The following is a 60,948-nucleotide window of genomic DNA, read 5'->3' on the forward strand; positions in this document are numbered from 1 at the left end:
CCAAAGAATAGATTTACTCCAAGCTCAGGTAGAAGAATTGGCTGATTTGGTGCTTTTGGGCTGTGTTGATCAACGTGCACATTTATGCATAACCTCTGTCAGATTTAATGATTCCAGGAATGCCTCCCGTATCATCGGAGAATACTTGGCCGGAAATTGGTCCATGGCAGCGGAAGACATGATCCAGTCTCAACTAACCCAGATAGCTGTCTTGAATAGTACCCACGTTGATCCCATAACGTTGGGTCAATTCACTGATTGGATATCTTCTGCCTTTTCCTTTTTTAAAGAGTGGGTGGGGGTAGGCATTTTTGGCGCAATGTGTTGCTTCGGTATGGTTCTCTGCTTGTGGTTTCTCTGCCGCCTTAAGGCCCGCAATGCTCGCGATAAAGCTATGATTATACAAGCACTTGCAGCTTTGGAAACTGGCAACTCACCTCAAGTTTGGCTTGCACAGATTAAACAGTAAACCTTTGACATGGTCGTTGCACCCCAAGTTTTACGGACATTGCACTGGGAACGACATGTCCTTCCTTGTTATTCTCCTAGTGTTGGAAAGCCCTTGCACTCTACCGGCTTTACTGCCATTGCACACAGATGGGTTTCCACGCTAGTACTTTTCTATCGCTCTATGACCCGTGCCTTTCTTTTAGGGTGTTGCCAACTTGTTTGTCGTTGTATTTCTATACAGCCACAGTTCAGCCTCAGAGACCTAATCATGACTGGCTGAGTAGATACCATTAAACGCCTTGGCAACAACGAGCTGATCTTGTAGTACCCAGAGACGGGCAACTTTCACGCTTGCACTGCAACCTAAGACAGGGGAATGGGGCCTCCCCAAAGACGGGTAAGCAATGTAAGGGCAGTGAACGACCTAAGACAGGGGCTACTTGATTCCCTTTGACGTGCTATAAACAGAAGGAAAAAACTGCTGGCAGTGGATTCCCCCCGGCCCCCAGGGCTTGGATCCAGCCCTGATTTGTATGCACGTCAAGGAGGCCAGCTCACAGGGCCTTAACAGCTTTGTGGTGTCTGTTTTCATATTCAGCCAATAACGGTCATGTGGGAACGTCCTGACCTGCTTGGGTCTGATGAGGTTCCTGGTTGAAGGCTTCGTATGAGTAATGGCGATTCACCTCTACTCTTGCCTGTTTTGTTTTTAGTAAACGAAAGGGGGAACTGTGGCGAGCCGCTTCTGCGGACTGTGGTCGCCATTACAAGATGGCGCTGGCCTTGTGGTGGTCTGTGATAAACAACTCCTTCTTTGGGAGAGTTGGCACATGGTTCTTTGACACCCTACGAGAAAGCTCCACGTGGCAGCTTCGCATTGGGTGTTTGGATACTTTATTAAGGCTGGGAGGGGCTTCTGGAAGATTAGAAGAACTCTCGAGAGCTTGAATAAACAGCTGTAAGAAGATTCCCGGTGTTGCGTCTTCCTTGCGGGCAAGGGGGTCGCGACAGATAGTCTTCCTCAGGAAACTATGGAGAGTCTAACATCCTCCTAATGTCGTGATTCTGCATCTTCAGGGGATCCTTTAAATAAGTAGTACCTCTGGAAGATACATAGATGATTGTATAGAGTCCAAAATTGACATTGATATAGATGTATGGAGAGAGAGAGAGAGAGAGAGAGAGAGAGAGAGAGAGAGAGAGAGAGAGATATGCCATTTATTGATGTGTTATCTGTGGTTGCTTTCACATAACAACAGCAGAGACAACTAGTTGTAACAGAAATCAAGTGGCTTCAAAAACTAAAATATTCATTAACTTGTTCTTGCTGGTGTGTGTGTGTGACCTTATCATAATCATAAGTTCTACTTAGTCTGTGTAAAGCTTTTTTCTGTTGATCTCAGGCTAATACTGAAGTCTACAAGAAAAGCTAGAACAAGAAACCTGAGTCAAGACCTATAAGAACCAAATAGAACCCCTATCAATCTCTTTCAGTACCTGTGAGCTTGATGATATTAGTGTTCTGCAGAAGTTGGCTCTCATCTTCAGGGAGTTAAGCACATTGTGTCCAACAGTCAGAGAAGTTGAAGAGGAGATCAAGGGTAGGTGGATCAGTTGGAAGTTTAGTGCTGGCTCATGCCAAAGATGTAGCCAACAGGAAACCAACACAGCAGCCATTAACAAACCTTCAAAACCTACAAACAATATGACTGCTACTGTTTTCTTATCACCAAATCTTAAAGCCAACCTAACCAGAAACATGGGGAAGGAAATCTGGGAAATAAGATTGATCCAACTGGACACTTTCAAACCTTCACAGTCTATCCATTTTCATCTTGGTCTCCATTCAGCCTCTTTAAACTACAGTTAATTCCAAATAAGGACAATATCAAAGTCAAGTCCTTCCCTTTTCTGACACAGTTGTCTAACACACAAGGTAAAGGTGCCATTCCTTTACCCCCAATATATATACATATACATATATATATTTTCATATGTTTAATAACTATATATCTTTTGTGAATTTTCTGTTCAACACTGCTGCCCATTTTCATTGACTTGTGTTTTTACATTTTTTGTTCTAAATAAAAATCTTTTGTCAGATGTATATAATGCAAATATTTGTCCCAGTTTGAAACTTTTGTATTCATTTTTAAAGCAACCATTTTCAAGTGTACAATTCATTGGTGTTAAATATTTTCACATTTAAGTATATTTTGAAGAGCACTAGTTTTTATATTTTATGAAGTCTAATTTATCCGTCTTTTAATTTTATGGTTAGTGCATTATGTGCATCTAAAATTACAGATGTGCAGCACCACTTCTGGCTACTTGCTATGTTTCTCTTCTTTACTGATAAGTCTACTAGAATTTTATGAATATCATTAATATTTTTGAAGTGCTGTCTTATAACTTTGACTTTTTTCTCTATTAGTTGTTTTGTATTTCATTGACTTCTGTTTATTGTATCTTCTTATTTATTTGAGCTTGAAATTGTATTGAAGCTTAAATATTTGTTTGAAAATCTTTGCATTTTTTAGAATTCACTAGTGCAGTCATTTAAACCTGAAGCTTTCTTTATAGAAGACATTTTAATTACAAATTTAATTTTCTTAGTAAATAGAGGGCTACTTTTGCATTTTAGTTTATTCTTGATCAAGTTAGTAAGCTGCATTTCTCAGAGCATAGTTTTTTATATTGCCAAATTTCATCAAAATCTTCAAAACAGCTTTTTATTATTACTTTTATAATATTGGTAGTATACATGGTGATTGACATTCTGTGATTCCTACCTTTTACTGGTGAGAAAGGAAGCTGAGTGCTATTTCAACTTGTTTCAGTTTAAGGCCACTTCAACTGGTAGCTCTGCAAGCAACACAAAAATAGAAAGAGGTTAACAACCCCTGGCTGTTATTTATTCTCTCTCTCTCTCTCTCTCTCTCTCTCTCTCTCTCTCTCTCTCACACACACACACACACACACACACACACACACACACACACGCTCGCTCAGTTGGAAAGGATAGTTGGATATAGACAATGACCATCCATCCTTGCCAACTGTTTAGAGCACCTTAGTGTTACCACTCCTTATACTTTAATACTAAAGAATCAATGTCATTATACTACAGAAATTAATGCATACTCAGGTTTATGACACTACAACACAACATCGCCAAACTATGGAACCAGCTTAGGTATCCATCAATGAATGACTAGGTACACAGTGGAATTTGGGTCAGCCATAAAGAAAAATAAAATTGCATCAGAAAATCAAGAGTTATATGCTTTCTCTCAAAGGACAAAGAAAAAGAAAGGTAGGAGAGATCTCAGATAACCAAAGGGCAATCAGCAATGGAAAAGGACCAGGGAGATGGAGGAGGGGAAGAAAGAGGGAAATACTACAGGGGAAAAATACAACCCAAATTATATTGTTATATTGTGTGTGGTTATGTAGAAAATCCCACCAACTATGATGCACCAATAAAAAATACAGAAAAAAAAGATTTAATTTTTTTTTAAAAAGCTTCAAATCCACTTGGTGAGTGAGAAGTGCCCAGCTTCTCTCTAATTATGGGTGGAAAACTGTGGTGACTTTCCATTTTGTAGAGATCATGCCTCAGTCTGCAGTGCTGGAAGAAAATTTATCTTTATTTCATCCCATCTAGAGATACCAGAAAATAATATTGCAGGGAATGCCATTGATATGGCAATCTGATTAACCTGTGTAGTGGGATCCTGGTTAGCTGAAGGTTGTTGACCTTCCTCTTCCCTCATCATTGGCAATGGGAGAGGAGGGGAGCAGAACAAAGTGCAAGACTCTGCCAGGGAGAGAAGAATGTGGAGAATAACCTAGCACAAATGCCCCAGCCATTAGCTGCAGCCACCTGGGTCCCAGTTGCCAGCTGAAGCTAGTAGTGGTCCACTGTCACAGACACTCCTACAGTCATCTGCCATCATGTGTGACCCAGAAGCCCACTGAATGTTCTGCAGCCAAGTCCAAGTGCCTCTGTCATAGGTCACCCAACAGCATGGCTGCCCAGTGGCTGTACATCTGCCATAAGGTGCCATGTCTCTCACACCTCAAAATCTACATGGGCAAACTCACACTGTTTTGGTATCTCTGGTCCTATGAAGCATTTCTATAGGTGAGTACACAAATCTTCAGTACTAAGCAGGGAGATACTTGACTGCTAAACCACAGACATTTAGAAGAAATTTCCTCTGATCCAAAAAAAAAGGAAAGGAAAGAAAACTAATAAGTCCTCAGGCCCTCACTCAAAGGAGTGAAGAGATCCTCCTATATTGAGCAGAATGAGGTCCTGGAGGAAAAACTAAGTATACGTCTCTCCAACTCAACAGGGACATCACTAGTAGGGTTCCACCTCTATGTCCAAAGAAACTTTGAAGACAAGCCATGGAGGTATGAGCATTTAATGACCCTTCTATAATCTTACAGGATCCAAGTCTGGATGGCCCAAAAGGAGATCTCTCCATTTCAACTCAGCAAGCAATAATTTAAGACTCTCTTAAATATCAACTCAAATGTCATTATCTCCTAGGTACATTTCGTAGGTCACTTGTTATTGCATGTGTTAATCCAGTTTTATAAATTCCCTTTAATATTTATGTGCTAATTGGATTTATACTTTCTATCTTTTTACTTATGTCTATTATAAAATCTTTCTTTAAACTTTCTTCCTCTCTTTATGTTATCTGCTGTTTCTCCCACAACCATTTTGTCTTTTTACTTCCTTTTTTTGTAAATTTATGCCCTATAGAGTTTATTCATTTTATTTTCTTTAATTCCTAATTTCTCAGCCTATTGTAGAGTATTACTCCCCACTTACACATTTGGATTATGAGAAATGTGAAGCACATTTTCATTAAGTTTTAAAATGGTTTATGAGTGTAAACTCATAAAGTGCTCAAAAGTGCTCACAGTTACTAATGATTTTTATCTCCTTTCAATGTGGTATTAAGAACTGAACAGAGCATGTGCTCACATTGAACAGGATTTTCACCACTGAAGTCTACCCACACTAAGAGCACATAGTAAAAAGAAAAAAAAAGGTAATTGAAAAGACCCTCATAACAGTGGAAGAGATGCCCATCCAGAACTATGAACAAATATCAACATATAAATACTGTAAACAAAGTGTCAGGGACACAGTAAAGGCAGTTCTAAGGGAAAAATTATAGCAATGAGTGCACACATTGAAAAATTAGCAAGATATGAAATAAATATCCTAATGATGCATCTCAAGGTGTCAGGAAAACAAGAATAAACACATCATTTCCAAAACTAGCAGAAAGAAAGAAATAATAAATAATTAAATAAAGAGCTGAAATTAATGAAATGGGAAATAAAAGAAGAATACAACAGATCAATTAAGCAAAGTCAGTTTTCTGAAAAGATAAACAAATTGACAAACTCTTAGGTACATTAACCAAAAGAAAGAGTAAGAAAATCCGTATTAATAAAAGTAGAGTATAACCAATGTGATCCTGCAATCTGTACACATGGAAAAATAAGAATTCATACCCCATTTGAACCAAATGTATGATATGTCAAGATCATTGTAATGTTTTGAGCAACTAATAAAAAAATTTTAAAGAAGGATACCACTGAAATCCAGGGCATAATTGGGGGCTACTTTGAAAATACATATTTCAATAAATTCAAAAATCTAAAAGAGATGTACAAATTTGTAGAAATATAGACCTAATGAAATGGAACCAAGAGGATATAGAACACTTAAATAAGCCAATAAAGTTGATGCAGGAAAAAACTTTGAATAAAGAAAGTCCAGGACCAGATACACTCACAGCTAAATTTTACTGGACATTTAGAGAAGAAATAGTGTCCATGCTCCTCAAATTATTTCAGGAAATAGAAAGGGGGGGGGACCTTCCAAACTCCTCATATGAATCCAATATAATACTAATACCAAAATCAGGTAAGTCCACTTCAAGGAAAGAAAACTCCAGACAAATATCCTTCATGAACCTAGATACAAATACCCTTAATAATATATTACATACAACAAGAATTTAAATGATTGTGCATCATGATCAATTCGGTTTCATTCCAGGGATTCAAGGATGGTTCAATATATGCAAATCAATACCTGTAATGCACCACATAGATAGAATCAAGGGAAAAAAATCACATGATCATCTCAGTAGATGCAGAAAAGGCCTCCCACAAAATTTAATATCCATTCATGACAAAAAGCCTTAAGTAATAAAGGTTACTTGACAACCCAAAGTCAACATCATGCTGAATAGGGAAGAACTGAAATATTTCCTCTAAAGTCAGAATTAGGACAAGGAGGTCATTGATTGCCACTCCTATTCCATATATTACTTCAAACTTCAGACAGACTAATGCAATAAGAGAAGGAAGTAAAAGGGATACAAACAGAAAAGAAGTCAAATTATCTGTGCTTGAAGATGATATAATCCTATACCTAGAAGATTCTAAAGAAAATATGGTATATACACAGTGACGTTTTATTCAGCCATAAAGAAGAATGAAATTATGTCATTCACAAGAAAATGAATAGAACTTGAGATTGTTAAGGAAGTGAAACTCAGAAAGTCAAGGATCATATTTGTTTTCTCATATATGGAACATAGAGTGAGTAAAGATGAAGAAAATGTGGAAGGTGACTTCAGAAAAATATATAGGAGGCCAGTGCAGTAGAAAAATTAGATGAGGGGGAAGGAGGAAAGAAGGGAAGGGGGAATTAAATTAACGAAATTATGATATGTGCATGTATGAATATGTACAATGAATCCCATTATTGTGTATAATTACAATATACCAATAATATAATTTTTGAAAATCCCGCTGGTATTATTTTTCACAGAAACCTTTAAAAGCCTAAAATTCATATGGAACCACAAAAGACAAAGTAATTCTGAGAATAAAATCCAAGTTGGAAGTATGACTTCCAGATTACTATTATATTACAAAGCTATAGTAATCAGAGCAATAGGATACAAAGTGATGTGGTATAAATATTATGGTACATGACATAAAAACAGACACATAGGCCAGTACAGCAGAATAGATAGCCCATAAATAAATCCAAATGTATTTGACCAACTGATTTTCTACAAAAGCACCAGAAGACACAATGGAGAAATGATAGTCTTCCCCAAAAATGTCCTGGGAAAGCTATATTTCTAGAAGCAAAATAGTATGGTTGTGCCTATCTCCTATACTGTTGAGAGCCACAGCCGAAGGGGCCTGAGCAAACTTCCAGCTGCCAGCAAACTTCCAGCTGCCAGCTGATGATTGGCTCACAGGGGCCTCAGCAAACGTTCAGCTGCCAGCTGATGATTGGCTCACAGGGGTCCCAGCAAACTTCCAGCTGCCAGCTAATGATTGGCTCACAGGGATCCCAGAAAACTTCCAGCTGCCAGCTGATGATTGGCTCACAGTGGCCCCAGCAAATTTCTAGCTGCCAACTGATTGGCTCTTCTGCGGTGATGCTCATTGGGCTGTTTCCCCGCCCTTTCAGACCATGGAGCTGCTCATTGGGGGACTTTTTTTGGCTCTGCCCATGCAACCCAGCCAATGGGCCTCAAGAGCAGGAGGGGTGGGGGAGGTAGAGAGGCTTGTGGGAAGCCGGTGGTGGCAGTTGGGCTCTGAGAGTTTTTCCTGAAGAGCTGTGTGGTGCGGTGTGTGTGTTCTAAAAATAAAGTTTGTTTCTTTTGACAAGTGGCTCCTGAATTGTGCCCAGCCAGACTGTGGCATTTGGTGGCTCGCACAGGGCAACGACTGAGGGTAAGTGATAAGGTAAACTGCTCACCCCTGAGGGCAGGGCGAGAGGATGGGTAGCCATTTTAAGATTCTTCTTTTGTTTTGCTTCACTTTTCTTTTAAGTTGCCTGTCCCTGGAGATGTGTAAGATGGAAGAAAAACCGCTCACATCTGAGGAACAGATAGGGAGAAAGGACAGATGGACATTTCAGGATAGAAAGGCTGATATAATGATTTTTTGTTATTCCAATTTTGTTTCACTCTGTTTCAGTTTTGTTTGGCGTTATCTTGTTGGGTTGTATTATAGTTATAGTAGAAAAATTCAAGTAAAAGAGAAGGTCTCTCGAGCTAGTCAGACAGAGAAAATAATCCAAGTGAAAAAAAAAGTCTCTTGAGCTAGTCAGACAGAGGAAAAAATTCAAGTAAAAGAGAAGGTCTCTTGAACTAGTCAGACAGAGGAAAAAATTTAAGTAAAAAAGAAGGTCTCTCAAGCTAGTCAGACAGAGGAAGAAAGTTTAGAGAAGAAAAAGCCATCAGGGGGAAAGTTACAACAGGAGACTGCTACTAACACCTTTCTATCACCAGAGGGCATAAGTGTCCAACCAACAGAGCCACCTCTACAGGAGACTGCTACTAACACCTTTCTATCACCAGAGGGCATAAGTGTCCAACCAACAACACCACCTCCATATGCTGGGAGGCCCCCAACCCCCGCAGTTGATAGATGGGATCCTGAGACAGGATCTCAAATATTAACATGCCCTGTATTTGAGCAGGAAGGAGGGCAGCGAATTCACAATGCTTTAAATTTCAAAACAGTGAAGCAGCTAAAAGAGGCTATAACAACCTATGGTCCTCAAGCACCCTTCACTGTAAGCATGGTCGAATCCATTACCAACTTGAACATGACGCCAGCAGATTGGGCTAATATGTGTAAAGCTGTGCTAAATGGAGGACAATACCTGTTATGGAAGGTTGCCAATGAGGAATTTTGCAAGGAGACGGCTAGGCAAAATGCAGCAGTTGGTTATCCTCAGAGAAATCTATATATGTTGTTAGGAAAGGGACCTTATGAGGATCAGCAGCAACAAATTGCATATGATCCTGGTGTATACTCACAAATTGCTGCAGATGTGGTTAGGGCATGGAAGACTTTACAAGGACATGGAGGTTTACAAGGTCAATTATCTAAGGTAATACAAGGAGCTAATGAACCTTACACTGAATTTGTAGATAGGCTTATTCAAATAGCTACCAGAGTTTTTGGGAATACAGAACAAGCAATGCCATTAATAAAACAACTGGCTTATGAGCAAGCGAATTGTTGGTGCAGAGAAGTCATTAGACCATGGAAACATGAAGATTTAAACACATATATTAAATTATGTAGAGATATTAATGAACAAGGGCAAGTCTTGGCAGCTGCAGTACAACAGATTTTAGATGCCAGACCAAAAACATGCTACAATTGTGAACCCAACAGGACATTTTAAAAGGAATTGCCCCATAGGAGGAGGGTTTAACAAAACTAGGTATCAAAGGAGTAGAATACCTGGTATTTGCCCATGATGCCATAGAGGGAGACACTGGGCTAATGAATGCCATTCTCAAACCACCATAGGGGGTACTCCATTATCAAAAAACGAACAAGGACCAGGTGTCTATCCACGATATTGTGGAGAAAGGCATCAGGCTCCATTGCCAAAAAATGGACAGGGGGGGCCCAATGCTCTGGGGCCCAAGACCACAAATATACAGAGCACTGGAGGAACCCAGTAACCCCATCAGGGTAGTGCCCAGGACACATTATCCATTAAATCCCTCACTAGACAAACCAGAGGGAGCATAGGGTTGGACATCTGCGCCTCCACCAGAACAGTACTAACTCCAGAGATGGGAGTTCAAATCATTCCCACAGGGGTAAAAGGACCTCTTCCCAAAGGAACAGTAGGCTTATTATTGGGACGTAGTTCTTCTACTCTAAAAGGACTTATGATAAGTCCTGGGGTAATTGATCCTGATTATGAAGGTGAAATAAAAATTATAGCCAGTTCTCCAAAGGGTATATCAGTAATTTCACCCGGAGATAGAATAGCACAGTTACTAATAATACCCAGCCTACATGATAAATTTTCCAGTCGTACTGTAGAAAGAGGTTCCAGGAAATTAGGCTCCACAGGTGTAGATTGAGCTATGCTTTCTTTAAATTTAGATTCTCGCCCCATGCTAAAACTAAATATTCAAGGACATGAATTTAATGGGCTACTGGATACAGGTGCAGACCTTAGCATCATCGCTCATCAAGAATGGCCAAATCATTGGCCATTACAACAAGCCACTCAAACGTTTCGAGGACTAGGAGTGGTGACTAATCCCCATAGAAGTGCAATGGTATTAGGTTGGAAGGATCCTGAAGGATGTGAAGGAACTATACAGCATATGTATTGGATCTTCTTCCCATAAATTTATGGGGATGAGATGTCCTAGACCAATTAGGTTTGACATTAACAAATAACATCAATCCAAATGCACCCACTATTATGGCTAGACAAGGTTTTAGGAAAGGAAAATGATTATAAAAACAAGAACAAGTTTTAGCAGCACCAATACAAATAGATCAAGGAATGGACAGATATGGGTTGGATTTTCAGAAGGGGCCACTGAGACAATAAAAATTATTTGGAAATCAGAAAGACCAGTATGGGTTCCTCAGTGGCCCCTGACTAAAGAAAAGATACAAGCAGCCCATGACCTGGTCAAACAACAATTAGCAGAAGGACATATACAACCTTCTGTATCTCCCCATAATACTCCCATTTTTTTCATCAAAAAGAAATCTGATAAAAGGAGATTATTGCAAGATTTAAGAGCCATTAATAATGAGATGGTTATTATGGGACCTGCTCAATCGGGGATTCCTCAATTGTCTGCTTTGCCAAAAACTTGGTTTGTTTTAGTTATAGATATTAAAGATTGTTTTTTTTCAATTCCAATTCATCCTGAGGATAGTCCACGTTTTGCATTTACTATCCCTGCACTGAATCATGAAGGTCCTGATCAGAGATATGAATGGAAAGTACTCCCTCAAGGGATGGCTAACAGCCCAACTATGTGTTAAATTTATGTTAACAAAGTAATCCAGCCACTTAGAAATCAAAATCCTGAACTACAAATATTTCACTATATGGATGATGTATTATTAGCACACAAAGCTAAAAACACATTGCTAGAATGTTATGCCACACTTACAAACATTAAAAAATTATAATCTAGAGATAACAATAGATAAAGTACAATTAAATTTTCCAATTAATTATTTAGGAGTTCTATTATCCTCAACCATAGTCCGTCCACCAAAAATTCAAATACGAGTAGATCAACTCAAATCACTTAATGACTTTCAAAAGTTATTAGGAGACATAAATTGGATAAGACCTTATCTAGTTATACCAACAGGAGAGTTGGGACCTTTTTTTTATATCCTAAAAGGTCCATCAGATCCAAATTCACCTTGAACGTTAACACCTGAAGCAAGAAAGGCATTAAAAATCATTGAAACGTATATGTAAAATATGCATTTGGATAGAATTGATATAAGTTTGCATTTATTATTTATTGTACTACCAACAAAAAATATTCTAGAGGACTGATACCTAACCATATTTGGCAGATGGATGTCACACACACTTGCCAGAATTTGGAAAATTAAAATATTTGCATGTTACAGTTGATACTTCTTCCAGATTTTTGATGGGCTCCCTTCATGCCGGAGAAAAAACTAAAGATATTATAGCTCATTGCTTACAAAATTTTGCCACTGTGGGCGTTCCAAAACAGTTAAAAACAGATAATGCTCCTGGTTATACTTCTACCTCTTTTAAACAATTTTGCTCATAATTTGGCATTACTCATATAACATGAATCCCATACAATCCACAGGGACAAGGCATAGATGAAAGAGCTCATCAAACTATTAAAATGTACTTATCAAAGCAAAAAGAGGGAATTGGGAAGGGGTATATATTCCCCAAAGATAAACTTAAAATAACTCTTTTTAATCTAAACTTTTTAAATTTGGATTCATCAGGACTTAGTGCTGTGGAAAGGCATATGTATCCAAAAAATGTACATAAGCCCAAGGTATTTGGAAGGATATTCTAAAAGGAGAATGGAAAGGTACTGACCCAGTAATTGTCTAGAGTCGGGGGTCTGTTTGTGTGTTTCCACAGGGAGAACAGCAGCCGATTTGGATTCCAGAGAGATTAACTAAAGCGATTTCTACAGACCAAAAAGAAGACGATTTGGTTTAAATCCATAACAGCTGATATCCAGAACTCCAGTTTGGCTACCCTTACATCTGTGACAGAAACAGGATGCTTTTTTCAATATCTATTTTATTATTACCCTTTCCCACATCATACAGACCTAGGTTAATGTTTTGAGCTCATACAGACCTAGGTTAATGTTTTGCTGATCAGTGCTATTTTTTGACTATAGAGTTTTTAAACATTGCAATGGAGATTTCACCTGTAAAAACTTATAAGGCTTTTACTATTATGTTATGTGTTGTTTGTATTATGTGTGCACACTTGTGTTTTATGTTGTATGTTTGTATGTACATATGTCCATATATCATATATGATGAGAGCTCATGAAAAAAATTGATCCAAATATTTTTTTTTATTCATGTGATTTAAATGGTTTAATTTAAATTGGGTAAACAGCTGTTGAGGATTGTTTTTTTAAATTTGTTTATTTATAACAGCATTACAATTGCATTACAATTCTTATTACATATATAGAGCTCAATTTTTCATATCTCTGGTTGTATACATAATATATTCACACCAATTCTTGTCTTCATACATGTACTTTGGATAATAATGATCATCACATTCAACCATCATTAATTACCCCATACTCCCTCCCTTTCTGCTTTGTTATTTTAAAGATGAGAAAACTAAACCCCAGAGTTTAAAAAATTCCAAAGTTACTATTATTAAAATATTAATAATATATTCAAAGTGTTTTTAATTATTATATATCTTCATGTGGGCCTTTAATACCCTTCAAATAAAGTCTCTGAATTATAGATTTATTTGGAAGTAAACAAATATTCACTTAGTTGCTTAGATGCAAACGTGGAATTTAAAATCTCATATCAAACAAAACGAACAAAGAAGAAAATAAAAAATAGAGCTTATGTTGGGGTGACTGCAATGGTTACCAATAAGATCAGCAATAATCTGTCCCAGTAATTCTCATACATGGGTCTTTGCACAGTATTTTCATATTTTTCTTCTTTGACTTATCAAAGAGCTGGGGAGTGTAGTGGGTTATGTAGTTGATGGAAACACCAAACCAACTTGTAATGACTTGGTAGACAGACAGGATAGCAACCCCAGGGGAAAACTGGGAGACAGAGGTCAAAGGTTTACATTTTATCATTATTATTGTCAGGGAACAAGAATTATAAGACAATGCCAACCCCTAGTAAACTCCTGATGCTAGAATAATGAGATAAATTTCCCAAAGGAAGTAGTAAGCATGGACGTGGCATGTGACAGGCAAATAATCTTGTGTGTATCTTTCTTTTATTGGTTATTCAAAACATTACAAAGCTCATGACATATCATCTTTCATACATTTGATTCAAGTGGGTTATGAACTCCCATTTTTACCCCAAATACAAATTGCAAAATCACATCGGTTATGAATCCACAATTTTACATAATGCCATACTAGTGACTGTTGTATTCTGCTACCTTTCCTATCCCCTACTATCCCCCCTCCCCTCCCCTCGCATCTTCCCTCTCTACCCCATCTGCTGTTATTCAATTCTCACCCTTGTTTTTTTATTTTGTTTTATTTTTTCCCCTTACCCCTCACAACCTCTTATATGAAATTTTGTGTACCAATGAGGGTCTCCTTTCATTTCCATGCAATTTCCCTTCTCTCTGTCTTTCCCTCCCACAACTAGTCTCTGTTTAATGTTAATCATTTCCTCATGCTCTTCCTCCCTGCTCTATTCTTAGTCGCTCTCCTTATATCAAAGAAGACATTTGGCATTTGTTTTTTAGGGATTGGCTAGCTTCACTTAGCATAATCTGCTCTAATGCCATCCATTTCCCTGCAAATTCCATGATTTTGTCATTTTTTAGTGCTGAGTAATACTCCATTGTGTGTAAATGCCACATTTTTTAATCCATTCATCTATTGAAGGGCATCTAGGTTGGTACCACAGTCTAGCTATTGTTAATAGTGCTGCTATGATCATTGATGTGGCAGTATCCCTATAGTATGCTCTTTTAAGGTCCTCAGGGAATAGTCCAAGAAGGGCAATAGCTGGGTCAAATGGTGGTTCCATTCCCAGGTTTCCCAGGAATCTCCATACTGCTTTCCAAATTGGCCACACCAATTTGCAGTCCCACCAGCAATGTACAAGTGAACCCTTTTCCCCACATCCTTGCCAGCACTTGTTGTTGTTTGACTTCATAATGGCTGCCAATCTTACTGGAGTGAGATGGTATCTTAGGGTGGTTTTGATTTGCATTTCTCTCACTGCTAAAGATGGTGAGCATTTTTTCATGTACTTGTTGATTGATTGTATATCCTCCTCTGAGAAGTGTCTGTTCAAGTACTTGGTGCATTTGTTGATTGGGTTATTTGTTATCTTATTGTTTAATTCTTTGAGTTCTTTGTATACTCTGGATATTAGGGCTCTATATGAAGTATGAGGAGTAAAAATTTGTTCCCAGGATGTAGGCTCTCTATTTACCTCTTTTATTGTTTCTCTTGCTGAGAAAAAACTTTTTAGTTTAAGTAAGTCCCATTTGTTGATTCTTGTTATTAACTCTTGTGATATGGGTGTCCTATTAAGGAATTTGGAGCCCGAACCCACAATATGTAGATTGGAGCCAACTTTTTCTTCTATCAGATGCAGAGTCTCTGAATTGATATCAAGCTCCTTGATCCATTTTGAGTTAACTTTTGTGCATGGCGAGAGAAAAGGGTTCAGCTTCACTTTGTTGCATATGGATTTCCAGTTTTCCCAGCACCATTTGTTGAAGATGCTATCCTTCCTCCATTGAATGCATTTAGCCCCTTTATCAAATATAAGAAAGTTTTAATTTTGTGGATTGGTCTCTGTGTCCTCTATTCTGTACCATTGGTCCACCCGCCTGTTATGGTACCAGTACCATGCTGTTTTTGTTACTATTGCTCTGTAGTACAGTTTGAAATCTGGTATCACTATACCTCCTGATTCACACTTCCTGCTTAGAATTGCTTTTGCTATTCTGGGTCTTTTGTTTTTCCATATGAATTTCATGATTGCTTTATCTATTTCTACAGGAAATGCCATTGGGATTTTGATTAGCATTGCATTAAACCTGTAGAGAACTTTGGGTAATATGGCCATTTTGATGATGTTAGTTCTGCCTATCCATGAACAGGGTATATTTTTCCATCTTCTAAGATCTTCTTCTGTTTCTCTCTTTAGGGTTCTGTAGTTTTCATTGTATAAATCTTTCACCTCTTTTGTTAGGTTGATTCCCAAGTATTTTTTTGAGGATACTGTGAATGGGGTGGTTTTCCTCATTTCCATTTCAGAAGATTTGTCACTGATAAATAGGAATGCCTTTGATTTATGCATGTTGATTTTATATCCTGCCACTTTGCTAAATTCATTTAAGTGCTCTAGTAGTTTGTTTGTAGATATAGAATCATATCTAATGCAAATAGTGAGAATTTCAGTTATTTTTTCCCTATTTTTATGCCTTTAATTTCTTTTGTCTGTCTAATTGTTCTGGCCAGTATTTTCAGAACTATATTGAATAGAAGTGATGAGAGAGAGCATCCCTGTCTTGTTCCAGATATTAGAGGGAATGCTTTCAGTTTTTCTCCATTTAGAATGATGCTAGCCTGAGGCTTAGCATACATAGCCTTTACAATGTTGAGATAAGTTTCTGTTATCCCTAGTTTTTCTAGTGTTTTGTACATGAAGGGATGCTGTACTTTGTTGAATGCTTTTTCTGTGTCTATTGAGATGATCATATGCTTCTTATCTTTAAGTCTATTGATATGGTGAATAACATTTATCATTTCTGTATATTGAAACAGCCTTACATCCCAGGGATGAATCCTAGTTGATCATGGTGCACAATTTTTTTGATATGCTTTTGCATTCCACTCGCCAGAATTTTATTGAGGATTTTTGCATCTAGGTTCATTAGAGATATTGGCTTGTAGTTTTCTTTCTTTGAAGTGTCTTTGTCTGGTTTCGGGATCAGGGTGATGTTGGCCTCATAGAATGAATTTGGAAGAGCTCCTTCTTTTTCTATTTCCTGAAATAACTTAAAAAGTATTGGTATTAACTCTTCTTTAAAGGTTTTATAAAACTCCACTGTATACCCATATTGTTTAGGGCTTTTCTTGGTTGGTAGTCTTTTGATGGCTTCTTCTATTTCCTCCTTTGTTATTGGTCTGTTTAAATTGTGTGTATCTTCCTGACTCAATCTGGGCAAATCATATGACTTAAGAAATTTATCGATATCTTCACTATCTTCTATTTTATTGGAATATAGGATTTCAAAACAATTTCTAATTATCTTCTGTATTTCTGTAGTGTCTGTTGTGATATTGCCTTTTTTATCCCATATGTTAGTAATTTGAGTTCTCTCTCTTCTTCTCTTCATTAGCATGGCTAAGGGTCTGTCGATCTTATTTATTTTTTCGAAGAACCAACTTTTAGTTTTGTCAATTTTTTCAATGGTTTCTTTTGTTTCAATTTCATTGATTTCTGCTCTGATTTTAATCATTTCTTGCCTTCTGCTACATTTGCTGTTGTTTTGCTCTTCTTTTTCTAGGGTTTGGAGATGAAGTGTGAGCTCATTTATTTGTTGGTTTTTTCTTTTTTTGAGGAATGAACTCCAGGCAATGAATTTCCCTCTTGAAACTGCTTTCATTGTGTCCCATAGATTCCGATATATTGTGTCTGTGTGTTCATTTATCTCTAAGAACTTTTTGATTTCCTCCTTTATGTCTTCTGTAACCCACTGATCATTCAGTAACATTGTTCATTTTCCAGATGATGCAGAATTTTTCCTTCCTTCTTTTATCATTGATTCCAGTTTCATTCCATTATGATCAGAAAAGATGCATGGTATTATCTCCACACCTTTATATTTACTTAGGATTGCCCTATGACATAATATGTGATGCTTAGAAAAACGTATATCCACCTGATGATGGTTGATATATTCTGTATATGTTGGTTAAGTCTAGGTTGTTGATTGTGTTATTGAGTTCTATAGTTTCTTTATTCAACTTTTGTTTGGAAGATCTGTCCAATGGTGAGAGAGGTGTGTTGAAGTCACCAATAATTATTGTGTTGTGGTATATTTGATTCTTGAACTTGAGGAGAGTTTGTTTTATGAACATTGCAGCACCATAATTTGGTGCATACATATCGATAATTGTTATGTCTTGTTGGTGAATGGTTCCTTTTAACAGTATATAGTGTCTTTATTTATCCCTTTTGATTAACTTGGGTTTGAAGTTGATTTTATTCAATATGAGTATGGCCACTCCTGCTTGCTTCTGAGGACCATGTGAGTGGTATGATTTTTCGCAACCTTTCACCTTCAGCCTGTATATGTCTTTTCCTATAAGATGAGTCTCCTGAAGGCAGCATATTGTTGGATCTGTTTTCTTAATCCAAGTTACTAGCCTATGTCGCTTAATTGATGAGTTTAAGCCATTAACTTTTAGGGTTACTCTTTTTTTTTTTTTGGCAAGACACTCTGGGTTCAATCCTCAGTATAAAAAAAAAATCACTGCATGTAATTTTGCGAAGACATTGAGCAGTATACATTGAAAGATGACCAATCACACAAGGAAAAAAAAGAACATGAGTGAGAATCAACAAAAACAATAGCATAAAATTAAATTAGGATGATCAGTTATAGATATCAAAAGACTCTAATGATTTTTTTAAAACAAGCTGAAAAATATCCATAAGGAACAGAAAACACAAAATTTGGTCCAGCAATTTTGAAGAAGAATCAGCTAGAATTTCTAGAATTGGAAATTACAATTTAAACCAAAATAAGTGATATAATAGGCATGCTTTTTTTTTTTTTGTATTAGGGATTGAACCCTGAGCCACATGCCCAACCCTTTTTTAATAGTTTATATATTTATTTTTATTTTTTTTTTATTTTATTGTTGGTTGTTCAAAACATTACATAGTTCTTAATATACCATATTTCACAGATTGATTCAAGTGGGTTATGAACTCCCATTTTTACCCTGTATACAGATTGCTGTGTCACATCAGTTACATTTCCATTGATTTACAAATTGCCTTTCTAGTGACTGATGTATTCTGCTGTCTATCCCATTCTCCACTATCCCCCCTCCCCAACCCTCCCCTCCCCTCCCCTTCTCTCTCTCCACCCCCTCTACTATAAATCGTTTCTTCCACTTATATAATTTTTATCCTACCCCTCCTTTCCTCTTATATGTAATTGTGTATAACCCTGAGGCTCACCTTCCAATTCCATGCAATTTCCCTTCTCTCTCCCTTTCCCTCCCGCCTATCATCCCTGTTTAATGTTAATCTTCTTCTCAAGCTCTTCTTCTCTACCCTGTCCTTGGTTACTCCCCTTATATCAAAGAAGACATTTGGCATTTGTTTTTTAAGGATTGGCTAGCTTCGCTTAGCATAATCTGCTCTAATGCCATCCATTTCCCTCCAAACTCTATGATTTTGTCATTTCTTATTGCCAAGTAATACTCCATTGTGTATAAATGCCACATTTTTTTTAATCCATTCATCTATTGAAGGGCTTCTAGGTTGGTTCCACAATCTTGCTATCATGAATTGTGCTGCTATGAACATCGATGTAGCAGTGTCCCTGTAGCATGCTCTTATTAGGTCTTTAGGGAATAGACTGAGAAGGGGAATAGCTGGGTCAAATGGTGGTTCCATTCCCAGCTTTCCAAGAAATCTCCATACTGCTTTCCAAATTGGCTGCACCAATTTGCAGTCCCACCAACAATGAACAAGTGTACCCATTTCCCCACATCCTCGCCAGCACTTGTTGTTGTTGGACTTCTTAATGGCTGCCAATCTTACTGGAGTGAGATGGTATCTTAGGGTGGTTTTGATTTGCATTTCTCTGACTGCTAGCAATGTTGAGCATTTTTTCATGTACTTGTTGATTGATTGTATGTCCTCCTCTGAGAAGTGTCTGTTCAGGTCCTTGGCCCATTTGTTGATTGGGTTATTTGTTATCTTATTGTCTAATTTTTTGAGTTCTTTGTATACTCTGGATATTAGGGCTCTATCTGAAGTGTGTGGAGTAAAGATTTGTTCCCAGGATGTAGGCTCCCTGTTTATCTCTCTTATTGTTTCTTTTGTTGAGAGAAAACTTTTTAGTTTGAGTAAGTCCCATTTGTTGATTCTAGTTGTTAACTCTTGCGCTATGGGTGTCCTATTGAGGAATTTGGAGCCCGACCCCACAGTATGTAGATCATAGCCAACTTTTTCTTCTATCAGACGCCGTGTCTCTGATTTAATATCGAGCTCCTTGATCCATTTTGAGTTAACTTTTGTGCATGGCGAGAGAAAGGGATTCAGTTTCATTTTGATGCAAATGGATTTCCAGTTTTCCCAGCACCATTTGTTGAAGATGCTATCCTTCCTCCATTGCATGCTTTTAGCCCCTTTATCAAATATAAGATAGTTGTAGTTTTGTGGATTGGTTACTGTGTCTTCTATTCTGTACCATTGGTCCACCCGCCTGTTTTGGTACCAGTACCATGCTGGTTTTGTTACTATTGCTCTGTAGTATAGTTTGAAGTCTGGTATCATTATACCACCTGATTCACACTTCCTGCTTAGCATTGTTTTTGCTATTCTGGGTCTTTTATTATTCCATATGAATTTCCTAATTGTTTTATCTATTTCTACAAGAAATGCTGTTGGGATTTTGATTGGGATAGCATTGAACTTATAGAGAACTTTTGGTAATATCGCCATTTTGATGATGTTAGTTCTGCCTATCCATGAACAGGGTATATTTTTCCATTTTCTGAGGTCATCTTCTATATCTCTCTTTAGGGTTCTGTAGTTTTCATTGTATAGGTCTCTCACCTCTTTTGTTAGGTTGATTCCCAAGTATTTTATTTTTGCGGGGGATATTGTGAATGGAGTAGTTGTCCTCATTTCCATTTCAGAGGATTTGTCACTGATATACAGGAATGCATTTGATTTATGCGTGTTGATTTTATATCCTGCCACTTTGCTGAATTCATTTATTAACTCTAATAGTTTCTTTGCAGACCCTTTTTGGTCTGCTAGGTATAGAATCATGTCATCTGCAAATAGTGATAATTTAAGTTCTTCTTTTCCTATTTTTATGCCTTTAATTTCTTTCGTCTGTCTAATTGCTCTGGCCAGTGTTTCGAGGACTATGTTGAACAGAAGTTGTGAGAGAGGTCATCCCTGTCTTGTACCAGATCTTAGAGGGAATGCCTTCAATTTTTCTCCATTCAGAATGATGCTGGCCTGTGGCTTGTCAAAGATTGCTTTTACAATGTTGAGGTATGATCCTGTTATCCCTAATTTTTCTAGAGTTTTGAACATAAAGGGATGCTGTACTTTGTTGAATGCTTTTTCTGCATCTATCGAAATGATCATATGGTTCTTATTTTTAAGTCTATTGATGTGGTGAATAACATTTATTGATTTCCGTATATTGAACCAGCTTTGCATCCCAGGGATGAATCCTACTTGATCATGGTGTATAATTTTTTTGATACGATTTTGAATCCGATTCGCCAGAATTTTATTGAGGATTTTTGCATCTAGGTTCATTAGAGATATTGGTCTGTAGTTTTCTTTCTTTGAAGTGTCTCTGTCTGGTTTAGGTATCAGGGTGATGTTGGCCTCGTAGAATGTCTTTGGAAGTTCTCCCTCTTTTTCTATTTCCTGAAATAGCTTGAAAAGTATTGGTGTTAGTTCCTCTTTAAATGTTTTGTAAAACTCTGCTGTATACCCGCCCGGTCCTGGGCTTTTCTTAGTTGGTAGTCTTTTGATGGTTTCTACTATTTCCTCTATTGTTATTGGTCTGTTTAGGCTGTCTATATCTTCCTGACTCACTCTGGGCAGATCATATGACTTAAGAAATTTATCGATGCCTTCACTATCTTCTATTTTATTGGAGTATTAGGATTCAAAGTAATTTCTGATTATCTTCTGTATTTCTGAAGTGTCTGTTGTGATATTGCCTTTTTCATCCCGTATGCTAGTAATTTGGGTTCTCTCTCTTCTTCTCTTCATTAGCATGGCTAGGGTCTGTCGATTTTATTTATTTTTTCAAAGAACCAACTTTTGGTTTTGTCAATTTTTTCAATTGTTTCTTTTGTTACGATTTCATTAATTTCAGCTCTGATTTTAATTATTTCTAGCCTTCTGCTACATTTGCTGTTGTTTTGCTCTTCCTTTTCTAGGGCTTTGAGGTGAAGTGTGAGCTCATTTATTTGTTGGTTTTTTCTTTTTTTGAGGAATGACCACCAGGCGATGAATTTCCCTCTTAAAACTGCTTTCATTGTGTCCCATAGATTCCGATATGTTGTGTCTGTATTTTCATTTATCTCTAAGAATTTTTTTTATTTCCTCCTTTATGTCTTCTGTAACCCATTGATCATTCAGTAACATATTGTTCATTTTCCATGTGGTGTAGGATTTTTCCTTTCTTCTTTTATCATTGATTTCCAGTTTCATTCCATTATGATCAGATAAAATGCATGGTATTATCTCCACCCCTTTATATTTACTGAAGGTTGCCCTATGGCATAAGATATGGTCTATTTTTGATAAGGATCCATGTGCTGCTGAGAAAAAAAGTATATCCATTTGATGATGGTTGATATATTCTATATATGTCAGTTAAGTCTAGGTTATTGATTGTGGTATTGAGTTCTATAGTTTCTTTATTCAACTTTTGTTTGGAGGATCTGTAAAATGGTGAGAGAGGTGTGTTGAAGTCACCCATAATTATTGTGTTGTCGTCTATTTGATTCTTGAACTAGAAGAGAATATGTTTTATGAATGTCGCAGCACCATTATTTGGTGCATAAATATTGATAATTGTTATGTCTTGTTGGTGAATGGTTCCTTTTAACAGTATATAATGTCCTTCCTTATCCCTTTTGATTAACTTTGTCTTGAAGTCGATTTTATTCGATATGAGGATGGCCACCCCTGCTTGCTTAGGAGGACCGTGTGCGTGGTATATTTTTTCCCATCCTTTGACCTTCAGCCTTTGTATGTCTTTTCCAATCAGATGTGTCTCCTGGAGGCAGCATATTGTTGGATTTGTTTTTTTAATCCATGATACCAGCCTATGTCGCTTTATTGGAGAGTTTAAGCCATTAACATTCAGAGTTACTATTGATATATGGTATGTACTTCCATCCATGTTTGATTATTTATCCTTTTAAAAAAAATTTAGTTTGTTTCTCCATGATTATGTTTTCCCTCGCCCTCTGTCTTTACCGAGGCACTTCCCACTGATGGTTTTGGTTATTCTTTTTCATTTCTTCCTCCTGTAGTGTTTTGCTCAAAATGCTTTGCAATGCTGGTTTTCTGGCTGCAAATTCTTTTAACTTTTGTTTATCATGAAAGATTTTTATTCCGTTGTCATACCTGAAGCTTAATTTTGCTGGATACAGAATTCTTGGTTGGCATCCATTGTCTTTCAGTGTTTGAAATACATTGTTCCATCACCTTCTTGCTTTCAGTGTCTGTGATGAAAAGTCCGTTGTTAACCGTATTGGTTTACCCCTAAATCTAATCTGTCTCCTTTCTCTTGTAGCTTTTAATATTTTCTCTTTGTTCTGTATATTGCATATCTTCATAACAATGTGTCTTGGCGCTGGTCTACTGTGATTTTGTGTGCTCGGTGTCCTGTATGCCTCTTCAATTTGTATATCTGTTTCCTTTTTTATTTCTGGAAAGTTTTCTGTAATTATTTCATTCAGCAGGTTTCTCATTCCCTTGGTGTGAATCTCTGTACCTTCCTCTATTCCGATGACTCGTAAGTTTGGCTTCTTCATGTTATCGCATAACTCTTGGATGATTTTCACGAGTTTCATTCCATTATGATCAGATAAGATGCATGGTATTATTTCTACTCCTTTATATTGTCTAAGAGTTGCCCTGTGACATAATATATGATCTATTTTTGTGAAGGATCCATGTGCTGCTGAGAAAAAAGTGTAACTACTTGATGTTGGGTGGTATATTCTATATATGTCAATTAAGTCTAGGTTGTTAATTTTGTTGTTGAGTTCTATAGTTTCCTTATTTACCTTTTGTTTGGAAGATCTGTCCAGTGGTGAGAGAGGTGTGTTGAAGTCTCCCATGATTACTGTATGGTGGTCTATTAGATTCTTGTACTTGAGAAGAGTTTGCTTGATGAACGTAGCTGCTCCATTGTTTGGGGCATATATATTTATGATTGTTATGTCTTGTTGGTGTATGGTTCCCTTGAGTAGTATGCAGTGTCCCTCTTTATCCTTTTTGATTAACTTTGGCTTGAAATCTATTTTGTTTGATATGAGTATGGACACTCCTGCTTGTTTCCGCAGTCCATATGAGTGGAATGATTTTTCCCAGCCTTTCACCTTCAGTCTATGTATATCTTTTCCTATCAAATGCGTCTCCTGTAGGCAACATATTGTTGGATCTTGTTTTGTGATCCATTCGACTAGCCTGTGTCTCTTAATTGGTGAGTTTAAGCCATTAACATTTAGGGTTATTATTGAGATTTGGTTTGTTCCTCCAGTCATATTTGTTTATTTATGTTACTAAACCTGATTAGTTTTCCTCTTTGATTACTTTCCCCCCTTTACTGTCCTACCTCCCACTGATGGTTTTCAATGTTATTTTCAGTTTCCTCTTCCTGTAATGTTTTGCCAAGGATTTTTTGAAGAGATGGTTTTCTAGCTGCGAATTCTTTTAACTTTTGTTTTTCGTGAAAGGTTTTAATTTCATCTTCCATCCTGAAGCTGAATTTCGCCGGATACACGATTCTTGGTTGGAACCCATTTTCTTTCAGTGTTTGAAAAATGGTATTCCAGGATCTTCTAGCTTTCAGAGTCTGTGTTGAGAGATCAGCTGTTATCTTGATTGGTTTGCCCCTAAATGTAATCTGCTTTCTTTCTCTTGTAGCTTTTACAATTCTCTCCTTATTCTGTATGTTGGGCATCTTCATTATAATGTGTCTAGGTGTGGATCTCTTATGATTTTGCACTTTCGGCGTCCTGTAGGCTTCTAGGATATGGGATTCTGTTTCATTCTTCAAGTCTGGGAAGTTTTCTCGTATTATTTCATTGAATAGATTGTTTATTCCTTTGTTTTGGAGCTCTGTGCCTTCCTGTATCCCAATGACTCTTAAGTTTGGTCTTTTAATGTTATCCCATAATTCTTGAATGTTCTGTTCATGGTTTCTTAGCAGTCTTGCTGAGCTGTCTATGTTCTTTTCAAGTTGAAATACTTTGTCTTCATTGTCTGATGTTCTATCTTCTAAGTGATCTATTCTGCTGGTAGTATTGTCAATTGAGGTTTTAAGTTGGTTTATTGCTTCCTGCATTTCTAGGATTTCTATTTGTTTGTTTTTTATTACTTCTAACTCCCTGTGAAATTGATCTTTTACTTCCTGGATTTGTTTCCGTAGTTCCTTGTCAATGTGATCTTCCATTGTCTGATTTTGCTGTCTCATGTCTTCCTTGAGACTCCAGATCATCTGAAGCATGTATATCCTGAATTCTTTATCTGACATTCCATCTGTTGCAGCTATTACCTCTTCTAGAGTTGAGTTGACCTGCATTGCTTGTGGTCCTTTCTTTCCTTGTCTTTTCATATTGCTTGCATTTCTTTCTGCTTGGTGAAACTGTTGTGTTTTTGAAATTTTCCCCCTATTTATTTACATTGCTCTTGTATAGTTGGGAGATCTCTCTTGTAGGGCGGGTAGTGGCTGTGCTCCTCCTCTAACTAGGGTGATCTATCTACCACGCTGGTTGGTCGTAGGTCTGCCCACCCTGCGGGCGCAGATGGCTGCTCTACTCTGCCCCCACTCCAATTGCGGTGACGTACCTACCACGTCCTCGGATCGTTGGTCCTGATACGGATGTGGGCGGCAGCTCTGCTCCACCCCTACTCCAATTGGTGTGACGTGTCTACCACACTGGTCGGCCTCTAAGCCTGTTCCGCCGGTGGGTCTCAGATCTGCCTAACTTGCGGGCTTGGGCGGCAGTTCTGCTCAGCCCCCACTCCCAGTGGGGGTACCTAACTGCCTCTCCAACGGGTCGCTGGGCCTTTTCTGGACACTGGCGGCGGCTCTGTTCAACCCCCACTCCAACCAGTGTGACGTGACTGCCTCGATGCTACTTGTCCACCACACTGGCAGGCTGCTGAGCCTGTCCTGCCAGTGGGACGCAGGTCTGCCTACCTTGCAGGATCAGATGGCGGCTCTTCACGGCCTCCACTCCAAGTGGGGTGACTTGGCTACCCTGCCGTCGGGTCGCTGGTCCTGTTCCAGGTGTGGGCGGCTACTATCCTCGGCCCCAGCTGCAGTTGGGGTGTCGTGATACCACACCGGCGGGTCCCTTAGCCTGTTCTGGGCGCAGGTGGCAGCTCCACTCTGCCCCCCAGGCCCCCGCAGCACCCAGCAGGACCCGGACCAAGAAGCAGTCCCTGTAGGATCCCCAACCCTGAGCCAGAGCAGCTTCGGGAGCCAGGAGCCGGCCTCTCCGATCCCCGCCACGTTCTGCTAGGAGCAGGCTCCACAGAGCAACCGCCGTGGGTTCCCCAACCCCAGGCCAAAGCAGCCCCGGGAGCCCAAGCCTGGCCGCACCAGACTCTCCCTGCTCGGTGCACGCTCCGCTGGGAGCAGAGTCAAAGATGCAGTTCCCACGGGCTCCCCAGCCCCGGGCCAAAACTGTTCCGGGAGTCAGAGCCCCGCTGCCCCTTGGCACAAGTTTCACTTGTAGCTGGCCTCAGCTCGCGGTCCCCGCAGGTTCCCCGGCCCTGGGCTCAGGCAGCTACGGGAGCCAGAACCCAGCCTCTCCTATCCCTGCCACACTCTGCTAGGAGCAGGCTCCACAGAGGTACCCCAGCCTCAGGCCCAAGCAGCCCCGGGAGCCCGAGCCTGGCCACTCCAAACTCTCCCAGCTCAGTGTACGCTCCGCCAGGGGCAGGGTCAAAGATGCAGTCCCTGCGGGCTCCCTAGCCCCGGGCCAAAACTGTTCCGGGAGTCAGAGCCATGCCGCCCCTCAGTGCACAATCCACTTGTAACTGGCCTCAGCCCGGAGTCCCCGAAGGATCCCCCGCCCTGGGCCAAAGCAACCCGGGGAGCTAGAATCTGGCCGCTCAAAGTCCGGCACCCGCCTTGCCAGGGGCGAGCCCCGAAGAGTATTCTCCTCAGGTTCTCCAGTCCCGAGCCTGAGCGATCTGTCTGCGAGACGCAGGCAAATACCAGCCTGGAATCACCTGTTCCGTAGTTGAATGAGCTGAGATCAGTAGAAAACAGGGATGATTGCATCAGCTCTCCAAGATGGCGGCTGCTGTCCTCCTCCGTGTTCCGACCGGTGTCGGGAATCGAACTGGACCGGTTCTCTCCTCTGTCTCAAAGCCGGAACTCAGCACTCAGCGCGGCCAGTGCGCCGCTGGCAGGAGCCTCCAGAATCCGCTTCGCTGTAATCCCGCTCTGGTACCTCGCCACTAACTAACTAGCACGCGCCCCAGACTCCATCCGCGGGGCGGTCCGCCGACCAGGTACTGCTACCCTCCGTGCGGAGAAATCGCCCGCGACCGAGCCCTGCAGCCGAATCCCTTGCGCTGGAAATCTGTCCTCTAGATTCTGGAGCACCTCAATTTCACTGGAAATTCCCACCACGGTAGCCTTCAGCCGTTTCACCTCGTCTTTCTCACGCACAGTGACGCGGCACACTGGGGTGCTGCACTCCCATCGCCGCCATCTTCCGGTCCCCCCCTAGGGTTACTCTTGAAATATGGTTTGTACTTCCAGTCATGTTTGTTTATTTATTTATTTATTTATTTATTTATTTATTTATTTAAATTTGGTTCGTTTTTCCTCTTTCATCATTTCCCCCCCTTTACTGATTTACCCCCCATGTTGGATTTGGGTGCTGTTTTTCATTTCCTCTTCTCATACTGTTTTGTTCATAATGCTTTTGCAGTCCTGGTTTTCTGGCTACGAATTCTTTTAACTTTTTTTATCATTAAATATTTTAATTTCATTTTCAAACCTGAAGCTTAATTTTGCTGGATACAATATCCTTGGTTGGAATCCATTATTTTTTAGCGTTTGAAATACGTTGTTCCATGATCTTCTCACTTTCAACGTCTGTGATGAAAAATCAGCCATTAACCTAATTGGTTTACCCCTGAATGTAATCTGCCTCCTTACTCTTGTAGCTTTTAATATCCTCTCTTTGTTCTGTATGTTGGATATCTTCATAATAATGTGTCTTGGAGTTGGCCTATTACAGTTTTGTATGTTTGGGGTCCTATAGGCTTCCAGGATTTGGCAATCCGTTTTATTTTTCATATCTGGAAAGTTTTCTAAAATTATTTAATTCAAGAGATTGTGCATTCCTTTGGTTTGGACCTCTATACCTTTCTCTATCCCAATGACTCTCAAGTTTGTGTTTTTAATGACATCCCATATCTCTTGGATGTTTTGCTCGTGGTTTCTTACCAGCCTTTCTGTGTTGACTATGCTCCTTTCAAGTTGATATATTTTGTCTTCATTATCTGATGTTCTGAATACTGCTTGATCTAGTTTACTTGTAATATTCTCATTTTAGTTTTTGATTTGTTTTATGGTTTCCTACATTTCTAGGATTACTGTTTGATTTTTTAAAAAATCTCTATCTCCTGGTAGAATTGATTTTTTGCTTCTTGAATCTGTTTATGTAATTTATTTTCAAAGTATTCTTTCTTTCCTTGGATTTGCTGTCTGATGACTTCTTTAAGATTCCATTCCATTTGAGTCAGGTATGCCTTGAGTTCTTTATCTGACCATTTTTCTGATGCCTCTAGGTTCTCCTGTAAATTTAAGCTATCCTGCATTGTTTGTAATCCTTTTTTTCCCTTGTTTTTTCATGTTGTTTACATTACTTTCCAACTCTGTTGGACTGCAGTGTTTCTGTTTTCTCCTATAAATTTGTTTTGGTTTTGTATATCTCTGTGGTCTCTCCTTTGTGTTGGGAGACTATGCCTAGAAATGTTGGGCTTTATTGTACTTTAAAGCTGATTTATTCAATTCATAAAAGGCTTCTGGATTCTGTATCCATATAGTGATTTGTTGTTTGTTCTTAGGACTTTATGTTTAGGTTAGGTGCTATGATGGTATGAGGGTTAGTATGTCTTGGCTACTTTGGAAGATTGTTCTACTGAAGGGGGATATTAACAGGCGATTGGATCAGGGTGTTTGGTGGTAGCTTCGTATTTAGGAGCCCTATAGACAGCCTCAAAACATTCAGCTATTTGCATTTAGACAATTACACGTAATGGAAGACGTAATGCTTGGGATGAAAGTTGGGGGTAGGGAAAGGAAGGTTCTCTTAAAAAGAAAGAAGGAGTGAGAGATAGATAGACTACAGGAGAATGGAAAGAACAATAAAACTTGAAACGGGAAAGAAAGAAAGAAGGAAAAGGGGAGAAAAGAAAAAAAGAGAAAAAAGAAAAAAAATGAAGTCTTAGAGATCCATTTTCTTCTCTTCCAGTAGGCGGAGCTGTGCCCTCGGAGTCGAGCTTCTGCCCTCTATGTGCCGACAGCAATCCCTGTAAGGTGGCTCCTGGGAGTCTCTCAATCCTGTTAGTCTAGTGCCGTTTCACTTCTCTGGCCCCTACCTCCCTTCCTCCTGCCAGCCAGCCAGGTCCTATTCACCGCAGGCAGTTCCCCAAGGATCTGGTTATACTTGCAGCCCCACCACGTGCCCTATTTCCCTAATGACTGAGCACTCTGTCATTCATCTAAGCCCCAGTGCTGTGGAGCGTTGATCTGGGAACCAACAGTTTAATTTTACCAGACCCCTTTGGTGGGCAAGCCCCCGGAAACTGGCGGCTAAGACCTTGGGTGTCGCCGCTGGTGGTAAGGGGAGTTGGGGATCAAGAATCCCCTCTGCTTCCCTCGACCCCTACAGTCACGTCCACTCCACTGGCAGTAGGAGGAGTTGGGGGTCGGGAGTGCCCTCTGCTTCCCTCCGCCCCTACAGTCACGCCCAAGCCACTGCAGTAGGGGGAGTTGAGGGTTGGGAGTCCCTCGGTCCCTACAGTCACGCCCCCGGAGAGATTTTTGAGGTTTCCCAGCTGTTTGTATCTGGTGGGGGTGGGAGTCACACACCTGTTAAAGTGGATTCCTCTGGGAAGGAATTTCGTCAGCCGAACTCCGGTGACATCACCTCTCTGCTATAGCGGGCCCCAGGCTCCTTGCCGGAGTGTCCAAAGGGAGGGGTGGGACTGGCCTGTCTCTGGTCTGACCCAATCTCAGTTGGTTTCAGTTCCTGTTCGCTATTTCATGAAGGCTTGGCTAGAGACCTCTTCATCGGGTCCCTGCGCTGCGCCTGCTGAGCTGCACCTCAGAGGCTGGTCACTGAGCTGCGCCGGTGGGCGGCTGCCGGTCGCAGAGCCAGGCCACGCAGGCGGGTGGCTGCCAGTCGCTGAGCCGCACGGGCAGCGACTGGTAGGTCTGGACCTCCACGCCGCATGGCAGAGATTCACTCGTCTGGGGAAAACTGTCACCTCCAATAATCCTACTAATTCTCGCTTCAGCTGAATTTTGGTGGAAGTTTCTCAGCAGGTAGAATCTAAGCATATTAATGCGTCTCTCTGACCCCGTTATTGAGGAGGTACTGAAAGCACTGCCTCCCTGCCCGCCACCATGTTGGATCCTGAGGATTGTTTTAATATGTGAACATAAAAGGAGGTTAACAGATATGTTTGTTTACTTTCACCTTTCTTTTTCATTATATTTAATAATTCTGTTCAAGATAATGTAAATTGTTCAGAAAATTGGTTTCTTTTAGTGCCTTCTGGAATATTACAAAATTTTTTATTTAGCCATTATTGCCAGAATTCCTATCTTCATCCCAGTGCCGGTGAAGACAAAGATAAAACCAATGTACAGCTTCTGCAATAGCTATCACTGAACTGCTTGCAGAACTTGCCTGGACTACATATCACTTGTATGCATTGTGAACTCACTTGTATGCATTGTGAACTATCTGTTGGTGTAGCGACTTGTGGTAGTGTTGGGGTATTTTTGCTGATGGTGTCATTGGTGGTACAATTTTTCAAAAAGGAGTCGTCAATTGGCTTGGTGTATCTTCCTCCCTTCTACTTGTGATGGTTGTTCAGCTAAAATTTGGGGGCCAACAGAGGTGAGGCAAAGAACCTTGCCCGCACCCCCGCTGGTACAAAGACCTATCCACAGTTGTGGCTGTATGCTGGACTGGTAATCAATGACGGGTAAGATCCAATTGCGTTGGTACCAATCTAAAACAGGAGGCTGACGCCTTGAGGTCAGCTCATCCGATGACGGGTAAGCACCATATGTAGTATTGGACAACCTAAGACAGGCATGGTCCCTAAGCCACATGCTTGTTGTTTAAACAGAGAGGGGGAGATGTTGAGAGCCACAGCCGAAGGGGCCCCAGCAAACTTCTAGCTGCCAAATGATTGGCTCCTCTGCCGTGATGCTCTTTGGGCTGTTTCCCCACCCTTTCAGACCATGGAGCTGCTCATTGGGGGACTTTTTTGGCTCCTCCCATGCGACCCAGCCAATGGGCCTCAAGAGCAGGAGGGGTGGGGGAGGTAGAGAGGCTTGTGGGAAGCCGGTGGTGGCAGCTGGGCTCTGAGGGTTTTTCCTAAAGAGCTGTGTGGTGTGGTGTGTGTGTTCTAAAAATAAAGTTCATTTCTTTTGACAAGTGGCTCCTGAATTGTGCCCAGCCAGACTGCAGCACTATACCATACAAAATGCTAACTCAAAATTAATCAAAGACCTAATCAAAATACTTAACATGGAAAAAACCATAGAAGAAAACAGAAGTCTTCTAAAAACTGTCCTTGGTGATGGTTCCTTGGAAACCCCACTAAAAACCCAAGTTAAAAAGCATAAACTAAGTAAAGGGGACTACATCAGACTAAAAAGCTGCTGTATAGCAAAGGAAACAATCAACCAAATGAAGGCAACCCACATATTAGGACAAAATATTTACAAACAATATAATAGATAAAAGGCTAATATTCTAGATTCATAGGGAACTCATAAAACTCAGCACCAAAAAAATAAAAACAATCCAAAATGAAATGAGAAAATGAGAAAATGACTTGAATAGTTCTTTTTCAAAAGGTGACATATAGGTGACAAACAAAAGAAAATGATATGCTCAGCATCACTATTAATAAGGGAAAGGAAAATCAAAGCCACTATGAGATATCAGCGCACACCTGTTAGCTATAACAATAGATAAGAGATAATACAGTGGATTTCTATTATTATAACAAATACCTGAGATAATCAACGTGTAAAGAGAAAAAGGTTATTTTGGCTCTCAGTTTTGGAGGTTTAACTCCATGATCAGTTGCCCTGTTGCTTTGGGCCTAGGGCATGCTCCCTTTTGAAGGACATAGTAGAGCAATCCCACTCACCTCCTGACCAAGAAGCAAAAGACAGGGAAAAGAAGGACTTGACTGGTGTCCCACTATGTGCATCCAGAGCAAATACCCAGTGACCTAAAGTCCTCCCACTAGACCCCACCTCTTCAAATTTCTACCATCTCCCAATAGTGCCAAAGCTGGGGACCAAACTTTAAAACTTTGGGAGACATTCAACATCCACACTATAGCTAATACAAGTGTTGGTGATGGTGTGGACAAAAGGAAACCCTGGCACACTTGGTGAGAATCAGATTTGTGCAGTCATTAGGGAAAGCAGTAGGAGATTCCAGTTGAAATGAAAAATAAATCTGGGGCTGGGATGTGGCTCAAGCGGTAGTACATTCGCCTGGCATGCGTGCGGCCCGGGTTCGATCCTCAGCACCACATACAAACAAAGATATTGTGTCCACCGAAAACTAAAAAATAAATATTACAAAAATTCTCTCTCTCTCTCTCTTTAAAAAAAAAAGAAAACGAAAAATAAATCTACCATTTGACCCAGCAATTCACTGCTAGTTAGATAGATAGATATCCAAAAGAAATTAAATTACCACCTTGTAAATATATCTGCACCCCCATGTTTATTGCAGCATTATTCACAATAGCTAATCTAGAAGAGCAACCTAGGTATCCAAGAATCGAGGTGCACATATTCAGCAGATCATTATTCAACATGAAAAAAGATAAGATACTGTAATTTGCCACAACATGATGTACTTAGAGGACAGTATGCTAAGGAAGGGCTTGACTGGTGTTCCACTCAACCCAGGAAGAAAAATATTTCATGATCTTATTTATATGTGGAATACTTTTTTATTAGATCATTGTATTTATACATAATATTTGGGTTACTTTTGACATAATTATACATATAAGGAATTTGAATTCAATCCCCATTTCCCCCTCCCCTTTCTTCTCCTCTTCCCTCCCATTTTTGTCTCCTTTATTCTAATGATCTTCTATGGGAAATACTTTTTAAAGAAGAAATATATAGAAATAGAATGTAAAATAGTGGTTACCAAGTATGGAACAGTAAACAGAAAATGAGAAAATATAGGTAAAAAAAATTAAAGTGATAAATATGTTGGATGAAACAATGTACACTAGTATTATATTTGAAGATAGTGATAATATTCAAGATTTTGCTAAATAAATAGATTATAAGTGTTCTTGCAATAATGGAAAAATTAAAAATTATGTGGTATGATAGATATTTTAATTTTTTGGCTATAAAACCATTTTGCCTTATCTACACCTATCTTATAGCATGTTATACCCCTACAATCTACACACTAAAATTTATTTTAAGATTAAAAAAGGAAGTAAGAGTCATCCTGACCTCTGGGTCAAGGGACTGAATGGAAGAAACAATGGAAACTAGCAGAGGTATAAAACTGTTTTGTGTCTTGATGTGTATGGGGGTCCTGTAGCTATATTTCTTTTTTATACTCATTGAATAGTATTCTTATGATTTGTGCTCATTATTATCTTTTGATTATACATGAATTAAAATTATAAGACCTTATATCCCTGAAAATGAAAATATTATTTTCTCAGAAAGTGTTAAGCAGAAACACATGCAGTTCAATTAATAAAATATATGCTGTGAGCCCCTAGAAATAGTCTAAGATTCTAATTAGAAAAGTCCCCCAGAGAGTCAAGGCAAAGAGGAAAGAACAGGAAGAGATGAACCTGCTAACAGAGGACACAAGGAATGAAACCATAGGAAGATAGTCTGTGTCAAACCTTAAATTTCCATGGATGTGGATTCATCCAATTATAACCTTACCATCAAGCTTGCCAAAGTTGAAAATGATGAAAAGAATAAACATAAATGTAGTCACTCAAAACTGGTAAGTGGAGATTTTAGCACAGGATTGACTTAAAAATCAATCAGCTATATTCATCCATTAAGTCATTCATTCAGTAAAAATTTATTAAACCAGGGCAATATATTCAGGCCTATCAAAATCAAGGGATACTGAGATTACTGGGTAATTTATTTAATTCTTCTAATAATATTGAGACAGGAATTGTAAGAATTAGGGGGAAAATGTCCAAAATGTAAGATTCTTTTAGTCTTTATCGGGTGCACTGATGAAAGAAATTGAGGGTTTTTTTCCCCCCTTACCGCTTTCACCTTCTGCTGGAAAACAGATTTGTCAAAAGTAGAAGCAGTCCTGGATCCCAGAGCTGATGAAGCTCACAAGCAAAGGGGTGAAGCACCTGAGTAAGGCAGTTCCGGAGACACAGTGATCAGTGTTTAACAGGCCCTGTCACAGTGGAGGTGTGGACAATTATTATCTCCTGATTTAAAACTAGGTAACCAACTGAACCAGGTTCTGAGCATCTCCCATACTGATAGGGCCAGGAAGGCTCTCAGAAGCACATGTGTCTGTTCAAAGCAGAGGCTCTCGTGAATTGCACCAGAGAGCTGCAGCAGCACCAGACTGCTGCTTACTCTCCAAGGTATCCTGATGAAACCCTGCTTCCAGAGTCACCCTTGTCAGGGGTGTCCTGCATGGCCCTCTGTAGAACCAGCTTGAGGGTTCTTCGCTTCCACCTCAGCTGCCTAAAGGAGCCAACAAAGAAGTAAATTATGGGGTTGGCACAGCTGTTAACACAGGATAGAACAACTGTAATCCAATAGGATTCACAAGGAATAGCATCATATCTCAGGATCCAGACTAAGAGGAACCAGTAGATCCCAAAGGGCAGGCCAAAGGAGAGGAAGACCAGCACCGTGAGCCCAATGGTTACGCACAGCCTGGTCAGTGTCATCTTCTGTGAACCACAAAGGATCCTGACAATCAGGATTAGGCTTGACCCTGAGAGGATGACAAATAAAACCATCAGCCAAGCAGAAGTGATGAAATCTATTGTTTTACACCAATCATCGTTATACTCTGTACCCAGGAAGCTACAGTACTTCCCTTCCGGGATGCTCAGCGACAGCGACAGGGCCCAAAGCAAGGCACACATGACAGCTGGTGTGTGTTTCCAGCGGCGGCAGTGGTACCAAATGGGCCACAGGACAGACATGCAGCGCTCAGTGCTCATGGCACTGAGCATGCTTAGCCCTGCAAGATAGGCAAAGGTTGACACAAACATGAAGAATGTGGGAACAGGGATGGAGTTGGAATAGAAGACGTTAATGATTTTCCACAGGGAGTCTATGATCTGGAAGCAGAGGAAGAGAAAGTCAGCTGCAGCCAGGTTGAGAATGTAAATGGAGAAGGCCTTCCTGTGGACACAGAAGCCCAGGATCCAGAGCACAACTGCGTTTCCTGCCACACCAATCGGGGCAATGATGAGGGTCAGGAAAGCCAGGATAAGATTCTTCTTATAGCAGTTTGGAAGAATATATTGAAAATTGTCATTCATTGTTGTGGTTTCTGTCTCCCGGGTTGGCATGACTGTATCCATGCTCATGAATCCTCCACTGGTGCTGCTGGGAATACAAACAAGATATGAACAACTGCTGCATGATCTCTGATTCTTAAGACTACCCTGCGATGTGGGAAGTATTGCTCCTGTGGCACAGGGAAGGGAAAGACAGGCCTGCAGAAGTTAAGTAATCCCTCACAGGCCAGGAAGTCATGGGACCTAATTTCAATCCCAGTTCTCACTGACTCTAAAGCCTGGGCCATCTGCAACCCCCTCTTTCTACTGACAGGGAATATTTAATGGCCCCAATGCACCCACTCAGCATCCTAGACTATATGGGACAGATACAGAATCCTGAGCCCAACTTTCTTTCTATCCTGGGACAGAAATTATGTATCAGGTGCAGGAAGCTGGAAGCCCCAAGCATGACACATGCCCACCCTCACTGACTGGGTGGGTCCAAAGTACATTGAGAAAGGAAATCATAGTTAGACCTATAATGAGAATATGACCTATTTGTAGGATACTTGTGAAGACAGTCAGATCACTTAGATTAAAATTGCTCCATGTCCGTTTCAAATTTTGGAAACACAAAAAGCAGAAACTAAGCAGGATAGACAGTATTTTCCTTTTACCCATTGATGTGACCCCATTGTCCCCAGCTCTGTTTGAGGGTCACAGCAGATAGTCAAGATAGTCAAGAAATGTGACTATCTTGTGAATGACAACTGGATAAAAGAGAGAGGAGCCCAAGCTTAGTTGAAATTTTGGGAAAAATATCACACAAGCATTTTTAAGTGAAATCAGTCACCAGAAAACATACATTTAGACACTGAAGAAAATGCCATTGCTCATGGTTCCTTCTGTGGAAATCTCTGATATGTTTCAAAGAATTCCTTATGCCTGCAGTGATGGTCCAAGGTGGTCACTGTCATGTCTCCAACCCATGGAGAGTCAGAATATGACTTTAATGATCACCTAAAAAGTGTAAGCCTGCAGTTCAAGAAGAGATTTCCAGGTTTAGTTGAACTTGTTGCACTTGTGATGAGTAAAATGCAAGTTTGATAAAGCAGAAAGAGAATTGGCAATGGGGCTGGATAGAGAGTGTTGAGGCATGGAAATATCCAAGAGTGATTAGGAAGGGATTTCTAAGTTATAAACTATAAACTCATTGTTTTACTTTTTAAAATCATTTAGCAACTTAATTATCTCAGGTAGGGGTATTTTTTATTCAAATGCTCATTAATGAAAAACTTTGGGTGGAAAGAGAGATGCACAAATCAGTTGGGAAACAAGGAAGAACTCTCCGGAAGGTGGACATTAGCAACTGGTTGAGTGATTAACTCATTTTTATTTTCTAAATAACTATCTGTGGTAAATACTCTTATTCCCATCTTATATAAGGAAATACAAAAAGAAGGAGGTTGAAAGATTTTGTTTCAGGTCTCATCAGAAAAACTAATATCACCTGGATTTAAACCCATTGGTTTTTATCAGAATCTGCGTCCTTCATCAGCCCCATATTGTCACTGCCACTGTGATGTGTTCATTACACCCAGGAAGATGATAGGGGATGAAGCATTTCACTTGCATCATTTGTAATTCATAATTCACTTAACTCTCTTATTAAAATGGAAGAGGTAAATTTTGGAGACAACAAGGAAGAAAAAACTAAGACATGTGGAACAACAGGAGGTAATTTTACGACAATTCAGGGCCTAGAAGCCCATTTCTGTCTCTGAAAAGGACCAAGTCACTCTATCTAGACTATCCTGAACTCAAACAAGACAAGAGGACCACAGTGGGCTGAGACAGAAACCTCTGGGCATCAGGGGTTGAATTCACCTCAGGGGCTCTTAGTTCCTGTTGCCTGGTGGGCCTGAGGAGGTGATGGAGGAAAATCACAGTCTCTGTTATTCCCCCCTCTTGAAATTTGGCCTTTTTATTTGTACACAGAAGATAGTTTTTGGCTCTATTTGTAAATGTATGGATTTTTTTCTCTTCTTCATCAAACATGAATCTCTAAAAACCTAGACCTAACTGGTATGTGTTTTTGCTATTGTACCCTCAGCATCTAGCACATATGACTAAGAAACCATGTATTGTTATATCCTCATTGATCACAGCAAGAACTTGAGATTTAGTGAACAACACAGATATCTCTATCACATAATGAGGGGCAGATGCAGTGCCCATCTGGTCTCTTGGAGCTCTGTTCAAGGCCTTTCTACTATTCTTGTCTCATCACACATTATATGAGGGACTCCCAAGCAAAATCTTTTTTTTTTATCATGGAATGTGAAGAAAAATTAGGTGCTTAGAAATTGCCATTTGTTACATCGAGTCACTCTTCTTTTCTCTCATATAATAATTCTGAGAAATTTAAGACAGGAAAAGGACCCTAATTCTATTACTATTAATGACACCAGTCAGATAATACATGTCCACAGGAGATGGGAGAGTGGGAAGAAAGCAATTTTTGAGTTTCTAATTTACATCTTCTCTCTATGCTAAACTGTGAGTTGGAAGTGGCTGTATTACTCCACCTAAGGACATTGATCCTTGGCCCTTTCCTCAAAGCATAGCTATATCTACAGCCACAACAGTCATCTCTCAATTCTGATAACTTCTATTTCCCATTGTTTTTTAAACACAGTGACATTGAATCTCTCTCCACTCCATACTATTTTCCATGGGGTGGAATTAGATTCACCAATCCATGTAACTTTTCCAAACTATGCACATATTGGTAAACTGTTCCTCAGTTAAACCCTTCCCATTCATTTTTAGATAATCTATTTTCTCTAGAGGATCTCAGAAATTCATACTGCATCAGAACTTTCCAACACAAGTAACATGAATGACTGGTTTATGCACAACATTTTAGCTTTGAAAAGCATACATCCACCTATACTGACTCCTATATTAGGAAAGCAGCAGATTTCTAATTCTAACAGTAAATTTGAATGTTTAGAGTTAAGCACAGAATGGGGAGAAGGTACAACAAAAAAACAACTGTCTTAGTTTGCAGCTTTCATAGCTCCCACACTCAACCTTGTCAGCCCTCAATGTTGCCAGGAGAGACTTTGGACAAAGTCCCCTGTCTGTTCCTGCTAGAACACATCAGGCCCCTTGTATCCTCCACCTCAAGGTGAATTTATCTGATTGTGGACTAATAGAAGAAAGACACAGCTTTGGGAATAAGTTCTTTTAAGAGTTTTACCTTTCTTCCATTCTTCTTATTGGAGGTGATAAGCTGATCCGTGGCAAAAGGAAGAGTCCCCTGTGTTGGTTGTCACTACAGAACACTTCTCTGCTTTGGAGAGATGACTGTAGGGAATGAATTGAAGGCTGGTGCTTCAGAAAAGCTTATCAGAATTCAGATAGTCCTGTGATTTCCTGTACTAGGTCTTAAGACAAATGAGAGTGTAGGATTATTTCAGTGATATTCTTCATGAAATTTTTCTGATTCTATTCCTACCTCTCAACTTCTACCTATATCCACCTCATTGGTTACTCTTCTCTGCAAGTGATTGTAGTTTTGCCGTGTCTTACTGAGAGATGATCAGGAATGCCAAGCAAAGTGAGCCCATGCCCAAAATCTAACTGAAAAATAATACTTTTCTTTACTCATAATTCAAAGCCTTTATGATCTGTCCCACACTTTTTTATTATCATAGCAGTTACATGCAATTATTTGCAGTTTTTTTTCAAGTGACACAGATATGCATCAAATAAAAAGAAAACATCTTCTTGAGGTTTTCTCCAGAATCAACCACTGATTCAGTTTCTCTTCTAATTTATTTTTACTAGTTATGATTTCAGATTTGAGTAGTGAATATATATTATTTTTGAATTACATGTGTTAAAAATAGGATCAATTGATGTATCACATGAAATGAGAACAATATAGGATATGATAGATAATTAAAAAATAAGATTGGGAATTTAAAATATTTATGATTTAAATGTTAATGGTTCTCATGAAAAATGAGAGCAATATTTAATGGAAGAGTGAAAGCAAATAAAGAAAGATAGATACACTAAGTGAGATAAAATGCTAGGAATAAAAACACTAACAGGCATAAAAGTGACATTGAAGAATGTTCTCAGTAGACTGAACACAGGCTAGAAAAAAAGAAAATACAAAGAACTGAAACTACAGGCTCACTAAAATAAGGTAATTGAGACTTCCTAAGCTGAAAAGCTAAGAGGAAAAATTGTGTGGAAATAGTACAAAAAGTTGTAACTTCTACATGATGGGAATACCAGAGGAGAACAGGAAAAAAAGAAAGGAACAGAAGAAATATTTCATATAATACTTGTTTATACTTTCCCCAAATTATTATCAGAAACCAAACCACAGATGCTGAAAACTATGAGCAGGATGAAAACAACAAAAACACAGAAAACATAAAAGGAATGGAGAAAACACAAGAAAGAATAAATCTCATTAGAAGAGTAGCTAAGATAATGAGAATTAGGATCAAATCAAACAATAGAAATAAAACAAAATGTCAATAAGTAATACATACATTTCTATAATAACATCAACTCTAAATAGTCTTTGTTCTCCATTTGGAAGACAAAGACTGGCAGATTGGGTTAATAAACAAGATCCAACTATATGTAACCTGCAAGAAATATACGGAATTGGCACAGACTTCCACAGACTGAAAATGACAGGATGGAATATGATATCCATGAAAATGGAATCCAAAGACATCAGAAGTAGCAGATTTTGAGCCAATTTAATCAGAAGAGAGAAAGAATATGGTCACTAAATATGAGTAAAAGGAACAATCCAACAAGAAAAATAGCAATTCCAAATAACGTATGATTTTAACATACCTCTCTCAGTGATACATAGATTATCCAGGCATAAAATCAACAAAGATACTGTAGAGTTAGAATAAACTATAATCAAATGACTTAACAGACATCTACAGAATATTTCATCCAACACTAGTTTTTCAACACACTTTCTTTTCAATTGCTTATGGAACTTCTCCAAAAGAGATCATATTTTAGAGCAAAAGCAAGTTTTAACAAATACAAAAATGCTGAAATAAGTACTTGCATTTTATTGGATCATATTAAAATTAAATCAGAAATTAACAAAAAACTACAGAAACTATAAAAATACATGGATATTAAATACATTTTTTAAGGATAAATGGTTCATCAGAGAAATCAAGGGGTAAGTTAAAAATTTCTTAGAGTCAAACAAGAACAAAAATAAAACATACAAAAATTTATGAGATACAACAAAGGCAATTGTAAGCTGAAAGCTGATACTTTGAGTGCCTACATGAAAATAGTCACTGAAATATCAGAAAGATTTTAAATTTAAAAAATCAGAAAGATATCAAATAAATAAACTAAATGATGTGTCTCAAGTTCTTAGAAAAACAAGAATAAATCAATTCCAAATTAAGTAGAAGGAAAATAACAATAAAGATTAGAACTGATGTTAATGATAAAGAGAATTAAAAAAATAAAAAGCATCAATGAAAAAACAGTGATTCTTTGAAAAAATATAAAAGTCAAATTAACTGAAAGAGAGAGAAGACTTAAATTTATCAAATTGGAGACAAAGAATGGGATATTACATCAGAAATTACTGAAATTCAGAGGATCATTATGAGGTACTCTACAAATTTATATTCTAATAAATTGAAAAAAAAATCCAGAAGAAATGGATAAATATCTAGACTTATGTAACCTAGATGACTGAAATAACAGTGGGTGATTTCAATACACCTCTCTCACTAATACATATGTTAGCTAGACATAAAATCAACAAGATACTACAGAGTAAATAAACCAAGATAATATATAAAATGTAGTAGTAGTTCAATAACAAGAAATAAAATTGAAGCATTAATAGAAAATTTTCCAAGAAAGAAGAACTCAGGGCTAGATGGTCTAACAGCTGAATTTAGTGAGGTCTTTAAAGCAGAGCTCATATCAATGCTCTTTAAATTATTCCATCAAATAGAAAAAAGACAACACTTCTAAACCTATTCTATAAAAGCAGTATCACCTTGATACCAAAACCAGATAAGGACTTGTCAAAAATAAAAAATTAGATCACTTGGGAGGCTGAGGCAGATAAGGACTTGTCAAAAATAAAAAAAAAATAGATCACTTGGGAGGCTGAGGCAGAGTTTGTGAGTTCAAAGCCAACATCATCAAAAGCAAGGTGCTAAGCAACTCAATGAGGCTCTGTCCCTAAATAAAATATAAAAAAGGATTGAGGTTGTGGTTCTGTGGCCAAGTGCTTATGAGTTCAATCCCCAATATACAGAGATACGAAAAATTGTACTTTATATGTGTAATAAGAATTGTAATACATTTCACTGTTGTCGAGTATATAAAAAAATAATAAAATCAATAAAAAAGAAAGAAAATTAGAAACAAATATCTATAATAAATATAGATATAAAATTCTTAACAAAATACTTGCAAATCAAATTTAGCAACATATTAAGAAGCTCATGGGTGAGTATCAAGTTGGTTTTAACTTAGGCACATAAGGATGGTTCAATCATTGCTGAATCAATGAGGGACATAAATAGGATCAAGGACAAAAATCATATGATCACATCAATAGATATAGAAAAACCTTTCGTAAATGTCATTGATAAAGAAATCAAGAAAACAATTCCATTCAAATAGCTTCAAAGTGTAAAACAGTAGGAATTAATCTAACAAAAGAGGTGAGAGACCTCTACAAGGAAAATTAAGGAACTCTAAAAACAGACCAAAAAACAGAAGAAGATGCTAGAAGATGGAAAGTTAGGCAGAAGTAATATTGTTAAAATGACCATATGAACAATCATGACCTTCAGATTCAAAGCCATCCACAGCAAAATACCAATGACATTTCATCACAGAATAAGAAAAAGCAGTCCTAACATTCATATGGTAGAAAAAAAATGAAAATACCCAGAGCAATTTTTGAACAAAAGGAAGAATTCTGGAGTCATCACAAGACCCTATTTCAAATTATAGTGAAAACCTATAAAAACAAAAGGAAAACATTAGCAGCATAAAAAAATAGCCTACCAAAGGTGTTATAGGTTGGATAAGTGCTGTCCACCAAAAGCTCATGTGTGACACAATAAAGGAGTGTTCAGAGATGAAATGATCATAAGAGCTATAATCTAATCAGTGGATTAATTCACTGGAATGGGTTAATTGGGTGGTAACTAAATCAGTAAGATGTGACTAAAGGTAGGTCACTGGTGGCATGCCTTTATAGATTGGATTTTATTCCTGGTGAGCAGAGCTCTCTCTGTTTCCTGGATGTCATGAACTAAGCGGCTTCCTTCCATCATGCCCTTCTGCCATGTTACTCATGACATAATTTTATTCTTCTTTATTGATAAACACACACACACACACACACACACACACATATACATACATACATACATGCACACACATGCACACACACACATATATAATGGAGTTTTAATCAGCCATAAAGAAGATTGAAATTATGTCATCTATAAGGAATGGATGAATTGGAGATAATTATGTTAAGTGAAACAAGCTATACTAAGAAAGAAAAGTGCCATATATTTTCTCTCACATAGAAACTAGAAGGATAAAAAGGAAAAAAAATCTCATGAAAATAGAATACAGACAATTGGAGTAGGGAAAGAGGATCAGGCACATGGAGGCAAGAAGGGCAAGTACACAGTCAGCCTAATCATAGTCACTGAGAAGCAAAGGTTTAGTGGTGGAGCATGGAGCATCAGAGCAGTGGCCCTGGGTCAGCTGGAGCACACGTGGCAAGCATGAGGCCCAGTGGGACAATGCCAAGGTAGTAACAGTGTGTGGACCTGTCACCCACAGTGGACTAACCCAGGTCAGTGCAGAGGCCCTGTTGCAGAAATCCACACAGCACTGCAGCTCTGAACCCTAAGCATCCACCATCTGAAGACTGCAACCTTCCACTTCCTGATGACCCTCAAAAAAATGGAAGTGGGGCAGATTCAAGTGCCAACCAAGAATTAGTGCCTTTTAAGCCCTCATTAGTATAAGTTTGAACCAATGGCATTGATTCAAGTGCTGTATAAACCCCAACACTAGCACACTTAAATGGCAACCCCTCGTGGTTCCCCACTTATTCTACAGAAATTCTGTTTATATTTGGTTCTATCCACACTTGAATAAATCCTATGCTTTCAATCACTCATACTTCTCTGTGGATTTCATTCTTGAAATTCACCAGACAAGAACCCAGAAAGAAGTTGGTGTGAGCTGCTAGGGTCTGCTGAGACACTGGAGGGCATAGCCCACCAAAAAGAGCTACAACACATTTCATGGATAAAGAGGCCTGCAGCTTACAGAGATCCCACCAATCAACAGAAGCTAAAAAACTTCAGTTTTAGAGGTACTGGGAAGAGAAATGGAACAAATAATGTTATGAGTATATATGAATACGCCACAATGAAACTCACTATTATTATAATTAATGTGCACCAACCAAAAATTTAAGAAGGAAAATATAAAACTAATATCAGACAAAAAGACAGGAGGAACCCTTATAACTGATCTATGCACATAAATACAAACTAGAGAGAATAAATAATAATAAAAAATTAATGGATAAATCAAAATCAGTAAAGAAAATTACTGAAACAAAACTTGGTTCTTTGAGGAGAACAACAAAATCAATAAGCCTCTAGTAAGGCTAGGGAAAAAAAGAGATGATGCAAATTACTAATGTGAGGGTTGGGGTTTATAGCTCAGTGGGTAGAGCATTTGCCTTGCATGAGTGAGGCACTTGGTTCGATCCTCAGTACCACATAAAAACAAATAATTTTAAAAAAAGATATTGTGTCTGTATACAACTAAAAAAAATATTTATAAAAAGTTACTAATGTCAGAAATGATCATGTGTTTAAAGCCAACCAAAGTAAAAACAAGATACAAAGAAACACAGTGAAATCCTGTCTAAATAAAATACAGACTAGGACTGGGGATGTGGCTCAGTAGTTGAGTGCTCCTGAGTTCAATCCCCCATACACCCTCCTCCAAAAAAAGAAAGGGGATATAACTACAGATCGTGCAGTCATTGAAATGCTTGTAGACTATTATTAGGAACAATTCTATGCCCCTAAATTGTATTATGTGGATGGTGTGTACTGCTTTTTGAATAATACATCTACCAGAACTCACACAATAAGATATAACTGAACAGACCTCTATCTATTGAAGATCTATTAACCACCCTAAGCAAAAAGGACTAGTGTCAGATGATTTTACTGATGAATTACAGCAAATATGGAAAAAAAGAAAAGACACCATATATAGTGTCTTCCAGAAAGTAGAATCAGAGGGAATAATTCTCATCTCATTCTGTGAGACCAAAATTACCCTAATATCAAAACTAGATAAGGACTTTAGCAGAAAGAACATATAGTTTCTCACTATTAAGTATGATATTAGCTATCTTATTGGTCATATTTTCCTTTCTACATTCTTTGATGAAATATCTGAAAGGGATGAGTATCAGATTTTAAAATGACCCTTAAATCTCAATAAGAAAATGACCAGCATAATTTCAAAATAGGGGAAATTTTAATTCTTGCCAAAGAACATATGAGGATGGCAAATCTGCATGGGAAAAATATGTATAATGTGATATGTGTTTGAGAACTGCATTTTAAAAAATTGTATCCTACTACACATGTTTTAGAATGATTAAATAGTATCACTGTTAAAATTAAATTCTGATGAGATTGTGAAGCAATAGGAATTCATACATTCATGGTAATACAAAATGGTACATTACTTTAGAAAACAGTCTGGAAGTTTATAGAACTACCAAATATTGACTTATCCTAAGATCCAGCAGTCATGTTTCTAGATATTTATACAAGTGAATTGCAAACTTAGATTCACACAGAAGTCTGTATATACATTTATACAATCTTTCATCATCATTGCAAAAATTTGGAAGCAACCAAGGTGTTCTGATTATCAATCTGTGGCCCGCCCATAAAATAAAGTCTTATTTATCAATGAAAAGAAATGAGTTAGCAATCTATTAAAAACATGAAAGAATCTTAAATGAATATGGCTAAGTGTAGGAAGTTAGTCTGAAAAGAGCTACACACTGTGTGATTACAACTAAATAGAATTCTAGGGATGGTAAAAATTATGTAATAAGATCCTCAGTGATATCCTGAGGATCTGGGGAAAGAGAGGGAAGTTTTGGTGAAGCAGAAAATACTTTTAGGGCTTTAAAATACTCTGTATGTCACTGCAATGGTAAATATATATAATTCTGCATTTATCAATGTCCATTGAACTGTGTAATGCAAGGAATGAACCCTAGTGATAACTATGGCCTTTAGTTTATAAAAAGGTATCACTATATGTTTATTAATTTTAATAAATACATCACACCATGAAAAATGCAATAGCAATAAAAACTGTGTAGGGATAAGTATGAGAAGAGCAGATAGAGGGAAACTCTCTGTACTTTCTGTGTTATTATTCTGGAAACCTAAAAAGTGCTCCCCAAATCATAAAAAATTAGCAAACTATCAAATGTATAATATATATATATATATATATATATATTATACATTTGAAATATACAACTGCAAAAGGACTTATATTTAGCATCTATTATAAACTCCTAAAAATCAACAATAAAATGTGGAAATCATTTTTAAAAATGTAAACTTAAAACAATACAAGTAGCTAATGAGTGAAGAAAATGATGCTCAATTTCATACATTAGTAAGGAAACGCAAATTAAAACAATAAAATACTCCATTACACTCATTAAAATGACCAGAATTCAAAGGATTGACATGACTGACTATACCATGTTCCTCAGGTGCATGTTCAGCAACTGGACTCCATACTCTTCTGGTGAGAATGTGAATTAGTAGAGTGAACTGAAAAACAGTTGAGCAGTTTCTTTGTTAGACTTATATTATGATCCAGCAATTTTTCTCTGTGTTGATTATTCAAGAAAATGAGATCATATGGTCACAAAAAAACCTTGAACAAAAATGTACACAGAAGCTTTTTTGAAAAAGGTAGAAAATTGAAGATGATCCAGATCAATTAATATAAAAATGGTTAAATAGTGACACTTCTGTTATCATTTATATAGTACTGATTAAAGGAATGAAATGAAACTAATCAACCCCAAAAATATAATGTTGATGAAGGAAGCTAGGAATAGAAAATGTCCACAGTATATTTCAAAACAAATAAAGTCAATGATCAGGCAAAACTGATGTTTGGTGATAGAGGAATAAATGGTGGCCTCAAAGCCAGGGGGGTTACAAAGTAACTTTCAGAAGTATAAAAATGTTTTGTGTATTGAATGTGTTTTGGGTCACATGGGTGTATTTTTCTACCAAACCATATCAACTATATAGTTGTCATATTACCCATCACTCTACCATAATTATTCCATTAATAAAAATAATAAAAGATTAAAAATGAATATTTTAAAATTAAAGTATTATTGTTATAGAACATGGAGAAAAAAAATTGTGTGTAATTAAAATTAATTAATGAATAAAGTATATATAGGGAGATTTGAGGAAAAAAAGACAGATTTGATATGAACCCTATCCTCTAAGAATAATTAATCTGGTGAATCCCTTCAGACACCTTCCAAAAGGGATTAGAGAGCAGAGATAGATAGATAGATGCATGCATACATACATACATACATACATACATACATAGAAAGAGAGAGAGAGAGAGAGAGAGAGAGAGAGAGAGAGAGAGAGAGAATCTCTAAAGGCAAAAAGGAAAGCAATGGAGGGCATTTGTGATGCTGATGCAGGACATGTGAAAGGAAACCACAGGAAGAGAGTCTACCTTGAAACGCACATATGCAAGTTTGTTGGTTAATCTGCTCAACTTCGTTTGCAAAAAATTTGAAAAATGGTGAAAGCAACACACTTAAGAATGAAGTCTCAGTTCCTGTAAGTGGAGATTTAGCATAGGTTTGAATATAAAAGCCTTTGTTTTCTTATTTATTCCTTAAGGCATTTATATAATAAACACTTTTTAAGTCAGAGAGATATTCTAAGTCCTGCCAAAATTAAAGAAGAGTGTCCTTTAAGGCACAGATTGAAATTTAATTTCTTTGGTTTTAAGAAATATGCACATATATATGAAAAGAAATGAGTAAAAATATAATATTAATCTCCTTCAGGTTCAGTGACCAAGGAAATGCAGAGTTTTCCTGCACTACTTCCAGACTTCTGCTTGAAGAAAGGTTGGTCAATTTGAGAACAGTTTGGACCCTAACTCTGTTGAAATTCATGTTGACCCCTCCACCTGTGACCCCTCAGACACCCCTCAGAGCCTAACCTCTGGCACAGGACCGCCCCTTCCAACTAGCAGACTACCACAGGAGGTCAAGCCCCTAGGCCCAGATCCACCCACAGGGACCTGTGCAGGGCCCAGGCTCACAGTAGGCCAGGGTTCTCCCCTCCACTCACAGGCACCTGCCAGAGCCCAGCCTCCAGCATAGGACCACCTCTTCCGACCAGCAGACTACCTCAGGAGTCCCCACCTGGCCCGGATCTGTCCACACCAATTTGTGCAGAACCCAGGACTAGGATGCAGTAGCATACATTGAAGGACACCAGCAGGGTCTGGAAGACCAACTTCAAGATGAGGTACAGACAATCAGCATGGGTACTACAAGAATATAGGGAAGAAATTGTAATATCCCAGATCCACACTGCAAGAAAGGAAGACACATTGACAATATAAAAAAAAAAACAAGGGAGGAAAGTGCTCCAAACAAACCAGGACACTATAATAACAGAACCTACAGACAGTGAAGTTGATGAAATGTCAGAGAAGAAGTTCAGGAGGTTCGTAATTAAAATGATCTGTGAATTGAAGGATGAACTAAATGAGCAAATACAAGCAAAAATTGATCACTCCAACAATGCGATAAGAGATCAAATACATGTAGCAAAAAGATTACTTCAAGAGAGAGATAGAGACTCTGAAAAAAAAGTCAGAAATCCTTGAAATGAAGGATACAATAAATCTAATTAAAAAACTCAATAGAAAGCAAAACCCACAGACTAGATCACTTGAAAGGAAAAAACATCAAGGATTCCAACATGGCGGCGGGAGCGGAGAGATCAAGTCTCTGACCTCTTCAGCTGTGCGGGCATAGGGAGTCGTAAACAATCTAAATTCTGTTTGCTCAGGATCACTAGGCAATGCTGAGCTGACGTGGATCTGGAGCGAAGAGTCTGGGCCTCTCAGAACACACACTGAGCCCAAATCGGATGAATTCAAGCTCCCGTTCGCCTGCTTCCCGCAGACAAACAGCTGTGACTCAGCACTAATCCGTCCGGCTGAAACAACTGGTCAGCCCTTCTGATCCTACAGAGGTAAATGCCAACCGAGCCTTCATAGGTAGTGGCCACAGGTTTTAAATGGGGCTTGGGAGAGACAGTAAGGACCCACCCGTTGCATTGGTCACCCGGCAAAGGGAAACGAACTGTTGCCATTTGCAAGAGATACCACCATGGCAGAGAACTGACGTCACCAGACTGCGGCAGAGGAGATAACTTCATTGAAACCTGCAGCTACAGGTGTGTAATTCCCTAGCCTTCCCTCTCCACACATCAGGGAAACCTTAAGGGCCCCTCCCAGCTCTCCTGTAAGGGCCCCTCCCAGCTCTCCCGTGAGCGCGATAGCCAGACAGAGGGAATCAGACGTGGCAAGGGACCCGCGGTGCGAAACTCCCAGATACCGCTCCCACCAGTGCTGACAACTGAGGTCTCTTGCACCAGCTACTGGGGGCGTGGCTACCAGAGGGCAAGTAAAATTCACTGAGGATTCTCAGCCCCAAGCTCTACAAACTTAGGGTCTGAGCAAATGGCAAACTGGGAGAGTGTGCCCAGTCATTCATGAAAACAGGGCTCCGGGAGCAGCAGACCTGGCATGTAGCCAGTATTGTGGTGAGCGGCACCCGTAAGAGGGGCCTCGCTAGATGAAAAGTGGGGAAGTGACTAGACACAAGAGGAGTCCCTAGGCACTCAGGATAGGAGACTCACCCAGTCTGGGAGGAGGAGCTACTGCACAGTGATTGGTTCTTGCATATTGACAGGAGAAACTTGGCCTGGTGGGCACAGCATCACCTACTGGAAGAGAAGTTAATCAAACTCTAAGACTGCATTTATTAGGGTTTTTTTTCTCTTTATTTTTTGATTTGGGTTTTTTCTTTCATTTTCATATTTCTTTCTTGTTGTTTTTTAATTTTTTTTACAATTTTTTAAAATTTTTTCTTCTAATTTTAATTTTAATTTTTATTATTATTATTTTTTTAAAAAAAAATTTGTCTTTTTTTATTTCCTATTTGTTTTTCTTCTTTTGTCTTTTCCTTTCTTTTCAATTTTCTTATTCCCCCTTCCTTGAATTGTACTTGCTTACTCTCATTCTCTTTAGTGACTTCTTCCCTTCCCTTCTAATACCTTTCCTCCCAAGCATCAAATAAATTTATAGGAGTAAACAGTAACTCAGCAGTCAAAGAGAACAAGAAGAAACATGAGCAGCTTCAAAAAGCAAGGAAGAAAAGGAGTATAAACAATGCAGGACAGCCTAAATATTCAGGAGGATCTAGAATCATCAGAAAAATGGTCATATAAAGAACTCAAGGAACACCTTAGACAGATGGAATGGAACCTTAAAGAGGATACAAGACAGCAAATTCAAGCAGCGAAAGAACACATTGAGAATGAATTACATAAACAGATAAAAGAAGAAGTTAAGCATCTTTATCAGGAGATAGAGATTATAAAAAATAATCAAACAATAATTCTAGAAATGAAGGAAACGATAAACCAAATTAAAAACTCAATTGAGAGTATCACTAACAGAGTGGAGCAAGTAGAAGCCAGAACATCAGATAATGAAGACAAAATATATCATCTTGAAAAGAGTCTAGCCAACTCAGAAAGGCTGGTAAAAAATCACGAGAAAAACATCCAAGAGTTATGGGATAACATAAAAAAAACAAACTTACGAGTCATCGGGATAGAAGAAGGTACAGAGATTCAAACCAAGGGAATGAGTAACCTGCTGAATGAAATAATTACAGAAAACTTTCCAGAAATAAAAAAGGAAACAGATATATAAATTGAAGATGCATACAGGACACTGAGCACACAAAATCACAGTAGACCAACGCCAAGACACATTGTTATGAAGATATCCAATATACAGAACAAAGAGAAAATATTAAAAGCTACAAGAGAAAGGAGACAGATTACATTCAGGGGTAAACCAATAAGGTTAACAATGGATTTTTAATCACAGACACTGAAAGCAAGAAGGTCATGGAACAATGTATTTCAAATACTGAAAGACAATGGATGCCAACCAAGAATTCTGTATCCAGCAAAATTAAGCTTCAGGTATGACAACGGAATAAAAATCTTTCATGATAAACAAAAGTTAAAAGAATTTGCAGCCAGAAAACCAGCATTGCAAAGCATTTTGAGCAAAACACTACAGGAGGAAGAAATGAAAAACAATAACCAAAACCATCAGTGGGAAGTGCCTCGGTAAAGACAGAGGGCGAGGGAAAACATAATCATGGAGAAACAAACTAAATTTTTTTTAAAAGGATAAATAATCAAACATGGATGGAAGTACATACCATATATCAATAGTAACTCTGAATGTTAATGGCTTAAACTCTCCAATAAAGCGATATAGGCTGGTATCATGGATTAAAAAAACAAATCCAACAATATGCTGCCTCCAGGAGACACATCTGATTGGAAAAGACATACAAAGGCTGAAGGTCAAAGGATGGAAAAAAATATACCACGCACACGGTCCTCCTAAGCAAGCAGGGGTGGCCATCCTCATATTGAATAAAATCAACTTCAAGACAAAGTTAATCAAAAGGGATAAGGAAGGACATTATATACTGTTAAAAGGAACCATTCACCAACAAGACATAACAATTATCAATATTTATGCACCAAATAATGGTGCTGCGACATTCATAAAACAAATTCTCTTCAAGTTCAAGAATCAAATAGATGACAACACAATAATTATGGGTGACTTCAACACACCTCTCTCACCATTGGACAGATCCTCCAAACAAAAGTTGAATAAAGAAACTATAGAACTCAATACCACAATCAATAACCTAGACTTAACTGACATATATAGAATATATCAACCATCATCAAATGGATATACTTTTTTCTCAGCAGCACATGGATCCTTCTCAAAAATAGACCATATCTTATGCCATAGGGCAACCTTCAGTAAATATAAAGGGGTGGAGATAATACCATGCATTTTATCTGATCATAATGGAATGAAACTGGAAATCAATGATAAAAGAAGGAAGGAAAAATCCTACACCACATGGAAAATGAACAATATGTTACTGAATGATCAATGGGTTACAGAAGACATAAAGGAGGAAATAAAAAAAATTCTTAGAGATAAATGAAAATACAGACACAACATATCGGAATCTATGGGACACAATGAAAGCAGTTTTAAGAGGAAAATTCATCACCTGGTGGTCATTCCTCAAAAAAAGAAAAAACCAACAAATAAATGAGCTCACACTTCATCTCAAAGCCCTAGAAAAGGAAGAGCAAAACAACAGCAAATGTAGCAGAAGGCAAGAAATAATTAAAATCAGAGCAGGAAATCAATGAAATTGAAACAAAAGAAACTATAGAAAAAATTAACAAAACTAAAAGTTGGTTCTTCGAAAAAATAAATAAGATCGACAGACCTTTAGCCATGCTAATGAAGAGAAGAAGAGAGAGAACTCAAATTACTAACAGATGGCATGAAAAAGGCAATATCACAACAGATGCTACAGAAATACAGAAGACAATTAGAAATTATTTTGAAAACTTATATTCCAATAAAATAGAAGATAGTGAAGACATTGATAAATTTCTTAAGTCATATGATTTGCCCAGAATGAGTCAGGAGGATACACACAATTTGAACAGACCAATATCAATGGATGAAATAGAAAAAGCCATCAAAAGACTCCCAACCAAGAAAAGCCCAGGACCAGATGGGTATACAGCGGAGTTTTACAAAACCTTTAAAGAAGAATTAATACCAATACTTTTCAAGTTATTTCAGGAAATAGAAAAAGAGGGAGCTCTTCCAAATTCACTCTATGAGGCCAACATCACCCTGATTCTGAAACCACACAAAGACACCTCAAAGAAAGAAAACTACAGACCAATATCTCTAATTAACCTAGATGCAAAAATCCTCAATAAAGTTCTGGCGAATCGAATACAAAAACACATCAAAAAAATTGTGCACCATGATCAAGTAGGATTCATCCCTGGGATGCAAGGATGGTTCAATATACGGAAATCAATAAATGTTATTCACCACATCAATAGACTTAAAGATAGAACCATATGATCATCTCGATAGATGCAGAGAAAGCATTCGACAAAGTACAGCATCACTTTATGTTCAAAACATTAGAAAAACTAGGGATAACAGGAACTTACCTTGACATTGTAAAAGCTATCTATGCTAAGCCTCAGGCTAGCATCATTCTGAATGGACAAAAGTTGAAGGCATTCCCTCTAAAACCTGGAACAAGACAGGGATGCCCTCTCTCACCACTTCTATTTAATTTAGTCCTTGAAATACTAGCCAGAGCAATTAGACAGACAAAAAAATATTAAAGGCATAAAAATACGAAAAGAAGAACTTAAATTATCACTATTTGCAGATGACATGATTCTATACCTAGAAGACCTAAAAGGGTCTACAAAGAAACTACTAGAACTAATAAATTAATTCAGCAAAGTGGCAGGATATAAAATCAACACACATAAATCAAAGGCATTTCTGTATATCAGCGACAAAACTTCTGAAACGGAAATGAGGAAAAACACTCCATTCACAATATCCTCAAAAAAAAAAAAATAAAATACTTGGGAATCAACCTAACAAAAGAGGTGAAAGATTTATACAATGAAAACTACAGAACCCTAAAGAGAGAAGTAGAAGAAGATCTTAGAAGATGGAAAAATATACCCTGTTCATGGATAGGCAGAACTAACATTATCAAAATGGCGATATTACCAAAAGTTCTCTATAGGTTTAATGCAATGCCAATCAAAATCCCAACGGCATTTCTTGTAGAAATAGATAAAGCAATCATGAAATTCATATGGAAAAATAAAAGACCCAGAATAGCAAAAGCAATTCTAAGCAGGAAGTGTGAATCAGGTGGTATAGTGATACCAGATTTCAAACTATATTACAGAGCAATAGTTTTCGCGACCCCTTGCCCGCAAGGAAGACGCAACAACAGGAATCTTCTTTCAGCCGTTTATTCAGGCCCCTGATGTTTCTTCTGCTACCCCCCGGACGCCCCTCCCAGCCTTAATAAAGCATCCCAAGCCCCAATGCGAAGCTGCTACGTGGAGCTTTCTCATAGGGTGTTAAAGAATCACGTGCCAACTCTCCCAAATAAGGAGTTGTTTATCACAGACCAAGGAGTTGTTTATCACAGACCACAGCGGAGCCAGCGCCATCTTGTAATGGCGATCACAGTCCGAAGAAACGGCTCACCACAATTCCCCCTTTTGTTTTCTAAGAACAACACAGGCGAGAGTAGAGGTCCTATCCCACTGTGCAGAAGTGGCTGCATAGTATGGCTCAGCCCCAAGGAGGGCCCTTCCCCAGATCTGAGGCCATATCAGCCGACGCCTTTTTTCGTGGGACGGGGCGTGGACGCGTCTATCCCGCATGCAATAGGACATGCTCTCCTTGAGGTCCACTTCAAGGATCACTCAAGTGCAGTGCCTTGCCTCGCATCCTGTATCGTGATGATGGTGGACGAAGGGGGATGGCTGAGGCTGAACTGTGGCTGTATAGAAATACGACGACAAACAAGTTGGCAACACCCTAAAAGAAAGGCACGGGTTTTAAGGCGATAGAAAAGCACTAGTGTGGAAACCCATCTGCGTGCAATGGTAGGAAAGCCGGCAGAGTGCAAGGGCTTTCCAACACTAAGAGAATCACAAGGAAAGACATGTCGATCCCAGTGCAATGTCCGTAAGACTTGGGGTGCGACGACCATGTCAAAGATTTACTGTTTAATTTGCGCAAGCCAAACTTGAGGTGAGTTGCCATTTTCTAAAGCTGCAAGAGCTTGTATGATCATAGCTTTATCGTGAGCATTGCGGGCCTTGAGGCGACAGAGAAACCACAAGCAGAGAACCATACCGAAGCAACACATTGCACCAAAAATGCCTACCCCCACCCACTCTTTAAAAAAGGAAAAGGCAGAGGATATCCAATCGGTGAATTGACCCAAAGTCACGGGATCGACATGGGTACTGTTCAAGACCGCTATCTGGGTCAGTTGAGACTGGATCATGTCTTCCGCTGCCATGGACCAATTTCCGGCCAAGTATTCGCCAATGATACGGGAGGCATTCCTGGAATCATTAAATCATGAACCGGCATTGGCATTGGCCAAGCCCGTGCCACTGCCCACCACTGCATTGGTGTCATCTGTGTCATCGGCATCAGCACCAGAGCCAGAGCACTTAGCAGAATGAAGATCCTCATCACGGGATTGCTGTGGTATTTCCTGTTGCTGGTTAGCCGACGTCAAGACTCTTCTTGTCAGGCGTTCAGGGACCCACAACGGTTCCATGCGATCCTGGGGAAAAACACATACAGATCCTCGTGCCCATGTCAGCACGGGGTCGGGGCCGTTCCATTGGCCCGTAAGAACATCTTTCCACTTAACATAGCCAATCACAGAGGGCTGAGGGGACACATGTCTATCGGCCGCAGAGCGATCATGAATATCCAAATTCAAAAAATTAATGGTAAAGAGAGCTAAGTACAGGCGTTCTTTAGGAGTATGTTCAGCACCTATTCCCCCCTTTTGTTTATGTAAAGTTTCCTTTAAGGTGCGATGAGCACGTTCAACAATGCCTTGCCCTTGAGGATTGTAAGGCAAACCATGAGTAAGTTGCACTCCCATAGTAGAACAAAAAGATGTAAATTGTCTTCCAGTATAAGCAGGTCCATTATCAGTCTTAAGGGACATAGGTGCACCCCACGCTGCCCAGGCCTCCAGGCAATGAGTAATGACATTACGTGCCTTTTCTCCCGATAAAGCAGAAGCATGAATAATTCCAGAGTACGTATCAACAGAAACATGGACATACTTGAGGCTACCAAAGTCAGGTATGTGTGTCACATCCATTTGCCAGACAACCAATGGCTTCAATCCCCGTGGGTTCACTCCATAAGTAGGGGGATGAAGAAATGTGACACAATGGGGACAGTGTAATACTATCTGCCGAGCATCTGCTCTTGAAATAGAAAAACGCCTGCGCAGTGTTAAAGCATTAACATGAAAATTTTGGTGAAACAATTTAGCCTCCTCTAAGGAGGAAGCCAAACAGATCAACTGACCTCTAGTGGCTGAGTCCGCACAGGCATTACCCTGCGATAACGGACCAGGAAGAGAGGTGTGAGCCCGGATGTGCATTGGATAAAAAGGAGCAGTGCGGCCACGGATAAGCTGTTGAAGCTGATTAAAGTAAGCAGATACATTACGGGCATCACTAATAGCTCCCACAGCCTCCAGGATTTGTAGTGCTTGCACCACATAGATGGAGTCCGAAATGAGATTAAAAGGAAAAGAACACTGTTTAAAAACCTCAATAACAATTTGTAGTTCTACCCATTGTGGATTTCCAGGAGCAAATTGATGCTGGACAGGGGGAGAATCATTAATTACATAAGCTCCCATTCCAGACTTGGAACCATCAGTAAAAATGTTAACAGCCCCCGGAATGGGACTGGATGAAGTTACTTTAGGGAAAATGATAGGATGTTCTTTAACAAAATGGAGTAACGGATGAGAAGGGTAATGATTATCAATATCCCCTTGAAACGAGCAACATAGAATAGCCCAGTTATCTAGAGTAGCACACAAGACACTAAGTTGAGCTTTAGTGTAGGGTATAATAAGAGAAGAAGGTGATTGTCCGAAAAATTGAATGCTTTGTTGAATCCCTTTAAGTGCTAATGCTGCAACAGCATCAGGATAATATTCTAAGGATTTTCCTGGGGATACATGTGGGTGAATCCATAACAAAGGTCCATCTTGCCACAGTACTCCAGTAGGCTGCCGCATAGTGGCAAGCACACATAACTGGAAAGGTTTATCACTCTGGAGCCTGCATAAAGTAGCATGTTGTATAGCTTCTTCTACTGTCATAAGGGCCGCTCTAGCCTCTTTGGTGAGGCTACGAGGGGAAGTAAGATCTGGATCACCCCTAAGAATAGCATACAAAGGCTGTAGCATAACATTAGAAATATGTAAATATCCTCGTATCCAATTAATATCTCCCAGCAGTTTTTGATAATCATTTAGAGTTTGGAGATCCTGAGTTCGTATGGTGATTTTTTGTGGTCGTAATTTGTCACACCCAATTGTTGCTCCCAAATACTTAATAGAATCCCCTGTTTGAATCTTTTCAGGTGCGATATGCAGTCCATGTTGAGCTAACAACTTCACTAGGTCTTTATAGGCCTCATGAACTGTCTGCTCTGATTTAGCAGCCAATAATACATCATCCATATAATGAATGATCTTGATGGAGGAATACTTTTGTCTGAGAGGTGCGAGTGTCTTCCCCACATACATCTGACACATCGTGGGACTATTAGCCATTCCCTGCGGCAACACTACCCACTCAAACCTTTGATCTGGTTCCTCGTGGTTACACGAGGGAAGGGTGAAGGCAAAACGCTGCGAGTCTTTAGGATGCAAAGGAATAGAAAAGAAACAGTCTTTAATGTCAATAACAATAATGTGCCAACCCTGAGGAACCGAGGAGAGCAGAGGCAGCCCTCTTTGAATGGGCCCCATAAGTTGCATTTGAGCATTAACTGCTCGTAGATCATGCAGTAGGCGCCACTTCCCTGATTTTTTCTTAATGACAAATATGGGAGTATTCCATGGAGAAGTAGAAGGCTGGATGTGACCCAAGTCAAGTTGTTCTTTAACTAGAGCATGAGCTGCTGCCAATTTAACCGAGGGAAGAGGCCACTGAGGCACCCAAACAGGCTCCTCGGTGAGCCATGTTATGGGTATTTGAGCCCCAGCGGCCCCTAGGAAAAACCCAGACCAAATCTGTCAAGCTTTTGATGACCTTGTACAGGATGCTTACGTCCCTGTAAATGTTTTCCTAGTCCTAGACCTGGCCTATACCCCATATTTTGCATAATCTGTTGAGACACTGGGGAATAGTCATTACTAAGAGTGAACCCCATGTCTTTCATCAGATCACGGCCCCATAGAGAGATAGGTAAATCAAGTACATAAGGCTGAAAGGTACCATTATGTCCTTCTGGATCCTTCCAGACTAGATGTCTACAGCTGATCTGGGGGGCCTGGGCATATCCAAGTCCTCTCAAGGATTGATCAGAAGTCTGCACTGGCCATCCCTTAGACCAGTCCCTAAATGCTATAATACTACGGTCTGCTCCAGTATCCAGTAACCCCACAATAGATTTACCTTCTATGCTTAATTCCAAAGTGGGGCGATTGCTCATATCTAGTGACAAATAGGCACAATTCCCTCCGGTGGTACCAATCTCATTCCCTGTCCGTGACCTTGAATCAGCAGGGAAGTGATTATGTAAGCTAGGCAAAATTAGCAATTGAGCAATCCGATCCCCTGGGGAGATGGACACAATGCCCCTTGGAGCTTCCACCATAACCTTTATTATCCCTACAGTATCAGGACTTATGACTCCGGGGAAAACATGAAGACCTTGTAAAATAGAGGATGCACGTCCAATTAGCAAACCTACAGTGCCAGGTGGTAGAGGCCCTGTAAACTCAGTTTCCACCAATTGGACTCCCATCTTAGGTGTTAATACGAGTCTGGAGGTGGAACAGAGGTCCAATCCCGCGGCACCTGTAGTGGCTCTCCGCGTTTCATGGGATGGCGTAGAGATGGCCATGTCTCGGGTTCGGGTGTGACATTCTCCACTGCCCCATATATTTGTGGGCCCTGGGGTCGAGGGCCCCGTTGGCCGTTTTTTGGCCCAGCTGAAATAGGCTGTCCATGGATGTCCCTCACTGATCTACACTCTCTTGCCCAATGCTTCCCCTTTTTGCACCTTGGACACAACCCCGGTAGACGAAGGCCATTGGAAAGGCCACCGTGAGAAGGTCCAGTAAAATTGTCTTTGTTGGAATTGTCTTTTTTGGGACATTCACGTCTAAAATGACCGGGTTGACCACAATGGAAGCATGTTCCGGCGGCAGGACCGCCCCCTTTTGTAATCCGAAGGACAGCAGCTGCAAGACCTGCATTAGTTAAAGGTCCTCCAATCTCTCTACACACCTTCATCCATGCTTCTATGCCCTTGTTCTTATAAGGAGCGATTGCTGCTTTACATTCCTTGGTGCATTGCTCAAAGACCAATTGCTTGACAAGGGGCATGGCTCTATCAGGATCCCCAAAAATCTTTCCAGCGGCGTCCACCATCCTTGCTACAAAGTCTGAAAAGGGTTCTGTAGGGCCTTGTATAATCTTGGTCAAATTACCAGATACCTCTCCTCTGTTTGGAAGTGACTTCCATGCCCGAATGCAAATGTTATTAATTTGATCATATACCTCAAGAGGGAATCCTGTCTGTTGATTAGCAAATCTACCTTGCCCCAAAAGCATGTCCTTATCCCAATGAGGATGTCCCGCCGCATGGTTTTGGGCGGCCTGCTCTATTGCGCCCTCTAGCACAAATGCTCTCCAGTCCAAATATTTGCCTGGGGAAACACAAGCCCGAACAAGGCTAGCCCAATCAGAGGGAGTCATACAGTATCTAGACAGACTCTCCACCTGAGTTAGTGTGAAGGCGGCATCCACCCCATAAGTGCGCACGGACTCCGCCAGAGTCTTCACAATTTTGAAATCTAAAGGCTCATGGAATCTTCCCCTATTATCATCCTGAAAAATTGGATAAGCAAGACCCATCTCAGCGTTAACAGCCCTCCATGTTTGAGCATGGAAAGCTCTCCCCGAAACACCCCCGCCATATGGCGGTGGATCCGGAGGATCACATTTCTTGAGCTCCTGTTTATTTCTGTTCCCTTCTCCTATAGCTAAACTCCCTAGCTGGCGAGACAGCCTCCCAAGCTCCTCCTCCTCATCCTCCTCTTCCTCTGACCCACTTTCACATGGGGGTGTACGCAGCGCACTGAGATCTGGATACAATCGTCTCCTCCCCTGTTTCACGCTCCGCACACTTCCACCCTCCCGAGATACCTCACTTCCTGCATCTGGATACAATCGTCTCTTCCCCTGTTTCACGCTCCGCACACTTCCATCCTCCCGAGATACCTCACTTCCTGCCGTCTCCGATTTCTCCTCATGTAATTGTTCTAGAACTTCCTGTCCTTTAGTAAGTGCTTCCTGACATCTGCCATCTGTGAGGCAACTACGGACCATTTTCCAAAGGGGTATCACCCCGCCCTCTAATATGCCCTGCTCAGAAGCAAAGTCAAGATCTTTGCCTAATTTATCCCAACTAGGTATAGTAAGACTGCCCGAAAATGCAAACCACGGTGCAGCAATATCCAACTTCTGTAAAAATCTTTGTAAAGTTCTATGTTTCACTTCCAGGCCCTTGGAACGTAACAGGCCATCTAGGGCCAGGAGAAGCGGACTTGAAGATGCGGCACCCATGACACAACAACAAAAGAAACACAGAAAACAAAAGACACAGACGACAAAAGAAACACAGAAAACAAAAGTGAAAGTACACAGTGCAGCTGCAATAAAATATGAGGCTCTCTCTTTCTTTGTAGAGGAGCTGACCCCGCTTTGATCGCGGATCCCACTTACTGGGACTATCCCCGCTTTGGTCGCGGATCCCACTTACCTGGGACTAACCGGTGCACCACCCCTGACGGCTGAAAGTTCTGGTTCCCGGGTTTCGGCACCACTTGTCGCGACCCCTTGCCCGCAAGGAAGACGCAACAACAGGAATCTTCTTTCAGCCGTTTATTCAGGCCCCTGATGTTTCTTCTGCTACCCCCCGGACGCCCCTCCCAGCCTTAATAAAGCATCCCAAGCCCCAATGCGAAGCTGCTACGTGGAGCTTTCTCATAGGGTGTTAAAGAATCACGTGCCAACTCTCCCAAATAAGGAGTTGTTTATCACAGACCAAGGAGTTGTTTATCACAGACCACAGCGGAGCCAGCGCCATCTTGTAATGGCGATCACAGTCCGAAGAAACGGCTCACCACAAATAGTAACAAAAACAGCATGGTACTGGTACCAAAACAGGCGGGTGGACCAATGGTATAGAATAGAGGACACAGAGACTAATCCACAAAGTTACAAGTATCTTATATTTGATAAAGGGGCTAAAAGCATACAGTGGAGGAAGGATAGCATCTTCAACAAATGGTGCTGGGAAAACTGGAAATCCATATGCAACAAAATAAAACTGAATCCCTTTCTCTCGCCATGCACAAAAGTT

At 39.3% G+C, this 60,948-nt stretch overlaps 1 protein-coding gene across 1 annotated transcript; it reads right to left on the reverse strand.

Annotated features, from left to right (window-relative positions):
* Nucleotides 1-34,102: 34,102 nt before the first annotated feature.
* LOC308641787 (mas-related G-protein coupled receptor member X2-like) lies at nt 34,103-38,601 on the reverse strand (the record flags this gene model as incomplete). The annotated part of the gene is made up of 2 exons (XM_081280386.1): nt 34,103-35,431; nt 38,591-38,601. The coding sequence occupies 2 exons, from the start codon at nt 38,599-38,601 to the stop codon at nt 34,438-34,440; spliced, it is 1,005 nt and encodes a 334-aa protein (XP_081136512.1). The 3' UTR covers nt 34,103-34,437.
* Nucleotides 38,602-60,948: the final 22,347 nt, after the last annotated feature.

Source organism: Spermophilus citellus (genome assembly GCF_964194105.1).
Source record: "Spermophilus citellus genome assembly, chromosome: 2".
NCBI classification, from domain to species: domain Eukaryota; kingdom Metazoa; phylum Chordata; class Mammalia; order Rodentia; family Sciuridae; genus Spermophilus; species Spermophilus citellus.